Source organism: Lepisma saccharinum, chromosome 20, assembly GCF_977018435.1.
Source record: "Lepisma saccharinum chromosome 20, izLepSacc3.1, whole genome shotgun sequence".
Classification (NCBI taxonomy): domain Eukaryota; kingdom Metazoa; phylum Arthropoda; class Insecta; order Zygentoma; family Lepismatidae; genus Lepisma; species Lepisma saccharinum.
The window spans coordinates 4,983,169-5,055,257 of record NC_139248.1 but is presented as its reverse complement, the minus strand read 5'-3'; the positions used below and the strand labels follow the sequence as shown (position 1 = coordinate 5,055,257).

The 72,089-nt window shown below is 37.7% G+C and overlaps 1 protein-coding gene across 1 annotated transcript; it reads right to left on the bottom strand.

Annotated features, from left to right (window-relative positions):
* Positions 1–45,566: 45,566 nt before the first annotated feature.
* Positions 45,567–68,318, bottom strand: LOC146003672 (uncharacterized). Its single transcript, XM_083142034.1, has 5 exons — positions 67,897–68,318; positions 64,322–64,483; positions 53,763–54,022; positions 52,310–52,433; positions 45,567–47,106 (listed from the first exon to the last, which is right to left on the bottom strand). The coding sequence occupies exons 1-5, from the start codon at positions 68,035–68,037 to the stop codon at positions 45,688–45,690; spliced, it is 2,106 nt and encodes a 701-aa protein (XP_082998160.1). The 5' UTR covers positions 68,038–68,318; the 3' UTR covers positions 45,567–45,687.
* Between the last annotated feature and the right edge of the window lie 3,771 nt (positions 68,319–72,089).

Below are 72,089 nucleotides of genomic sequence, written 5' to 3'. Positions count from 1 at the left end.
TACAAATAAACACGAGACAGACATTTACAACTCTCAACGAGAATGAGACCAAGGCTGCCATGTCTCGTCTCGATAAGATCCTTAGTGGTGAAGTTGTGAACTAACCAATTAATGCGTTCGGGGTAACGAGATGAGGCGGCTTTTTTCGCAGTACAAAATTCAAAATAATTATATCGTACCATTTCAGTATGGGATATTGTTATACACATGGACGTATATATAGTTCACGGGGGGGGGGGATGGATCAACTTTTGGTATGATTAGGGTTGCTTTATTTCGTAAGTGAAAATCCAGGACACTGCTGGCCGGAAGCTTGTTGGGGAGCATGGGGGAGGGGATGTTGGACCCGACAAAGTTGTGTGTTTGTAGTCAGGAAGTCACGCCACTTAGTATTGATACTTTTCTGTTCATCTTGTGTCACTAAGTTTTTAAGAACCAAATTTCTTTAATATGATTCGAGGGGGGAAAAATAACTGATTTGACAGTCTCAATGCAGTTTCTTATCGCAGAAATTCCGAAACTATCAGGAAATTGCAGATATTGGTCTGCAGTCCCACCTGGTGTGTGGAATTACGAAATTTCCTTCCCATCCGTATCCCGTCCTATACGTCTCTAATTTAAGAGAATGAAATAAGTCCGAAGGAATTTTTTATGAACAAGCGTATAGAACAAGGAAACTGGTAATTTTAGTTAACCAAAAAAAGAAGGGGGTGGACCCGTTGAATCCCCCTTAAATACGCCCATGGTTATACACATTATTTCCTTGTAATGATTATATATAAACTAAGTATAGATATGTACTGTGCAACTAATGTAATCTTCTCAGTGTATTTTCTCTTATCTGCACAAAAATATTTGATCATAATTTGCGCAACAGAAATGGAACACAAACTGAAATTGCTTTATGGAAAAGAAAGTTAAATAGGCTTTATAAATAAAGTGAAGAATGTGAAAATTCCTATTTTGCACTACAAAGGTTACGGTAAATATCGATAAATATAAGTTTAGAAAATATTTTTGAGTGTCTGGTCAGCAACCAATTTTATAAGCAATATTTTTCGCATGGCCTGAGAACACAAACGCAGCTGAACCCTTTCATTTATCTTGCACGTGAGCAGCACGGATATTTCATAGAAGAATGATCATTACAAAGCATAGCTTTCCTTTCTCCTATCGCTCCTTCTTTCATTATTTAAATCGGTACAAATTTGTAAAACTTCTGCACGTGTTCGCTCACCGTGGGCTACCCATCCGGAACTGGACGCTCGAAGCAGACGACAAACGAGCTCTCCCTAAGGAGTGACGTAGTAACATGGCGGCGGCGTGTTTTCAGCGCAACGCTAGCCTAGCAACTTTGGAAGTCTCGTTTCTGCCTTAAACTGGACGCAGAGAAACGCGAGAACTTGCAGGGGTCATTTTTCCAAGGTGTAGTTTTTAAAATTGTTGTAAAAAAAATTGAGTGGAAATGTCCATTATTCTTCGTCGCGATCGACCTCTGAGAACAATTTCGCCACAAAGGAACCGTGTGCAAGTCCCGCGTCCAGGAGAGATGAATGACCACGCAATGTAGCAGAGTCCGGTATAGTATTCTTCAGAGTGTCTTATGTCCATGTAAACGTGCATTGTTAGTATCAACACCGTACTGCTGAAGTCTCACTTATTTGCAAAGTGACTCAGGAACCCCGAACCTAACTTCCGTGTCTGAATTTTTTTTGGTATTCTTGTAAAAAAGGGTTATTTCATGTTCAGATGTTCTAATTTAATTGCCTGCATTCAGGGTTAGAAGCTCCATTTCATTAATTTAATATTTAGTGTAAATTGTCAAAGTGTGCTCCATTTTTTGTAAAACCGACCGCCCCGTCGCGCCATTTAATTTGTCAATACTTGACTGATGAGTCCTTTTTAATTGTGGAAAGCGTAATTTTATATTAAGGTCGTGCGCGTGAAGTAGTATTATTTGTTGCATAGTGGTTTTTGATTAAATTTTTGCTCGCGCTGACGATTGATTTGTGTATTCCGGCAGCTGGAGCCGATTAAGTTTTTTGCACCACTATGTAATGGTGTAGTTGTTCTCATTGGACGAGAGAGGCTTATGTGTATTACCCCCGTCCGAGAAACTTGTTAAATGTCGTGCTTACGACTGGATGCATACGTTCATTCGAACGAAGGATTTAACCACGCCGACCCAATTGTCTTAGTTAACCGCTTTCCGAGGACTGGCACATAAATTAATTTAAAAAGAGCACAGGAGCTGGCAGACAAATACCTTAAATTCACATAAAGGTTTAAAACTAAAAACGAATGATATGTTAATGAGATCCATGATTTGTATCTATACTTTGCATGTAAAAATACCTCAGAGGTGTGAAAGAGAGAAAGAGTGAATGAGTGAGAGTTTGAGGAGGCTTTGTAAACAGTTGTTGATTGCAATATTTTTTGTTGTTACAATATATATTCACTTTTTACTGTCCGTCAGTGTTGTTATTTGACGTTTTTCAGGTACCAGATATTAGGTATGCTATTAGTGTGTTATGATTGTTCGAATCTACATATCCAAGGTAAACAAAACAGTGTAACATTTCAAGATATTTATCTCCGCCTCACATTAGTACGAGAATAAACGACCGTGTCAGTACCGAACTTGAAAACCTGGACCGTAAGAGTCACGACCGGTTTCCCGTACACATAACGACGTTTGGCCCCGTGCCGGGGTATGATTGACACGTCATTTCGGGGACCGTGAGTGCACTCGATACAATGGGTTCTGGTGAACAAGCGCGTTCAGTGGTCGAATCATGATTTTCACTGGGCACGTGCGAGTGCCGTCCTCAGGCCCGTAGCCAGAATTGATCTCCAGGGGGGGCTCACGGGTTATCAGGGGGGGCCTTGTAAATCAAGTCCATTTTTCAAAAGTTTTAGGGCGTCATTAAGTTACATAAAGTTTAGAAATGTCACACAAATACTACATTTTTCTGTATCTTATAAAATATCTCTGAAAGTGTTAATTGCAGGGAGTCGTAACGTACCCAATTTGCGTTACACGGTACGTTCCATTTTGTAGGAGGAAGAGTATGGTTCAACTGCTGGTACCCATGTAACGTAACGAAATGCAATATGTTATAGATTGACGTTACAGAGAACGTAACAAAATGTATTATGGTAGATATTAACGTTATAAAGGAACGGAACGAAATGAACACATTGGAACATAACGTAATATGCAATATGGTATATACTACCGTTACAAGGAACGTAGTAACGAAATGCAATATGGTATATACTAGCGTTACAAAAACGTAACGAAATGCAACATGGTAGTAAATAACGGTACATAGGAACGTAATGAATGCAATCCTCCGTAACGGAATGAAGTGAAAGGCAATATGGTTAACTAACGTTACATAGGAATGTAGCAAAATGTAAACCACTGTAGCGGAACGGAACAAAATGCAGTTGGGTACATACCATCTGCATAAAGAACGTAAATAAATTCAGTATGGTAGATGTTAACGTTACAAGGAAAGAACAATTCACAAATGTTAGCTAGTAACGTTATAGGCGCGTGACGAATATAATCTATTTAACATCAAGGAAGAAAAAGGAATAGCCAAAATCTCTTACCTTTCATTGGAACATTGCGAAAAATAACTCAGTATATCGTATGGGATTAGTGTGAAATAGCCGTGAAAAATATGGTTGTTTGTAAAAAAATGAATTTCAACCAGGGTTGTTAAAGGGTCAGGAATTTTAAATCAATTCAATTCCGGTTCAGCAGGGAATATTAGCAAGCATAAATGGATCTGGACTGTAAAAAGCCTCTTTATGTATTTCAATTCGTTCCAGGGACATTTTCTCCTGATCAATTGAAATACGGCACAGGGACCTTGTTTGCGGATCAATTTAAAGACGGTCTAAGTTCCATATTGAAATGAAAGAATACGCAACTTGAGACCGAATTTAAACTGTGCGATAAAAAAGGTTCCGGTCTTGTTGCGGAACCCAATAGAACCCATTAGAATTTATGGGTTCGTGGACGTTTAACAACCCTGATTTGATATTAAATTACATTTTTGGCTCGAAATTGAATAAAGCTTCCAACTAGTGTAGAAATGAGTAGCAATAGGCGTGCGCACGGGGTGCAAGGGGGGGACATCTTTCGATATTTTAGACGCAGGGAAATATGCCATATGCATATTAACCCGATAATAGTGTTGCCCCCTCAAGAACCACTTGAATTCGAAATTATCGCATTCCTGCATCCCCATTATAATAATTAATGTAAATTACTATGACAAATAAAATTATACGTGTGAAATATATACTTTTAGCTGACATTCGTTTTCTAAAGGCGAGAGGTGGCCATCCTCGCCCCCTTTCCAGATTTCCATGCCCCTATATTATTATACTTTATTCCAGAAATTTAGGGTACAGGAATCATATCGCCGGTTATTAAACGATATTATGCTCTTGAAGAAAATGAAGTATTTTGAAGCCGATGAAAGTTCACAAAGGAACAACGGCGGAAGAAGGTGCAGTGGCACAACCACAGGGGGCAGGGGAGATTAGCCCTCAAACTTGTACAGAAATCAATTCTAGGAGGCAAACATTGGACTATAGAAAGAAAGGTTGCAGAATCTAAGAGTAGCAAGACAAAAGGATACTCAAGATGGATTTAGTTTTCACGTCTTTCGTGCACTATTTCTTCCAGACGGCCAAGAGCACCTGGAAGGGGGCACAGAGGGGCAATTGCCCCCCTCTCGATTTCTATCTTTATACCAATTTTAAAAAAAGTTATATAAACTTGGACAGTTGCTGCTGATTACGGTGTAATTTTATAAGGCTAATCGGGACTGGACCTACAGTTTGAAGTGGAATCCGAACCACTTGTGCCTCCACCGGGTATCGAACCTTGGACCCCTTGATTACTAGGCAACTAGTATAGTCCATGATTGTATCTAGTATATGAACGAGATTTGTCCCTCCTCTCAAACAATTCGTGGCTTGTCCCCACCGAACGAAGTGTGTCATTTATAAATTAAGTTTCCGAAAGCAGGCATTATGCATGAACAGAACAAAAAATACTCCTGAGAAATTACAAAAATTATAAGCCAGTTCGTGATCGGGAGTTATTGGCGGTCTCCCCCCCCCCCCCCCACCTATCCGCTTTAGGTTCCGGGTTCGAGTCCTGGTCTGTAAATATCTTTTTTAGGTGTCTCTTCATCAATTTCATATATTTATCATCCATCTTCATAGTTTCGATTAATTATAAAAGTGACATAAAAGCAAAGCAAAATAAGAACAAATAAAAATTGCAAAATGACTACAATGTCAGAACTACATTTGAAAAATAAAATGCGAGCAGAAGATTCATTTTCAAACAGGTATTTGGGTAGAATTGTGTAGACAGACAGCATGCTCCCGAAACTTGCCAATCCACGTGTAGCATGACCTTCGATACTGGGGTTGCACTTTTTCAGCAAAGTTTTCTCGACCCTCCTCAGGCGTCTTATCAAGAATGCCTCGGTGTTCGCAGCATTGCCAACTTATTTTCCGTCGGAAAAAGTCTTTTTCCTCCTATTTAATCTGCGGTTGGCTCTACAATACATCATATTAAACAAGATACAACTGAATTACGGCGAAGTAGGTTAGAAACCCTGCGTGCTCAAGAACAGCTTCGATAAGGCACCTGAATTGTTTCGAGCTGAACCAGGAAATGGGCGATCTTTATTCCCCAAGGCCATTCCGTAAAACTAATACCACAAGAAGTTTTCTGTGTGGATTTGAGAGCATGAAATTGTAGGTTGATGATAGTACTACAAGATGTCAAGTGGATTTTTTTTTCTGTTTCGTTATTTTATATAGCTTTGCTACCTATATAGTTTGAATAACTAATCAATCATTTGATGAGCAGCCAAACACGAAGAAGCCGATCCCGTGGCAAATTGGTTAGCATAATACACTGCGAAGTCTAATGTCGGATTAGAAAATATGGATGGGTCATTTGTCTTTATACCACTGCCATCACCTATCACATCCTTTATCATCGCGATTAACCGAAAGTGGTAGACGCGAAATAAAAATAGAACCTTTGCATGAATGTCCGAAAAAGAGGCAAGGGCACGACCCACCTGGAAAGTCAACCAAAAATTGTATATATCGCGCAATTGCATTTTAGCTATAATAATATATGTTAATTATTGCATGAACATGATAACTTCAAATTAAAGCAATGGTTTTTGAGGAGACAACACTGTTATGGGGGAACATGCACCTTGTTTGCCCCCCCCCCTGGAAGAAAAACTACCTTGCTTGCCCCTCCCTGGAAAAAAATCCTGCAGACGTCCATGAACCTTTGGTATCGACTTCGGAGTATAAAGCTGCAACGTGCCACCACTCGTAACTCCAGGGTATGCCGAATTGGCAACACACCGCTCCTTGCTCCGGCTGGTCGGTTGGGAGCACCAGTTCTCACCCAGGGATCGGGATTAAGACGATCCACCCTTCCTCCAGAAAGGAAACCACCCAATTGCGACACGTGACAGTAAATAAAATTCCAAATACTTTATAATTAACATGTCCAAAATCTTTAATCACGAATCGCGCGCGTACATACTGTTTCGCACAAGTTAAAAGTTATAATTTATTGGGTCATGCACGCTCGCAGGCAGTCATAAGCAAATTTATTTAACACGAGTCCGCGCACCGCCTTCACAGTTAATAGCAAGACCTCAACTGCTACCTCAAGCGCGAGGTGCAGCATAACATATTGTTCTAACTTACAATACAAACTCATAACATAAAATAACACAAGAAAAACTGATAATTTATATAACACATCAATGTTAATTAGCGATAGTAAGCAAAAGTTCAGCTTGGCAACAATTAAAAATGCCAACGTGGAAGTTTTTACATCGCCAAGAACACGAAGCGTAGTTCCCCCACTCCTAACATAAACAGCCAATAGGAATACGATATTTTATTGAAAACGAGGGAGAAATACTTTGCTATAATATTACAATATTAAACTATATAGAAATAACTAAACTGATTTTATCAAATAAATCATATTTGCCCTTGTACATAAAAAAATGATTAAATAAAGATTTAGTTTATAAGGAAGACAAATTACTTCAATCTTGTACATTGTTGAACAAAAATCGATATTAAGAAGAAATGTATTTAACTTGTGCTTCAAAAACAATGAAAACGTTGCATATATTATTTGGGATCCTATAAATTCTGAATAAATGTTGCAAAAATACGCGAAAAAGAAAGTAAAAAAATACGTGAATAATATTATAAAATATAAAGAAACGTAATATATACATGAATTATAAAAACAATTAACTATAAATAATTTAATCCAAGTTCTTAACTTGAAAATATACGAATAAGATAAATGCCAATATACAACTGAAATCTGCCCAACATGGCGGTCGTTAGAAAGCATTGTTTCTTCAATGTATAGCGCGGCAATAGACCGCAACAGCCTCTTATTTGCCAGGAAATATCAACACGAGAACAGGGACAGGAATTCCTCTTATTTTAGATTTTTTCAAACTAATGGAGTGCATATATTGCTCTAAGCAGGATGCTCTCTACCTTATGATGGGAGCAATATATGCGCTATAAACATTGGACGCTAACGCCGATTTAAGCTGGCTCGCAAGCCGAGAACACTGTTCGAATCTCCACAGGATTGATTGATTGATTGATTGATTTTGTTTATTTTACTTCGCGTTTTGTGACTCTTGGCTAATTTGCGAAGATGGGGATGAGTGATGAAATGATGAAATTGATGAATGGACATTCACAAACAACCAAGCCCGACCGGGATTCGAACCCGGGGCCCTTGGCGTCGCAGCGCCACTCGGCCACAGGGTCGGGCGAATCTCCACAGGAATATAATAAAAATGTATCATACCCAAATGACACATCTGGTGTAATACCTAACGTGCCAAATTTTGGAAAATAGGAGCTGGTAGCGCCACTTCCCCAGGATTTTTATCCATGGCCTGCAATCAAGGTTCTTGTATGTGTGACTTTTCTGTTTCTCAGACTAAGTGTGACTACTACAAATTATGTGAAACAATAACAAACAACTTTCCGACCGATTTTCAAGGCTCGTTTCACCCTATCTACAAACTACCACTTCTATCACTGCATGCACGAGTGAGTAGTGGTATTCGTGTGTCTTTCCTTTAATGCAAAACCACAATTTGCTCCACAGCATGCTAAGATTTTCGAAAGCAATACTTGTGTGTTAATTTAAATTTTGCCCTGTTCATTCATCTATACAGTATTTACTACTTCCAAATTTGTGTGCCTGTCTTGAGTTTGCATTCTCGTGGCTGCTGCCATATTGCGTAGATGAACGAAAAACACACTCAATATACCAAATTGCTTGTATGTAGACATCAGACGATAAGAGATGAAACAATTGCAGCCTACAATTTCCCTCAATCAACTACAATTGCCATCTGAGTATGAGAAACCACTTGCATTCTAACCGGCTTCGATTCCTGGTGGAGGCACAGTGGTTCATTTCCCACTTTAAACTGTAGGTCCACTCCCAATTAGCCTATCTGTGCATACAAGTGAACTTAAAACAAGACAAACTTTCATTCTAACCTCAGTCAATTGTGGGAGCTGCTTAGAAGTAGTAGTGTTGCTGGCATGGTGGACTTCGGTTCTTTTGCTTTTAACAGATAGATACATTTTGAATAATAGTGAAATCAAAGTAATCGATTATTTTACCGAATGACAAAGTTATAATGGAATTGTGTTATCTCCATTACAGAACAACTACCTAATCTCATTCAATTCCAGTGTTCTATCTGGTAGATAGATATATCAACCTTTGCAATGATGTAAATTTTCAGTGCAATGGCGACAAAGGTCCAATAACTATAATGTCCAACTTTAAAGGTTTCCTGACAAAATAAAAAATGGACAGATCATTTACATTCTCAATGGACATGTTGAAAAAAAGACTAATATTCATTTTTTTTAATTTCTTTTTTTAGCGTAGGTAAAAGGAAGTCACTTGAATAAAGTGGGAATATAATCAAAATGTCCATCAGGTATTCATTGATTTCAAAAAAGCATATGATTCGGTCAAAAGAGATAAATTATATAATATATTAGTCGAATTTGGAATACCTAAGAAGCTTGTTAATATGATAAAAGTATGCACCAGTGAAACAGAAAGTAAAATTCGTGTGGGTATTTATGTGTCTGACAAATTACAATTCATGATGGGTTAAAACAAGGAGATGCATTATATCCATTGCTCTTTAATTTTGCCTTAGAATATGCTGTTAGGAAGGTAAGAGAAACTAACGAAGGACTAAAATTAAATGGTGTGACTCAGTTGTTAGCATATGCAGATGATGTAGACTTATTAGGGGATGATATAAATACAATTAAGAATAATGCTAAAATACTTTTCAAAACTACTAAAGACATAGGTTTGGAAGTTAACAAAGAGAAAACTAAGTATATGCTTACAGGCCGAAACCAAGGGTTAGGTAATAATCAAAATCTAATTATTGATAATTCGTTTGAACCAGTTTCCAAATTCAAATACTTAGGAGTAATATTAACCAATGAAAATTATATTAAAGAGGAAATAAAATGTAGGCTTAATTCAGGAAATGCATGTTACTTCTCTCTTCATAAACTTTTGTCTTCTAGTTTAATAACTAAGAAACTAAAAGTTAAAATATACAAAACAGTAATTTTGTATGTAGTGCTCGTATTATATGGGTGTGAAACTTGGTCCCTTACATTGAAAGAGGAACATAAATTGAGAGTATTTGAAAATTAGGTTCTTAGGAAAATATTTGGACCTAAAAGGGATGAGGAGACAGGTGAGTGGAGAAGGTTACATAATTTAGAACTACATAATTTGTATTCATGTCCAGATATTATTAGAATAATTAAATCAAGAAGACTTAGTTGGGCAGGCCATATGGCACGAATGGGAGAGGAAAGCGGAGTTTATAGAATTGTTGTTGGGAAACCTGATGGTAAGAGACCTATAGGAAGGCCAAGACCAAGATGGAGGGACAACGTTGAGATGGACCTAAAGGAAATCAGTAGGGATGGAAAAGAGTATATACGTGTAGATCTTGCTCAATATAGGGACAGATGGAAGGCCTGTGTTGCTGCAGCCATGAACCTTCGGATTTAAGAAAGCTAGAGAGTTAGTTAGTTTAAAAGGAAGTAGCTAAAAATGAGTAAATAAAAAATATTACGTGGGAGAGTGGTTAGCACAGCGCACTACGACGCCAGGGGTCCCGGTTTCGAATCCCGACCTGCACATGAGTGTTCTCTGTGAGTGTCTCTTCATCAGTTTCAGCATTCGTCGCTCATGCTCATCTTCGCTTTCTGAACCGCTAGGTGTACAGCACGTGGCGTAGCGTTTCGCGTCCGAATTCCAGGAACAGGCAACTTACGGTTACCTGACCAAGTAACGTTTCGTCCGAGGCCTACCATCCTAATAGTGTTTAATAAAGCAAACTCTTGCTAACACTCTTAAATGCTCCATCGAAGAATTTTTTTTGTTGTTTTGTTTTAATATTTCTTTCCCTCTGGAAATTGCAAATCTCACCTTCGTAGTTGTCAGATAGTAAGAAAGTGTTACCATCTGCCATGACTAAAATTTCTAGATCCAAGTTCACTTCCTCTCGACGATTTGTTTTGATTTGATTTGTTGTTTTAAGTCCACTTTATGCACATTAAGGCTAATAGGGATTGGACCTACAGTTTAAAGTGGGATCCGAACCACTTGTGCGTCCACCGGGTATCGAACCCGGGACCTCTCTCTCGACAATTTGCCTTGAGTCTGCACTCCGCTGTCTATGCAATGTAGTTTTAAAAGTTGTAAACCGAGGTATACTAGTCACCAATTCCATTGCTGCCAGTGGTTAGTCAAGGTGTGACTCATCATCAGCCAGGCTCGAACGAAACGCAACTCATTAAACCGTCGCAGACGAACTGTAGCATTTTTCTAGAAATTTCGCTTTCGGACGAAACGCTACTGAACCGTACAGCAGTCCCAATGCCTGCTCCAAGTTGCACAGCTGCTTTCGGAGCCCTTGGTTTGGAAAGGGGTGGGAATGAGGAAAGGGTCTTGATTTTTTATACTGAAGCTCGTTCATTTCGTTCTACTATTTCTCTTGGTTGAATTTTCTGAGATACGAATCTACCTCATTTTGCTTTTCATTACGTTTTATTGCGTCACCCACGGTACGCTTACATGTACTTAACATTTTCAATTTCCCTGTACCCTTTGGTTAGGTACGGTAAAAATAAATAGCTGCCGTTCGTCAAATGTTGTATTTTTGTTTTTGTTACCCATTTTTCTCGTACTTCAGTCAGGGAGCAATGCAGCTACTGGTAACAAATGTAGTCAGGAAGTAGCATCAATTGTTCCTTCCCCGCACTGTAGTTGACCAGTAAAAAAAACTATGTAAAGCCTCGTTTCTATTACCACAAATTTGCCGTGCAACATGACGCGCGGCATGCGACGCTGCATGTGCCAAGCATTTGTTGAAATGGAAACTGTCTGCAACATGCCGCGGCGCAAGTGCCGGGGACAAAATTGCCCCAACAATTAAGACGCACAACATGCGCCGCGGACAATGGAAACAGCCTGCAGCAAGTTCCTGGGGCATGCGCACTAGAGTAGCAACAGACGACGCGACTACAATCTGTGGTCCAACAAGATTTAATAACAATGCAAAATCACTTACAGTCATTCTTACAAAGTTTTCGTATCCACTTTGAAGACGTAAGTCTCTCATCAACGAGTTATATGCTCCTTCCGAATTTCTTTTCGCTAGAAAACTTCTAATCCACCATCTAGGTCGTTTTCGCTTCTTATTTTTACAAGTACGCGCCTGCCATAACCACAAAACCCGCCATAGTTGTATTGTTCATCTTTACACAAATTAAATCACTACCAAATTATTACAATACAAGAGAAGAAACACTGACTTCTCTAAAGCACAATGGAACAACGCTACACTCAAGTCCTGCACTCCGGTGCTGTTGCGGGCGTATTTTGCAGAAGTAGTTTTGAATTGGAAACAGTGCACTGAATGACGCGCAACATGCGCCGGCACATGTTGCGCGTCATGGGTCTGGAACTTGTCAGATGGAAACGTAGCTTAACAGAAACAGAATGCTTTCACGATTTGTCTGAATATTAAAGTGATCTCTTTTTTCACACCCAAACATAAATAACTATTTTCAGATTTGAAAACGTAACAGGGGTGTAAGGGGTGACCTTCCACGTATTACATCCAATCCTCAACTTCATTCCACGTAGTACACCCTGGACTGCTCTTTGCAGACTAACGAGACTCTGGCGACTGGCCCTATGGCCAGTATAATTCTGTGTGTTCTCCTGCTTTCTGTCATATGCGCTGAGTGCCTCTTTACAGCCTCAGCTTTTAACCTGTCAGAATATTTTAATATTTCAGTTATGCGACATTACAGTTATGTTATTTGTTATGGTAAGGGACTGCACCCCGTATAACGTGGCGGGTGCAAAATAGCCTAAGTGCTGACGCACCCAAAATTTATATAAAAAAAGTTACATATAGCTTTAAGAAATGCGTATAAATATTTCACCATCGTTTATATTTATGTACATGTTGTTAATTTTCAAATATTGTGAAGAAATGCAGCAAGATGCTACGTATTTGATTACTAATGTGAGCCACTGTATATGTTATTTCATGAACAATGTATGGTCAAACATTACTTTTCAGAGTTCCGTGGCGGAGTGGTTAGCACAGTGCAATACGCCGCCACAGGTTCCGAGTTCGGATCACAGCCTGTGCATTATTTTCTTTGTGATGTCCTTTCATCAATTTTGTCATTTCATCACCCATCCTCGTCTTCGCGATTAGCCGAGTGGCATAAAACCAAAGTTAAATATAACAAATCAAAATCAAACATTACTTGGCATGACAAGAATGGATAGGTTATTTTGAAGCTGTTGTTATTAAAAGCAAATTGTATGTAGCTTTCCTAGACAGAAGTTTCACACACAGAAACTGATTGATTGGATAACGGCTGCGGATTCCTACTCGAGCAGAAAATATATATATTTCCATTTATTACTTACAAGAATAGCAGACTGATTTCCTGCTAAATCAAAGAAAACTTGCATTCACAGTTACAAATTGACGTGTTGAATGAAGTTAACTACAGATTTCTCTCACTCCAATTCTGATTAATCGAACAGCACACCACAACGTGGGTCATTATATAATTCCAACTTACTCTCGAGTTCCTCAACTAAAAATAAATTGACTGCGAGACAAAAACTCCTCTCCGATAACACATTATATGCAGAGTGTACGTAAGTTGAAATTCCATCATAATAATAATTTGAATTCTTCAAGTAGTAGCTACAAATATAATTTTTCATACATATTTTCTTAGCAAAATATGAAGTTCCTCACTTCACAAGGATAACATATACACAGTATTTCACAAGAGTTTTTAGTTCGAGCTAGTCGTAGGCCTAATATGAATATAAACGTCACTTCATTACTTAGTTAAAAAAAAAAGTGCCAGGCAATCAGAATTCGAGGGTATGCCTGAAATTATTTGTAGTATCTCATGTATCAAGCGGGCTTTTTAAGTAAAATGAAGGATACATACCACATGCTTTGGTCAATTCAGAGTAGTAGAAACGTAATTATACTGCATGTTGCAACTGAAATCGTAGCCTCGAAGGCCGAAGTTGTTTAGTGATCCACTCATACACTCGGTACCAAACATTTCAAGTTCGAGTAGACATCTGGGCATGGCTGTTTTTTGTTTTTTTTGTAAGCATCCCTTCATAGATTTAATATGATCATCATTCATCTTCATCGTCGCGATTATCTACAAGTGGCAGAAAAGCGATATAAAACATGAATAATACAAAAGTATAACAAACAAAGAGAATAAAAGGATGAACTGAGTTTGAGTTAATGATAGGAATTTTATAAAATTACTGTTTCTTGAATATTCTTGTCCTTTGTTCCGATTGTATTTCTCAGTCACACGTTGCTCAATGTCCATGTCGACTGCCGTTCTTGCGTTCTTGAAAATTACTTTCTTGTCTGTCTATGCCCTTCTTTCAAACGTGGTAGGTAGGCGAGCGTTCTGTCTGTTTCTACACCAAAAGGTTTAATGCACCTCCTGTCCAAGAAGACAAGAATTACTGAAAGTAATTTTCAAAATTGTAAGCGGATGAACGTCGTTGTAAATGATAAAATATACTGTCCTTTTATTCGCTTAGTTTTGAGAATCACTTTCCATACAATTCTTGCCTTCTTGAGAGTCCAATGGCCCTGTCTAGCTACAGACCAGTTGCACAAACGCGGTTTCGTTTGTTTCGTAGAACAATTCCATCAAACATTTCGTTTCTACGCATTTTCTACTTGCCAAAAGTGCCTTTCATATAGCCCCAAGGCGTTGTCTACTCGGATGCTTCGTGATCGAAGGTCACGTGTACAAAGTTTCAGGATTCAGATTTTCCGATTTTGCATGGTGCTGCTGCTATCAGTTCGGTTCGCCTTCTCAAGGTCGCGCAACAAGCAATTATTTTTCGTCTTCCGATAGGAGAAAGCTTGCCTCTCGCTTAGGTGGACGAACGCGTGGCACGGATGATTTTTTGTCTCGACCATGGTTGGTCCTTTATGTTTCGTCCTTCAGCAACTTAATCTAAGCACGAATCATTCTCATCGCCAAACAACTGTATTTTTTTTTAAAAAAAATGATGTAATACATGTAAACAGAGAGAGAGGAGAGAGAGAGAGAGAGAGAGAGATAAACGTTTTCCCTCAACAAACGTTTGCTTTGCTATCGTATAAAGTGAACGTACATGTTAAAATTCATCTAGCATAAATAATCAAATTAGAACAAATTCACATAAAGCGATTAAGTATGCAGAAAAGAAATATATTTGTGATAAATACATAGTTAATAAGTAAATTCCAATAACCAGAACTTTTGTCACTCCGAATCTTGTTTACGGATGTTTTCAAACGTTTTGTTTTACAATTTAATTTTTTCACTGACATCCAAAACGAAAATACGTATTGTAACTTAGTGACTTTCAAGGGGTCAAAGTACTGTAATGTTTGTATGCTGCCGATCATAATTATGAGGCTTCTTCGAAAACGCCTTCGATAACGGTATTTGCTATTCGTAACGGATATGTGTATCACTTTTTCGAAACAGACTTTTGTGGAGGAAAAGAACTGTAACGTTACAAAAGTAACGAGCACAATTATACGAGAGACCTATGTTATTCTCTCCGGAACACGGCATCGGACACGGTATTGCACATCGGAACGTCTGTATCATACCAGCTATAAATAACGTTGTTGCTTTGAAAAAAGGAGTGTAACGTTTTTACAGCCGTGACCTCAATTAAGTTACTGGTTAATTGTAACGTTACTATCACTTTCCACACACACTAAAGTTACTAGTCAATACGTGACGAACCTCTTTCTTACCCTGTAACGTTACTGGTTGCCGGCAATGGATGTAACGTTAAAGTGTCACGTGAAGACCTACTCCTTTAGAGATCAGTTATGGTTCGGTACCGTTATGCACACCTGTAACGTAATGTTCATATACCTGAGGTAACGTTTCTGTTCACGAAAAAAGTTATTCTGTTTCTGGTTGTAACGTAACGGAAACCGTAATTGAAAATACCGTTCCATTTCGTTACGTTACGACTCCCTGGTTAATTGGCTGCTACTGAAATCATCCCTTACTACACATTCCATACTACGTTTGATGATACAGTTAATTATATTACACAAGAAAAGATGGACAATATTCAATCATAGGGCCTACCGCACATTCCACTCCGCGGCCGAAACAATAGAACTCCCCTTCGTTCCCAAAACTTGGGAGCTGTTAACCTTTGACGCAGATGCGGAGGGAATTTGCATAATGACATCAAAGTCACAGATTTCTGTATACATGAGAGGTTGCAACAGGGGCAACGAAGGTACAAATAAAGAAGCTCCCCTGTGAAGAAACTTTCTGAAGTCTAGAGAAGAGAAATCTCCTAAATACTTAAGACTTCTTCTTATAAATAAGATGAACGAATGTAATAGCTGCTGTTCATGCTCCCTGAATTTATCCTTCATCAAAGTTGTGATGAAAATAATATCTTCTGTCTACATTTTCACTTTTCACTGCAAACAAATTACACAAAATACTTTTACCTAATGTCAAGTGGATGTCCTCAGTGCCGGGGGGGGGGGGGGATGCTGACGGTAGTTCCAGAGGGGCTCAGTCCCCCCTGCCCCCTGCCTGGCTACAAGCCTGGCCGTCCTCCACCATATGTGCAACCCACCATCGTGAGGAAATTGGGGAGCTCCGAGTGAGTGAGCGTAATCCGGTCGCGACGTCCTAAAACGGCCGGGGGTTAGTAGGGCCGACCACCCGTCCCCCTAGTCTGGCTGCAGATCTCCACGCCTCCCTGGTGGCCCGCGTGAGAGGCAGGCCAGCAGTCGGTAGGTAAGCCTAAAGCCAGGGCCCAATATTGGGCTGTAGCGCTATAGGATTATTATTATTACGGGCGAGTGTCATTTCATGGATTGTATCTAATCATCATTCATCCTCAACGTCGCGATTAACCTAACTAGACAAAAGAGCAGCACAAAATCAGAAATATACAATTTTTAAAAAACGAAGCTGCTGCGGAAAGGTAGAAAATGTGGATGAGAAAGCAAGCGTCGCTTGGAAGCAAACCCTCAGTCACCAATGCAAGCTTTCGAACTGGAGAGAGACGTGTCGCTTCGGTTTGTTGTTCGCGCATGCGCGGTGAATGTTTTGCTTCAGACTGAAGAGGCTCATCTTCGCGATTAACAGAAAAGCAACGTCAAATAAACCAATGCAAACAATGTAGGGCACAGAAGAGACAAGTTCTGTTGAAAGTGTATAAGGGAACGTGATGAAGAAAAATATTGTTTCCGTTTTGGAGGAAAACCAGGGGAAGCACCCCTTAATTATCTTCCGCACTCCCTTCAGCACCCCTTTTTCAAAACAAATATTCAACCGAAAATACTGGTAACTATTCAAACTTTGGAATAACCAAAAATAGTTTTCTGACAACCAAACACTTGTTGAAACAAGCCTCAAACCAGTGCTAAATGCTCTTTGTCATTAGTAATCGAGTACATGTGCTTATAGTTACCAAAGAATTTGTTCAAAATTTCCAACTTTAGTAAATGGAAATAGCTTAACCAAACGTGTTTTGTTAATTCAAACAAACTACTTTTTACTGTGTTGCAGTGTCATTTACGTTATGACTTATTAAAACCACGTCGTCATGAGCGTATAATATCAAGTATTGAAGAGATACCATTGTTATTGTATACTACATGCAAGCTATTGAATGAAATTAATTTCAAAGGGAAGCCACATTTGCTTAGAACATTTTGTGGTAAAAGCAAGATTGCAAAAATGAATCAAGTCATTGGTATATTTTCATGGAAGCCCACTTAAATTGTTGATTGGTATTTGATGTAGTGGCTAAAGCATACATGTATGTCTCATTTTCCCATTATTTTCAACATCGCACTCCCTTAGCACCCCTAGACGGTTAATCCTGGCGCCGCCGCTGAGGAAAACGCAGGATACAATACAATTTTAGCTAGTAACAGTGTGCTAAGTTGAGACAACAGTTGCGACGCTTTGGAAACTGAGTACACACCAAAAGATATGTGCAAGTTTAAGTATGCTTACTTCGTGGGAAGCGTAGATGATAATTTAGTCAACACTTGCACGATAGTATAAAAAGTTTCATATTTGAAAATGTAAAGCACGTTTGTTGTTCCTTACTGTTACGGTGAAGAGCAGCGATGGTCTAGTCGGTAGGGTGACAGACTACCACGCGGAAGACACGAGTTCGATCCCCGGGTTGGGTGACCTAAAGTCGGAATTTTGTCCCCGCCTCAAATCAATGGGTACCTGGGGGGGGGGGGTAAAGGCGGCCGGAGCGCGGTGCTCATCACGTCACCTCCAAAATGACCTAGATCGAGAATATGTGGGGCCCTATCAATAAATCATTTGGAACACTTAGATTCTTGTTTAAATTTAACAAACTATTATCTTCAGAAATCAAGCAGCGATTAGTTGAAACACTTATATATCCATTTCTCGACTATTGTGACGTAGTGTACTCTGGTAGAATAAATAAAACTTTACAAGCAAAAATTCAAAAATGCCAAAATGCGTGCATGCGGTTCATATTTTGCATCCCGAGGCGTGAACATATTTTACCTTTCATAAATAATAAGAATATCCTCAATATGTACCGTAGGCGACTACTGCATACATATTGCCTTATACATAAAATTATTACATCTGGCAAGCCGTCGTATCTGGCAGACATGTTGATCCCTCGCACCAGTATTCACAGCCACCATACAAGAAATAATTTCAAATTTAACCTTCCACTCTGCAACACACAGGCATATCAGTCGTCGTTTTCATATTTTGCTGCAAAAATATGGAGTGCCCTACCTAAGACCATGTCGAGCATATCTAAAATAGAATCTTTCCGAAATGAAGTAAAGAATTTTCTTTTGGCAGAGCAGAGATTGTGTTCAAATACTATGATGTAACTTGTATGTTTATGTTATGTATTTTGTCTACATATTTTTATTTTTATTTATTTTTTATTCATTTTATTTTATTTTTATGTAGTTGTCTTTTCACAATTTTTGTATCATTTTATTCATACATTTATTACAATTACTTTATCAATAGATTTTGCAACTAAATCATACAGTTTATTGTACACTGTATTCATACTGTAATAACATAAGAAATGTAAATTTAAATGTAATCGATGACACGGGTTAGGTGGCAGAACAGCCTCAGGCTGAACCTCGCCCACGTAAATAAAGAATTTGAATAAAGAATTTGAATATCCCCCACATCCCCTAAAAATGTGCCTTCATGGCACGGTGCTATGCGCACGGGGAATTTTACGTTTACCTTACTGGGATCGTGTATTTGATAAGCAACAGGAATATATTAAATATTGCATTTCTTTTGGTTTGCCTGACTAGTTTGTAAGTATTTGTTTTTAAAAATAGAGCGAAAATGCTTCTATTTTTTAGGTTACATATTTATCACTTTTTTAATGGTTTCAGTACATATTTTTGGAATTTTACATGCATATGTACCGTGCGTCCATTTCGATCTGCAGCCGAGAGATCGGGAGAAGCGTGGCGGGCGGCACTGACGGAGATGCCGACATTTGCGGCCTGAAATGCCCGCTTATTTTTATGGACATATGCAGACATTTATATAAATATTGCAAAACGAGCACTAACCTGTGTTATAAGAGTATGGTTTTAATTTTAGTAGCTTAGTGACTGTATGTGCCGATGATTTTGACACGCCCACCTCTTGTGAAACACGGCGTAGAGGTTTGTTTGGAGAACGTTCTAACGCTGCACCAGTATCATCGAGTATTGCTTCGGTTAGAATCCATCGTTTTTGCTTAGGTGTTTTAAAATTTAACGATACAGTTTCTCGTAATTTAAGGACAAGATGTCTAACCGTATCTCTGTGTGGAGTTGAAACGCATGGGAATTTCTGTACAAATTACCTACACACGTCTCGACACGAGTTTGTTTTCACGTAGGTACGTGTCATACATAAAAAAATCTTTGTTCTAACGTGAATCTTGCGGCTGGCATTCCAATCGTCTCACTGACACGTCACACATACACACTACAATAACACAAACAAGTAACTGCAAGTAACCAAGAATAACACTCTTGCGCACAGTACGAAATTAACACGCTCTTGGTTTACATTGCTCGCCACTATATTTACAACTCTGTCTTCATCTAGTCGCGAAGGAACAAAAAACTCGAGCTCGGAGATTTCGGATTCCAAGGAAGCTCACGAACACTATTGACTTTTAACGGTTTCTTCTACAGCGTAATCTTGATACAGTGTTGCACATTCAAAACCTCCAAACGATCCCCATCGGCACAAAACTCTTTCAAGGATATAAACTTAAGCAGGACGTTACTGGTCAAAACTATGATTAAAATGTTTTATTATCTGTGGCTCTTAACATCGTTTCTAAAGCGTATTTTTTTGTGTATATAAGAGCAGAACTTGGATGAATTACAGAAGAACTTTTGCGTGTTATAACACAGGTTAGTGATCGTTTTGCAATATTTATATAAATGTCTGCATATGTCTATAAAAAATAAGCGGGCATTACAGGCCGCAAATGTCGGCATCTCCGTCAGCGCCGCCCGCCACGCTTCTCCCGATCTCTCGGCTGCAGATCGAAATGAACGCACTGTTTTTTAGTACGAAATTATCCGGCCTTGCTATGAACATCGGCGTATCTTTTTTGAGCACCATACTATAAATTTTATCCAAAAGCCTGATATATGCCCATAAAAATAAGATATTATACGAGATACAGAGGCGACAAAGTAATATCCTTCAATGTATTACCGTACAAGCAGGCGATTAAATACAAGAGTCATAAAACGTGTAGTGGTTAAACTTTTAACTTCGAAACTGTATAACTAACAGCGTCCGAAAAGAAAATAAAGTACATACTTTATGTGGACTTTTACTGTCAGACACCAATTCCAGACTACCGTTGATGTTGCAATAAAAGTTTCATTACTGTGCTTTCTAGCCTTGGATGGTGTTAGGAAGAATACCAGCGATACTCAAATAAAATGTTCTTTTAATTCGAACGCTTTCGTGTGCGAACTTCATGGGATTAAAGAGTGCCACAAAGAAGCTTAAAAATTAATTTGGACGCCGTGAAAAACTGCTCGGATTTCAATCTTATCGTGCTCGATCTTTATTGGCCGGTTTTACCCTTGAGTCAGCTGACCATAAAGCGTCCGAAGTGGTCAATGGGAAGGGCTGGAAATGGTCATAAACGAAACCACAAAGAGAACAGATGTTATCGAGGTTGCATTGCAGCAGTGAGATTTGCTCTTCGGGAAATCCCCTGGCACTTTTAGCTAATTTAGTTTTATTATTTTTAGCTTATTTAGTGAATGAACCTCGGTGGTCCAGTCGACGTCCGTGGTTTGGTGGTTAGCACGGCCAGTGGTGGATCCAGAAGTTACATTTGGGAGGGGGCGAATTTCAGTCGGGTATGTCACCTTACCGAAAATCAATTACAAACCTACACTTGCACTGTTTTTTTATTATTATTATTATTGATGAATAAACAGAAATCTCTACCCATAAATCATGAAATAATGTAAAAAGGCATTAAATCCCCATTAGCCCTTAACAGGGGCGCCGGCTTGTTAAAATTATTTTGGGAGGGGGAGCTCTGATCACTGAAATAAATTAATGAATGACTCATTCTCTTCCTTTTTTAAGTTTTGGCCTCAGTGTTCGGAATCTCATAAAAGCTAGGGGTGTGCGGGATCACGAAAAGTAGGGACTGGGATAGGGGGAAAAAAATTCCCGTCCCGATCCCGACTTCGGGAAATGATTTCCCGACCATTCGGGATCCTGAGCAGTCGGGAAATACCAAATGCTCATTTTAAAATGTCGTTATTTCTCGACGTTTTCTGCATTGTCAATTTCTGGAACTTATCGTAAATTTGTTAGTTTTTAATCCAGAAATCACTTAAAGTGAAAATGACGTGTAGAATTCGAGATTTTCAGAGCTTAGGGAAATTTCGAACAATTCCCGTCCCGAAAATTTCCCGACTTAGTCGGGAAATTGAAAATTTTTCCCGTCCCGCACACCCCTAATAAAAGCCCATGAATTCCTCATAAATATCAATTTTTTATTCACAGTTCGAATGCAGAATATTAATTGTCCACGGATGGATATGTCACAAGTTTCGTCAACCATAATAGCAAAATATTCCCGACTTTTTAATATCTGCTACCACGGAGCGCAAAACAGATCTCCCTAATATATCAATGATCTCGTTCTGAATGTCATACGAGAGCCATTTGTAGCCCGAACGTCCCATCCACTACCCTAGTTTATGCACATCATCTTTTGAAACTCTTTTTAGTAAATAATTTACCAATACTCATAATTACACACTTGTATATAGTAATAAGTCATGTGTTTTGCTGTCTCTGGTCATAGCCTCCCCAAAGTTGATGGTTTAGCGATCTCAGCCCCCCAAAGTTGATGGTCTAGAACATTTCAAATGTGTATTTAAAGTTAACTTCATGTTGCACAATTCAGAGTAAACTTTACAACAGAAGCAAAATAATACATTAGATCCTCTTAAGCAAAATTATTAGGGGGGGGCTCTGCCCCCACATCGTTAATATTGGGGGGCTAGAGTCCCCCCAAGCCCCATGGAGACACCGCCTATGGCCCTTAACTATAATAAACACAGAAATGCAGTGTGTAAAATAACGGGGAGGGAGGTACCGAGGATTTCCCTACCACAAAAATGACTGTTTTACGCTAGGCACTCGTAGCTCGCCAATTTCCTCACGATGATGGATGGCCACCGGTCCCATACACAGGCCGAAATCTCAGTAGAAAAGTTGTTATGCTTCCTGCCTAAAGCTTGGTCGTAGTGCCACCGTGCAGAATGGCACGTACAGTGCAGAATGGCACGTACAGATCGGTCTTTGTAATTGCTCTTATGAAATATGAAGAAAGTATCATGTCCGAATCCGATAAAATGTCAATTACACTAAACATAACTCTGAAACAATTGACATAATTATAGTATCACCAACATAAATAGTGAAACGTTTCTGTATCATGAAACAATTAACTAATGTTCCTAAGTAACCAAAAGGGTTTGTTGACTTCTTGTTGCAAAGAGGAAAATACAACAATGAAACCATTGTTAGCGCCAAACAGGAATCAGGTTTCCATGCAATGTGTTTGTTTACATAACATAAGGGCCAAATAGTCACCACTATTTATGGAACAGGAATTAACCCCAAGAACTCAGTTCCAAAGTGAAACTGCTGACCGGTCGGTAATAACATCAGGGAGGTTCATCCATTGCATACACTCTATAAATGAGGAATAGTTTGTCAATACATTAACTTGCTACATATTCTCCTCATGCATATGTCTTCATCGTGTGTTGATAACGGATAAAAGCATGATCAGGTATGTTTAACACTTACTAACTTAATATCAAAAGTAGGCTTGTTTCTTGTGCTTCTATTTGACACGAACACTGGACTGACATTTGAGCATAGTTTCATATTTCTTCATTGTCATTTGCCTACTAATTTATACAGAAAATCAATCGGTGATTTTAAGGTTCATGCAAAAATAATGGCCGTTGCAAATATTTTTTTTCTAACACATCTTATTGATGTTAGTGCTCGTTATATTGTATCATTTTAAAGCTTAGTTGTTACTTAATCTATGTGCTTTAATAATTCTTCTACTGCTTGATTTATGTCCATTCTAGGCTATTTACAATGGCACTGTCAAAGCAGGGAATGCGCATCATATTGATTCACGAGTTGGAATTTGGTTGTAGTGACGTGAAAACAACTCGAAATGTCATTAAAAGGTAAGGTGTGAGAAGCGTTTGAGCATACAGTGCGCAGGTGAAGCATGAGAAGGGTCGTGGTCATCACTCACACATCCAAGTTGATGACGACCACCTGAAGGTGATAATCGAAGCTGACAAAATCATGACAGCAGATAAGTATTGTCAAGAAGTCGATGAAATGCATGGAAACATCATCTGTATCCAGCATTAGTCAACAGAAAAGATCCAATCCTTCTGCATGACAACGCTCGACTGCACGTCGCACAACCAACTCGGCAGAATCTAAATTAATTGCATTCAAAATGGCAGTTTAAAATCAGCCATTGTTTTTCCATCAACTTGAAATGCAACTGGAGATGTGTAAGTATGGGATTTCTCCATTTGCAGATATGAATTAGTGTGTAAATTATGAACTTAGTTGAAATTGTTGGTGGGAAGTAGGAGGGTAACCTGACACATGTTTTCTCATTCCATCTCTTGGGATAGCTTACTGGAAGTGTGTAAGACTGCACAGAGTAACCTATTTTTCAATAGGTAACCTACGTTTCACCGGGACCTCGGTTGTCCTATATTCAATTTGCTTGTTCATGAGCATTAAAAAATTGAGTGGTAGGCACTAGGAAAATTCATCGGTACGAGACCACACTGGGCCTGTCGGTTAAAAGGTGGGATACAGTGGATTTCAGGCAACTGTTAACTAAACATTGACGTGAACCAATAAAATTCAATTTGTTTATGTAGAAGTAATTATTTACCTACTTTGTAATTTGGATACTTTTTGTTTAGCATATGGCACTGAAATCAAATGTATATGGAGGGCATACAGAAAGTAAGCTTCTCATTGGATGTATGTGCATGTGTTGGGACAGTTAATTCGAATGAAATTACACAAACAATCACATTTCATTAACATGTTTGTGCTTGTGCTGTTGGTGGGATGTAGGAGGGCTCCTTACTAGTATGTCTTCTCATGTACGTACATTTGTTGGGACAGTGTATTGGAAATGTGATCAACTGGAATTCCTTCAACAGTTTTGGGTTGTTTTGTGCTCCATTTCCTTGCTGTTGAACCTGTTACACTTTCTGCATAAATCACTGTTTGATTTTCAACACAAGCAAAGTTGCTAAGATTATGTCGATTAGGGCAATTAGAATTCATTACAGAAATGATGCCATTTCAAATATCCAGGCCAAGGCTTGAACCTGAAACCTAGAAGTAAATTAAAGTATTTAAAAGTTTAGCCAGTCTTATGCCTAATTGTTGCAGTAATGAGGAAACAACTATCATGAAACAATTATATGCTACTTTCTAGGTAGTCACATGGTTTCGTTGACATTGTTGTCGGATGAAGTCCACAGGGACAGATCTGGACTATAGGAGGGGTGCCTCAGGACTTCCCACTTGAATTTTTTCAGACATTCCTGTGTTGCGTTGGCTGTGTGGTTTAGCGTTGTTGTGCAATAGGATGACACCACGAGAAAGGTGACCAGGACGTTTCGATTTGATTGCCTTCCTGAGCTTTGTTAATGTTTCACAATACCGCTGGGCATTGACCATAGCTCCATGCTCCAGGAAGTCGATGAGGAGCGGTCCCTTGCAATCGAAGAACGAAAGCATGACCTTGCCAGCACTAGTGTGGAGGGTCTTGAACTTTTTTGGTGGAGGGAAATCTGCGTGCTTCCACTGACCAACCAAGGCTGCCCATCATCCAATATCAATGGCGTTTCTCCCTCTATAATAATACGATGATAGTTATCTTGTTTATTATTATTATTATTATTATTATTATTGTTCTGTTATTCTTCGAATCATAATTTCAGAATTGAATGCCTGTTGATGCTTTTCAGAAGCGGTACAAAAATATTTCATTGAACTCTTCATTTGAAATTTCACGAAGTCTCTAAAGCAGTTCTGTGACATCCTCTTGGGTAAGGAAGAGCAGAGGCTAAATTGTGATGAGGGCTCTAAATACTTTCATAACTGCTCAGTAAAACTGAAACACTTTTCTCAGATAAGGAGTACAATTAAGGAAGTCCTCTTTTCAACTGTGGATAGATCACTTGCTTGGGATGGTTCACTCAGACAGCTCTGCTTAACTGACAAGGTTGAAGAAATTTAACAAAAACATAAAGCGAATCATGTTTTTCTAGAAATTGAGTTTCACACATAGACAATAGTTTTTTGTTTCTTTTAATGTCTGGTAGCCTACATAATGCAATGTATTTGTTTATAGTATTTCACCTATGCATATATTATTTAAAAAACACAACACTTCACTTACTGTACCAAAACAGTTTCTAAAAAAAACCTTAGTGAATGTTGTTTTCTGAATCCACAAAAACATTAATGAATTTGGGGGGAGGGTCCGGACACCCTGGACCCAACCCCAGGATACGCCCTTGATTTCCTTGTCTGATTTTCAACATAAGCAAATTTGCTAAGGTTGTTAGGCCAATTATGGATTCATTACAGAAATGATGCCATGACAAACACAAGGAAATGTACATAGCCAGGCCAAGCCTTGAACGCAAAATCCAACAGTAAATGAATTATTTAAAAGTGTAGACAGCTGTTCACATTTGTGCATAATTGTTGCAGTAATGAGGAAACAACATAATGAAGCAATACCTGCTCCTTCTAAGTAGCCACATGGTTTTGTTGACATTGTTACAATGTAAACAAGAATGAAAAATGTTACTACCAAACAAGAATGGAGGTTTCCATGTAGATGGTTTGTTTACCTAAGTTAAAGGTCAGTGTAAATAAAAACATGGGCTGAAAAACGCACCAATATAACAGTGGGGCTGAAAAGTTCGTAGGCGAACATAGTAAAAAATATTTTTTTGACAAAATTCGATTTTATTATTCAATATAGTTGCCTTTGAGGGCGATACAACGATTATAGCGGTCATACAATTTTTCGATGCCATTTTTATAGTACGATTTCTCTTTAGCCTCAAAATAGGCCTCAGTTTCGGCGATTACCTCTTCATCAGTGCTAAATTTCTTTCCAGCGAGCATTCTTTTAAGGTCTGCAAACAGGAAAAAGTCACTGGGGGCCAGATCTGGAGAATATGGTGGATGGGGATGCAATTCGTAGTCTAATTCATATAATTTTGCCATCGTTTTCATTGATTTGTGACACGGTGCATTGTCTTGATGAAACAGCACTTTTTTCTTCTTCAAATGGGGCCGTTTTTTCGTGATTTCATCCTTTAAACGCTCCAACAACGCTATGTAATAATCGCTGTTGATGGTCTGGCCCTTTTTGAGGTAATCGATGAATATAATACCATGCGTATCCCAGAATACTGATGCCATAACCTTGCCAGCCGACTGTTGCGTCTTTCCACGCTTTGGATTCGGTTCATCACGTGCAGTCCACTCGGCTGACTGTCGATTGGACTCTGGAGTGTAGTTATGGAGCCATGTTTCATCCATTGTAATATATCGACGGAAAAATTCGTGTTTATTACGGTTGAATATCGCTAAACATTGCTCCGAATCATCAAAACGTTGTTGCTTTTGATCGATTGTGAGCACGTGCGGCACCCATTTTGCACACAGCTTTCGCATGTTCAAATATTCATGCACAATATGTCCAACACGTTCCTTTGATATTTTTAAAGTCTCAGCTATCTCGATCAACTTCACTTTACGATCATTTAAAATTATTTTGTGGACTTTTTTGATGTTTTCGTCGGTAACAGCCTCTTTGGGGCATCCACTGCGTGCATCGTCTTCGATGCTCATTTAAATTTAGCAAACCACTTCTCAACGGTTGATTTTCCTGGTGCAGAGTCCGAATAATGTTTATCAAGCCAAGCCTTGGCTTCAACAGTATTTTTTTTCGCCAAAAAGCAATGTTTTATTAACACACGAAATTCTTTTTTATCCATTTTTTCACAATAACAAAAGCTGCTTCACTCACAATGCTATATCTCACGAACTTATTATCCGGCAGCTGTGAAATTTATACACGTATCTTTTGAAGGTTAGTACTAAGTAAAAATCACATGGATTTAATTCTAGTAACGCCATCTATGAGTCAGCCTATGAACTTTTCAGCCCAACTGTTATATTGATATCACTAAACATTTAATTCAAAGGTAAAATTACTAATCAGTATACTGTAAGGAACACCAATCCAATGCAAAAACTATGCATGAAGAATAGTGGAAATTACATGAAATGTTGCATATTAACAATATATTTCGAAAATAGGTTTATATTTCTTCCATCATTATCACGTGATTGAAATTCATGTAGAAAATCAGTCTTTGCAGTTGCTTTCAACGTTTTTCAATCCATAAAATTTAGCTCTTTTGTTAATTTTGTACTTACTCTGATTGTGATAGATATTTTGAATTGTGGTATATTCAGTTTTCAGATATGATTTGGTGTATAAAGCATAAACCTATTGGTTGAAATTATTGGTGGGAAGTAGGAGGAAAAACACACACGTGCATCTCTCAGGATAGCTTGCTGGATGAGTGAAAGACTGCACTGGGTAACCTACGTTTCACCGGCTCCAGGGTTGTCAAATATTCAATTTGCTTGTTCATGAGTGGTAGGCACCAAGGTAGGTAAGCCTACACTAGGCCCATCAGTTAAAAGGTGGGATGTACTGCATTTCAGGCAACTGTTAACTAAACATTGACGTGAATCCATAAAATTCATTTTTGTTAACAAATGGCCTTGAAATGAAATATATAGGAGGGAGTGCAGACAGTCAGTTTCCTATAGGATGTATGTGCATATGTGGTGACAGTTAACTTGAATTGAGTTATACATTTCATTTACAAGGTGGGATGTAGGAGGGATTCTTACTAGTATATTTCTTCACCTGTACACATGTCTGTTGGTGTACTGTATTGTAAATGCAACCAACTGCGCTATCTCCAAATATATATATATATATATATATATATATATATATATATATATATATATATATATATATATATATATATAATCATTTCATGTCAAATCAGGCATGAGTTGACCCTCATAGTCACTATTTTGATGATATTAGGTACACAGCTTTGCTTTAATCCAAAATCAAAACCTGTGAAATGATCTTCCTGAAATATGATTATTACGTAATATATGAGGGTTGATCAAAAAGTAATTTTTCACAAACATGCTATTTTCAATTGCGTATATCTCGGGAACTAATGCATGTACAGAAGCGTTCTTGAGCTCGTAAAGAGAAAGGACAGTAGATATTACGAGATGCATGACAATTGGTACAATTTGAACACTCCGTTCGTATTTTCAAATTTGAAGTTTGAACAACTGAAAACATCCCCCAATAGATTTTTTTCATTTTTTGTTATTTGTACCTACCATCATTCCTCATTCGACTGAGAAAGTCTTATCGTGACGTTTTTCTATATAAGAAAGAAAAATTTAGTGTTTTGACATGTTCAATCTTGAACCTACAGTTTAAAGTGGGATTGAATCATTGTGACTCCACCGGGTATTGAACCCAGGACCCCTTCATTACAAAGTAACGATGCTACCTATCACTGTACCATCAGGGAGGCCAAGAACTTTCGAATTGTGGTATATTCAATTTTCAGATTTGGTGTATGGTGTAAAAACCTATTTGGTTGAAATTCTTGGTGGGAAGTAGGAGGGAAACCACAACTAGATTTATCATTGCACACATATGCATCCCTTGGGAAAGCTTGCTGGAAGTGCGTAAGACTGCACTGGGTAACCTACGTTTCGCCGGCACCTCGGTTGTTCTATATTCGATTTGCTTGTTCATGAGCTTAAAAAAAAGTTGAGTTGTAGGTACCAGGAAGGTGAGCCGGTCCGATCCTACACTGGGCCCGTTGGTTAAAAGGTGGGATGTACTGCATTTCAGGCAACTGTTAACTAAGCATTGACACGAACACATAAAATTCAATTTGTTTATGTAGAAAGTAACTCTTTACTACTTTGTTATTTTGTTACGTTTTGCTTTAACAGATGGCCCTGAAATGAAATGTATAGGAAGGGCGTACAGACAGTCAGCTTAGCTTCTCATAAGATGTATGTGCATATGTGGTGACAGTTAACTCGAATTAAGTTACACATACAATCACATTTCATTTACATGTTTGTGCTTGTGTTGTTGTGGGATGTAGGAATTTGAATTTGAATTTTATTCTTCTTCCGTTGACCCTTGTTTAAAAGGGCATGGAAAACGTCAAAATACATAATGAAATAATAATTAGTTAAGTACATCATAAGAAGAAACATTGTGTAGTACATTACATCACTACACCAAAGTAAAAATGAAAAAATACACTTCATTACACTACAATAAAAATAAAAAACACATTATCATTGTTGCATGATTGAAATAAGAATACAATTAAAATACATATTTTTTAGTACATTGGCCTTGTATTGTCTTGTTCCATGAATTCTCCGATACTGTAGAGAGCTCTATCTGTCAAATATTTTTTTATTGTTTGTATTTGTTTATCTTTTGGAGATATCAGTTTTATGTCATGAGGCAGCTGGTTGTAGAATATTTTTCCGGCATTCATTGGTGATTGTTTTGAGATATTGAGTCTGTGTTGGTTCTGGTAATAATTATCTTTCCCCTTGTATTGTGGTTGTGTAATTGGTTATTTTTAGTCATGCTTCCAGTATTTAGAACAAACGTTATAGCCTTATAGATGTATAGGGAGTATATTGTCATTATTTGTTTCTCCCTGAATAACTCTTTACAAGGTTCCCTACATCCTAGTTAGTACATTATTCTAAGTGCTCTCTTTTGAAGTCTCAGTATTCTGACAGTATTATTATAAAATGATCCACCCCAAGCTATTATGCCATATTCAACATAGGGGTAAATTAGTCCATAATATATGCATTTGTTAATTTCTGTTAAATTATATTCAGCCATTTGTTTTAGCAGGTATAGATTAGATGATAATTTACTGCAGATGTTGTTCATTTGTTCTTCCCACGTTAATTTTTGATCTAGTGTTATTCCCAAAAACTTTACTGAAGATACAGTTTCTATGAGCACATTGTCTATGCATAGTGTTTGTGACTCAAAATCCATGTTTCGGATTGTATTGAATATCATAAATTTTGTTTTATTGTTGTTTATTATTAATCCATGTGAAGTTAAGTATTGTGCCAGTTGGTTTATGGTGATAAAAGTGTTTATTTCAAGCTTCAGGGTCGATACCTCTAGCAAGAACAGTTGTGTCATCTGCATAGGTGATAATTTTTGTGTTTGGGTATTCTGGTACATTGGTTATGTACAAAATAAAGAGCAGGGGACCCAGGTTTGATCCTTGGGGTACCCCCATTAACACTTTCCTACTTTGTGATTTAAAGTTAGTGACTATACCATGCATGTTGTAGCTTATTTGAGTAATTTGCATTCTGTCCTGTAGTAAGATTGTATAAGTTCATAAGCTATCCCTCTTATTCCTATGTTGCTTAGTTTGACCATAAGCAGGTCATGTCTTACCCTATCAAATGCCTTGGAAAGATCTAGATATATAGTGTTTGCAGCTTCGTGTTTCTCTGTTTCGGTTACATAATCGATTAACTGTGCTAGAGCTGTGTTTATTGATTTCCCTTTCTGGAATCCATGCTGGTTTCTGTTTATTATGTTATATTTGTTACAAAACTTTAGAATATAATTTGATAAAAAAAATTCCAATATCTTTGAAAAAGCAGATGTTAGGGAGATAGGTCTGTAGTTCTCAATGTCTGTTGCAGCTCCTTTTTTGAATATGGGTATCACTGTGCTGTTTTTTAGAACTTTGGGGAATGTACCAACTTTTATTGAATTGTTGACTGCATACAGCAGGGATTCTAAAATAGATTCTGAGCAGGATTTAATAAGTTCAGCTGACCATTCATCAGGTCCGTGTGATTTTTTGTTTTTTAAACCTTGTATAACTTTTTTTAACTCATTAGCACTTACTTCTGCGATATATATATACTGTTTGGCCAATATTTCTCAATTGGGATCTCTAGTGTTTTGTCATTATTTTCATTCTCTCTGTTTGTGTTGGTTAAGTTTATAAAATATTCGTTGAATAAGTTACATATGATATTCGGGTCAATTACTTCAGTGTCATCCTTGACTTAATATGTTTGCTTTATCATTATTTGTGTTTGATACACGGTGATTGTTTACTATTTTCCAAATGGCTTTTTGTTTATTAACAGACTTTTTTATTTGTTTACTGAAAATATTTGATTTTTGATTCTTTATGACTTTCTTGAATAGTTTTTTTATATTTTTGTACTTTTTCTGGCGCTTAGTGTCTTTTGTAATTCTAAATTTTTCATATTCTATTTTCATATTACTTTTCAAAAGTATAATTTCTTCTGTTAGTGGCACTTTCTTCTTATTAGGGTATATTCTTTTTGTTGTTTTGGGACAAGCTACATTTAAATAATATGTTAAGTGGCTTATTAGCAATTCCCAGATATCATTCATGTCAGTTAGTTGGTAAAGGTCTATCCAATTTTCCTGATGTAAGAGGTATTTAAGATAATCTATATTTTGCTCACATGTGTAACTTTTTGAGTATTCTAACCTTTTCCCTTGTATTGTAATTTTTTGAGACGTGTGGTCAGAGATAAGCGTATGTAGGACTTCAGCTTTAATGTCATTTGATTGTATGTTTGTTATTACATGGTCAATCAGGGTTTCTGTACTTTCTGTTATTCGAATTGGTTCTTGAATTATTTGAGTTAGGTTGTTTGACTTCAAGGTATCCAAGTATTGAGCACAGTTTGTGTCTTGTTTTACAAGATCTATGTTTATATCTCCAACTATTAATAGTTTGTTATGTTTTTTTGTCAAATGGTTTAGCATGTTGTCCAAAGCATTTACAAAGAGATTCATGTCTCTGTTTGGTGATCTGTACACTACTATAATCTTAAATGTATCTAATCCTATATTAAGCTCTACACCACTAACTTCTAGTATATTTTCCATACAGTATTTGTCAAGGTTTAACACTTTTTTGATATTTTGTACACTATTTTTTATGAAGATCTCAGTGCCACCACTTTTTTGAATTGACCTGTGGTAGACTGCATGTAGATTGTAACCTGTAATTGTGCATAATTTATAATTTTCAGACCTGAGACCATGTTCAGTAACTACAAATATATCTGGTGTGCACTCACTTAGCATTATTTCCAGTTGGTCAATTTTGTTGGAAATGCTCTGTACATTGTTATGGAGAACTGTAATCGTTCCTTCTTGGTTTCGCAGGCTGTTTTTATTGGGGATTTGGTTATCATAAGGGATTCCTACTGGTATGTTTCTTCTCGTGTACACATGTCTGTTGGTGTATTGTACTGGAAATGTAACCAAAGTGTGTGTGTGTGGGTGTGTGTGTACAGGAATAGGATGAGAAAAAGTGCTGGAAGGGCGGATAAACACTAATGATGGAGACAGTAAACATTTACCACACGAAAAGAAATACATTGTTATTTTGAAGGATTACCGCATTGTTAGAGGCATGCATATTTCGTTTCTGATGAAAACACGAAATGTGAAATAACACATTGTGATGTTAATTTTTCATGTTTCTGAAAGTTGTGAGGTGCATTTTCCTACCCTGTTTTGTCACAAAATGATGCGAAATGAACTGTAAAATGCGAAATAGACTCTTGAACATGAAATTTACAATTTATATACAGACGCGACACTTTTTGAAGTCTGAAGTATCCTGTGAGTTATGCAATTCATCGAAAATTGATTAATTCCTCTGTAAATATTTGAGAAGCAAAAATGGACCCCTTTATACAGGAATATACTTAATATTCTGATAATGATTTAATGTGCTATTAGAGAATTTTGGAGGGGGCCAGTGCTTCCCTTTGCCCCCGCCAGGTTACGCCTATGCTTAGTGAACATAAATTTTGAATATTGTAACTTGAAACATATTGTACTTCAGGCTTTGTGCTAAATACATAAGCATTTTTAATAAGATTTACTTTTAATGTCATTTTATGCAAATGATTTTTTTATCACCCTGTCTCTGAACCGCCCATCCCAATTTTTCCATCAGGCATTAGTACACACTCTGAGCTACCTACATATAAAATTGGGGGGAGATTGAAGGGGGGGCATTGCATGAAATTCGCTCTTGAAGTTAGTCATTTATTTTTATAAAAAAATACATAAAACTATATATAAAAATACATGTTTATTGATGCATTAATCTGAAACGTTATTTAAATGAAAGCTTATACTATTCTGAAGAAAATAAAACAAACTTGAAGTTTCTACGGCAAACCCGAGGGAAGATACGATCGTTTATAACCTAATGCGTGTCATTCAAAGTGGAGCCGCATGTGGCGTACACGGAGATTTTAAAAAGCACGTAACTTCTGACCCACTTGACCAATTTAAAAAAAGTTGTCATTTTTGTAATCAGCATCAAAAGTTCTATAAGCATACCAAATTTCATCAAAATCGGGGATGGTGGGTGACATTTTTACAAAATTCTGGATGATTTGACATGGAATGACCCCATGATAATCAGTATACTACGAGATACATCAATGAATAGCAAAAAATAAGCATGAAGAATAGTTGAAATTATAAAGAAAATTGTACATTATCAACATGCATATATTTTCATGGTGCATTGAAAGAACAAAACTGTGTGATCAGGTAATATATTTCATAGTAATAACATTTTGTAATACTTGATACTTGTGCTTCACGATCATTCTGAATTTATATTTCAACATTAGCTTCTTCTTTCTTCCTTCACTGTCATGTGACTGAAATTTATGTAGAAAATCATTTACAGTTGCTCTCAACTTTTTCCAATTTAAAAAACTTAGCTCTTTTGTGAATTTAGTATTTACTGTGATAGTGATTGAAATTTGGAGTTGTGGCATATTTAATTTTCAGATATGAATTTGTTTGAAATTGTTGGTGGGAAGTAGGAGGGTAACCAACCACACACAAGATTTATCATTACACTCACATCTATCTCTAGGGATAGATTATTGGAAGTCCGTAAGACTGCATAGGATGGCACCTATGCCTGGGCATGGACATCATTTTGGTATTGATTATATTATATCATATCACTCATCCTCATACTCTTGATTAGCCAAAAGTGGTAGAAATGCAAAGTAAAATAAACCAAATCAAATCAAATCAAAATATTTATGGTAGTAGTAGTAAGATAGTAGTAGTCGTGGGAATAGTATGATAGTAGGAATAGTAGAATAGTAGTAGAGTAGTATATTGAAAGTGTGATCGATGGCATGGTGCTCCCAAGAATTCTCCAGTTTCCTCGATTGTTGTCTCTGCTCAATTTACTTGTTTCCGATTGTTAAGAGTTGAGTGTTCAACTTTCAGGCTGCTATACTTGGTGGGGATTGTGGTTAGTGAACGGTTTTCAGAATCACAAATCAACAATATGAACTCTCACTGGGTTGCTCTGAGGGGCATTTGGTTGATCAGATAGGAATGCTACAGCATGCCTATTAGTTTCATGTTTGTATGTTGAGATGAGGTTGTGTTTTTGATTTGATTCCTACTTGGAGAATATCCCATGAATGAAGTGTGATGCTGTGAAGTTGCATCCCATTATTGCTTTTTAATTGTTGCTGGGACATGAAAGGTGCCCTGTTGGAAGTTTTATTACATAATTATATACAAGCTTCAGCTTCTTTATCATTATTATTAAAAGTAATATTGGTGTGTTGGGGGAATTTTCCTTTGTAAATTTCAGAAAGTGTGCATAAATCATATTTTTCTTTTCTGATTTTCAATGCAATGAAAGTTGCTAACATAATAAGGTCATTTCTTCCCATTATAATTCATTACACAAACAATGTCATGACAAATACCCACGCCAACGGCTCAATACGAAACCTAGAAGTAAATTAAATTATTGGAAATGTGTTTCCCGTTAATATTTTTAAAACCCTTCTCTTTTTAATCAAATGCTTCTCTTCGATGATATGACTTGACAAACCTGTTCTTGGGTTTAGATTTATAATGTCCAAATCGTGTTCGTGCCATCTTATTGCCATTTTCCTTGCTGTTTGTCCCACATAATCTTTTGAAGAGAAGGGTTTTAAAAATATTAACGGGAAACACAGAGTTGAATGTCTGGGAAGCTTCGTTCATTGCAGAAGAACACTGGAATAAATTAAATAATGAAAATGGTAACATAGATCCAGTATGGAGTTTTCTTTTTCACAAATGGAGTAAGCCACCATCTTTAAAATTTAATGTAACAGAAAACATCAAGAGACTTTGTGAAAACAATGATGAATTTGAATTACCTGATGATATTTTGGATTCATAATTTTTTTAAAAATCTGAAATAAAAATAAAACAGACTGTTTTTTCACAGTTAAGTTGCTATATTACAACAATGTAACATTGACAACATCCATTATATAACAGATTCTTTTTGTTTAAAAAATTACTAACCATTGTTATAACTGTATTTTTAGTCAAAATGAAAATAAATGTCTGATGAAAGGAGCGTGTGTTCTCCTGAAACGTCACAAAGAAAAACTGTTTTGTTTTCTTATGCTTGTAATAACCGTAAACTACAGGAAAATAAATCTTGTTCATATACTTCCAAATTTCATTCCCTATTCTAAGGATTTTCAAAACTTTTAATTATTGGTGGGATGCAGGAGGGAAGAAGCTTTCTCTACATACACACATCTCTGTGTTGGTCTCCAAGGCAGAGATGTTACCACAACAAGCTATGACACTAGAGGCCCCTGGTCCAAATCCCAGTCTAGGTATGGGCATTCATTGTGACTGTCCCTTCATCGATTTCATCATATCACTCATCCTCTTCTTCAAAATTAGTCAAAAGTGACAGAAATAAGAAGTAAAACAAACCAAATGAAATCAAACACATCTCTGTTAGGATAGTAGTAGTAGGAGGAGGAGTTGTAGGGAAGTAGGAGTAGTATTGTAGGATAGTAAAAGTAGTAGGATAATAGTATTAGTACAGTAGTATATCAAAAGTGTGATTGACTGCATGGTGCTCCCAAGGTTTCTCCAGTTTCCTCGATTGTTGTCTCTGCTCAATTTACTTGTTTCCGAGTGTTAAGAGTTGAGCATTCAACTTTCAGGCTGCTATAGCTGGTGGGGATTATGTGGTTCATGAAGAGTCTTCTGAACCACAAATGAACAATACCAACTCTCACTGGATTGCTTTGAGGGGCAGTTGGTTGATTGATATTAGGGTAGGAATAGAAGGATAGTAGGAGTAATAGGATAGTAGTAGTTGTAGGATAGTATGACCAGTAGGATAGTAGAAGTAGTGCGAGTAGTAGGAATAGTAGAATAGTAGGAGTAGTAGAATAGTAGAAGTAGTAGGATAGTAGAACTAAAATGATAGTAATATTAGTAGAGTAGTATATGGAAAGTGTGATCGACTGTATGGTGCTCCCAAGGTTTCTCCAGTTTCCTCGATTGTTGTCTCTGCTCAATTTACTTGTTTCCGAGTGTTAAGAGTTGAGCATTCAACTTTCAGGATGCTATAGTTGGTGGAGATTATGTGGTTCGTGAAGTCTTCAGAACCACCAATCAACAATACCAACTCTCACTGGGTTACTTTGAGGTGCAGTTTGTTGATTGATGTTAGGGTAGTAGTAGTAGGATGGTAGAAGTAGTAGGATAGTAGGATTAATAGAATAGTAGTATTAGTCGGGCAGTATGGGGAAAATGTGATCGACTGCATGGTGCTCTCAAGGTTTCTCCAGTTTCCTCGATTGTATTATCCCCTAAATTTATTTGTTTCTCAGTGTTAGGGTTGAGCATTCAACTTTCAGGCTGCTATAGTTGGTGGGGATTATGTGGTTCGTGAAGAATACCAACTATCACTGGGTTGCTTTGATGTGCAGTTGGTTGATTGATGTTAGGGTAGTGGTAGAAGGATAGTTGGAGTAATAGGAAAGTAGGAGTAGTAGGATAGTAGAAGTGGTAGGATAGTAGAAGTACTAGGATATTAGGAGTAGTAGGATAGTAGAAGTACTAGGATAGTAGTAGTTGTAACATAGTAGAAGTAGTAGAATAGTAGTATTAGTATAGTAGTATATGGAAATGTTAAAAAGTTCAAAAAGCTCCCCTGTGCTTAGCACCATGCCATGAAGGCTTATAGGGGGTGTGGGTGTAACGCCCAACACTTTCTTGATCCGGTCGTGAGTGGGAGTGATGTGATCAGGATCACGCCCCTGACCGCCTTTACCCCCCAGTGTTTCCCCCAGGTACCCATGTTATTCGATGCTGGGTGGGCGCCTGGGCCATATAAAAATCTGGGGTAAAGAACATTGTTTTCAGTACATTATATGGAAATGTAGTGAAAACAATGTTCTTTACCCCAGATTTCTATAATTTTTCTTAACTGAGTTATCATAATTATCGCAACTGTCTGCATAGGCCAAAAATGTTGCAAGTCATGAAACAAAAATGGTCGCCATTTTCAAACAAAGTCTAGTTTGAGAAAATTAATGCGTTTTGAACTACCCTTGTACAACGGTTACAATGACAAACAAATTAAAAATTTTAAAAATGGTCGAGCGACCAGTGCTGGACCATTTGGTACGGATTGACCCTGAAATTTTAGGCAATTTCCAAAAATCGTAAAATTTTCGTTAGAAGGAATAAAAAAAACAAATAAATTATTTTTTGTAGAGAAAGATCATGTCTTTGCTATGATTTTCAACATCAAAAGTTTTTGGTTCCATCATACCCACATGATGAAAATTCAGATTTTTTTTAACCTAGTTTTCCCACCATTAAAATTAGGCTACAATTCCATTATTAGTCTATTAATAGGCATTTTTAAAATTTTTTGAGTGCTGATGTATTTTTTTCTGAAATACTCGTTGTTTCATTGATCTTTGTGTAAAATTTCAGAGAGATCTGATGATTGTTTAAGGAGAAAATAAATAAAATGTAAGCAAGTGTATCTTGTGTCGAGGGTCCAAGAGTGACAGACAACACTGATTTGATGACATTTCAAAGTGCTGTAAAATGAAAACAGTTTGCGATAGAGTGAAAAAAATTTAGGGGGTTTCTTTCAACCATAAAGGAAAGGTGTATACCAAATTTCATCAAAATCGGAGTTGGTGGGTGTCAAAATCTTAGTTCTTTGCGTTGATATGATGTGGAATAACCCAGTAGGAGTAGTAGGATAGTAGTATATGGAAAGTGTCATCGACTGCATGATGCTCCCAAAATTTCTCCAGTTTCCTCAATTGCTGTCTCCGTTTAAGTGTTAAGAGTTGAGTGTTCAACTTTCAGGCCGCTATATTTGGTGGGGATTATGTGGTTCGTGAAGAGTCTTCAGAACCACAAATCATGAATACCAACTCTCACTGGGTTGTCTTAAGGGGCAGTTAGTTGGTTGTTCAGATAGGAATGTTACAGTAAACCTATTGATTGCATGTTTGTGTTGAGATGACATTTTGATTTGTTTCCCACTTGGAGGATATCCCGTGAACAAAGTATCATGGTGTGAACTTGCATCCCATTATTGTTTTTTACTTGTTGGGGGCACATGAAGTGTGATCTGTTGGAAGGCTTATTACATAATTATGCACAAGCTTCAGCTTTTTTATTATTATTATTAAAAGTAATATTGGTGTGATGGTGAATTTCCCTTCGAAATAAAACTGCTCCGAGATATTAGAAATTACACTGGTCTACAAAAAAAATATTTGTAAATGTTACAAGAACAAATCAAGCTGTTTCTAGAAATTGCTGAGCCCCTGAATGCAGATGTAATTTCAGAATTTCTCCATTGGGCTCAGATTTCCTGTAAAAATGTTTGTTGTATTTTCCTACCTCAGCCTATGTTCTATATGTATTGGTCGAAAGGACTCGCTTTCACAAAAGTGCTACAAAACATAAAAGGTAATAAATCTGTGTCAGTATACGAAGAAATGAAGTAAATGAGTAACATGAAAGTGTATAAACATACCTAAAAATGTTTCCGTCCCGATTTCCTACGAAACTTTGCCTCAGGAACATCTCTTTGTAAGGTTCAGCAGTAGTCGGACAGCATTGCGGCACTCCATTTGCCTTGATACCACTTTTCCATTAGAGCAATGTCTTGGTGAAACCGTTCACCGTGTTAGTCACTAATGGCACCAAGGTTAGTTGGGAAGAAGTCCAGGTGATCATTCAAGAAATGTAATTTTAGACATGTTGCATCCCATACGTTGGTATGATCTAATTAGTCCATGTACAATATCGCGATACTTCTCTGCTTTATGGTTGCCTAAAAAGTTTTTACATACACTTGTAAAAGACAACCATGCCATTTTTTCAACATCTGTTAATTGTTGAATGAAATTCTCGTCATTCATCAATTCCCTTATTTGAGGCCCTACAAATATTCCTTCTTTAATTTTGGCATCGTTGATTGTTGGGAATTTCTGTTGCAAGTACATGAATCCACGTGAAGTTCTGTCCATGGCTTTCACAAAATTTTTAATTAGTCCCAATTTTATGTGCAGAGGAGGGAGATACACATTTTTGGGGTCAACAAGAGGAGTGTTCGCCACATTCTTCTGTCCAGGCACTAATTCACTGCAAAGAGGCCATTTTTTCCCAGAATAGTGATTTTTTTCTGTCTCTGCTGTCCCACTCACATAAGAAGCAGCAATGCTTTGTGTACCCAAGCTGCATGCCAAGCAGAATTGCAATTACCTTCAGATTTCCGCATATATTCCATTTGTATTTCTCATATTGGATATGTCAGAAGCTGTTTCAAGTTCTCATACGTCTCCTTCATGTTAACAGTATGAGCAATTGGTACTGATGGGAATTTGTTTCCATTATGGAGAAGTACAGGTTTCATACTAACTTTGCTGGAATCGATGAAGAGACGCCAATCGTGCGAACTGTATTCATGGCCAAGACAATCCATAACGGATGAGATGTCATTACAAAAAACCATGTCTCCTTCGTGGGAGAAATATTCTGAGAAAATAGTATGGTGGTCACGAAAAAAAAAACACTTTCGTATCGCAAGCGAGGAGATTCCAACCTTTCAGTCGCGAAGCTAAAAGTTCAGACTGTTGCTTAGACAAATTTAAATCCTGCGTAAGATCGTTCAGATCCCCTTGTGACAATAAGTGTGGCTTCATTGATGAACCGGACACTTTAAATGTTGGGTCAGCAGTTTCTTCACCTCTTGCACTTTCTTCCCCGTGTTGGTCACAACAATCATCTTCACTCAGTCACATTCTCAGGAGGCTTTGGTACCGGCAATTCTTCATTGTGACATACAGGTCTCATGGCTGATAGTAAATTTGTGTACTGCACAGTGTTCCTTGTTTTCGACGTGATTTTAGCTATTTTGGTGTTGTGTGATCTGATGGTTCCCTCCAAACCATGGGAACAGCAAACGACATGTGACGTGATCCTTTTAACCAGCTAGTCAAAAGTGTAACACAGGTCAAACAGCATATGTGGGGGCCCATGTTTTGTCTTGGTCCCCAACTTTACACCCAAAATAAAGTTCGTAGCACTTCTTTATAAGAGGGTTAATTCGTCACTTTTGTGACTTAAATGCCAACTCTCCACATATACAACAAAACGAATTGGGGCTATTTACGCAGGTAAGAGGCATTTTCTTAAGTACTAACACTACACACGACTTCTGAAACTTCGAATCACAACCTAGTCAAAGGCAGTCACTTCGCACTCTGTCAGAACTCACAATGCTGAGACACACATGACAACAAGCAACACTACAATTCTACGTGTTCGGACATGACTCATCGACAGTGTTGTCATGCCTCTCTCTTATTCACGATTTGGTTTGTTGCAATTGGAGGAAAGTCCCTGGCCTTAGGAATGTGCTGGTCATTCTATGGTCATATAATGACTGTTATTCAACAATATCTGTAGAGTAAATATAGGTTAAACCACAGCCCAATAGGCAGAATTTTCATGAATTGCATTAGGTACAGGTTAGTGTGTAACAAGAAAACTGAGCCCGATAGGAAAAAAACTAATTTCATTTTCGAATTCAGCACCATCGACTTACCTTAGAATACCATTCACATTCCTTGTAACAAATTTCATGTTGACCAGTGTTATTTTTCTTCTCGGTGTTGCCTACAATAAAGCCCGACAAACTACCAATTTTGTTAAAAATATTTATTTTTCATTTATTTATTCTATTTGATATTTTCTTTTACCACTGTACCGAAGAAAGCTAGTTAAAATTTGTCACTCTAGCATTTGTAGTTACCGATATATATATATATATTTTATGCTCAAGGAATCATAAAACCTCAATTATTTTCAAACTAAAAAAATCATAATAGTTGTAACATTTCCTAAATGAACAGTCATGAAAATAGGCACCTGGGCAGAATTGCACTGGTGCTATATATGGGAAACCAAAGCGAGAGCGGGACAAAGGTCTGTGTGGCAACATCAACTGGGCTGCATTGTCTAGTTCGAGCATCAGACCGACCTTTCTCCAGGGCACTTTTGTGTCATCCCTGACCTTTCGAACAAATACTGTAAGTTTGAATCACATGGGTTACAAACGCCATCTCTACGAGATATTTCATTATCTTAAACCTCCAAACACACGGGGTTGTGCTCAGACGTGGTAACAGCATAAACATATGCCACCCACCTAATTTCATGACACTGCGTTTAGTAATATATTGTCACACCAATCCCATAACCTTGAATGTGTTAAATCTTACTTTGAGATAAAAGCATTTTAAGATTTAATCTTCTGGGAAAAAAACTTTTTTACATTTGAATAAATGTTGTCATCAGTAAAATGTGTGTAGCCTTATGACTTTCTGTTAGGTTATACAACTTACCATAGAAATCTATCAACAAAAAATAGTCAGAAATGCACAATTGTTACTTTTGGCATTGGATTGACAATATACTATTTATTATGAAATATTTGTCCAGTTTTTTGCCTACAAATACACTCACCTTAGGCCATGCCAGTTGGGGTAGGATTTTGAACATTTTGCAAATATCAACTGTCCATCAGAATTGAAAAATTTGAGAATGTTGTTTTCATTGGTTGAATGTTGAATAAAACTTCAATTTGTGAATCTGTAATGTGTATCATGGAAAAAGGAGCTGTTAAGTGTTTCTGGAACATTGGAAGGGAACTGCAAGGAAAAATAAACTTTGTTATAAACAGTAATAAATCTAATGAAAGATACACTGAAAAATTGTATATTTTGACTGTTTATTTAAAATATTTATAGCATATATAATTACTTTATAAAATAAAAATTAACCTTTACAGTCATATGTACAGTACCATGTATTTTCTTTTTACAAAATACAGTTCTTTTTACAAAATAAACATTCCACGTATTTACCTAAGGATAAGCCATCAATTCAGTGATGCAACCACATTGCTGAAAATTCACTGTACATTACTCCACTGTGCATTCAAATGTAATTCCATCAGTTATGACCTGCAGTATTTTATAGCACATTATAAAATGGAAGAAAAATTCGTGTTACAAGGGTGTATCAAAAATACTATTATGTTACAACTATTGGATCTCTACTGAATTTCAGAAGTGGTTTTCTGAAGTGTGGTGTCTTCTAACAAATTAAAAACAAATGACGCTGTGGCATCATACTGAATGCATTAACGAAAATGTGTTGTGTGCGCGACATGAAAATGTAGCAAAGTTCGACTTTATTTGTCACTGAAGCATGCAGGCTATAGATGTTAATAATTTTTGTTGCTGAAATAAGCAAATTATATGCAATCACAAATATTTAAACGTTAATGCTATTAAAAAACACACAAGAAAATAAATCTGAAAAATATTCAGATAAATTAATCTTGTTATTTACAGAGTAAAACCAATTTTTGTGGAATGGCAGTGAGGTGATCTTTTCGCATAAGTGCATCAACAGTGTTCATGTTCAGTTCAGTTTTTGGTGTGTATAATCAACAAGATTTCTGCACCTTCCTTGAAACTTTTGTGCCTCTCAAGAACACACGTTCTTGATCAAGTTTCCTATATGGTTTTCAGGGTTTCAGTTACAGAGAAAACACCTGATTGCCATGAGCTGCTGTGCTGGAAACACCACATAAACCAATGGCCGATTATGCCAACTGATTAGTTCCACAACAGTGATGACTCTCCGTGGCAACTGATGGGCATTAAAATATGTCCATACAAACAGAATAAAAGCAGCCCTATATATTTCTTGGATACAACCTCATCAGAGAAGAAAGAATGCCAGCCACACCACCTCAACTTACCATCTACAAAAAGTATTGGTATAAACAATAAAATTTGGGTCATGTCGTCAACAAATGAAAATGTTCCACTTTCCCCAACATCTCATTACTCTATTTTCTAGGTGGTACCAATTGAATACCCATGTACACAAGCAAAACTAGATATGAGGATATTTGTGGAGAAATTCAGATATAGTTGAGATTTTTCGTGACAGTATTGGTAGTTGGGATACCTCACCAGTGGCGTAACGTTTCAATAAATCCTCTTTAAGACAAGCATACATTACAGTATGTTTACCTTAAATTATTGAATTGTAAGTTTCATATGACTATTTTTCATAGGTAACTCTTCATTCTCCTCCAGTTCATATTAGAAAATTATGATCACGTAATTAGTGTGTGTGTGTCCTCCTCCATTTACTTACAACACACGGGTTCTCTGTGTGCAGAGGATACTTGTAGGTATTTCACCACATAATTTTCAGACTTATGCCAAATTATTTTGCAAAAAAAATGAGGTGCACCAATTTTGTGCAGTTTTCTCCTCTTTAAAATTGTTATTATTTACTATAAAATAAGGTTAAATTTGCAGCAACTTTTCGCACATATGGATCTAAACGTGCATGCAGAATATAGTTCCACTGCAATACTACTGATTTTCTCACTGTCTGTGATATGAACAGCTCAACGGTTGAGGCAAAACTGGCACAGAAGATTCTGAGAAAGGTTTTCGCGTGGATTAATACATAAAACCTGCTGCAAACTTAACCTGTCCCGATGCTTAGGTAAGATTGTTTTTGCAGCAAGAAAATGGATGCACAGAATACTCACGAATATACATTAAAACTGAATAGTCCAAATAAGCGAAAATGTATTCTCGTCCTAAAAAAAGTTAACATATTAGTTGTTATTGATTTGTGCATTATAGTCGACAGGGTTGAGAAATACACTTGCAAAATTTAATTTTCTGTGTCCAAAGATTCTGTGCTGCAATGATTGGTTTCGTTATGTGACTGGATAGAATAAGGAACGAGGAGATCTGGCAGACAGTGGGGGTGGTAAAGCTTCAGGACAGGATAGATCAGACATAGATGAGATTGTTCAGACACGTGAAGAGGATGGATGCAGAAAGACTACCAGTAAGAGCTTACAATGCACAAGGAGTGGGAATAAGGTCAAGGGGGAGACAAAGATGTTGATGGAAAGTGCAGATAGCGGAGAGTGTTAGGAGAAGAGGACAAGATTGGAACACCGTGGAAAGAAAGGAGTGGTGGAAGCAAAGAATTGACTGACTTTTCTGCCACTTTTGGCTAATTGCAAAGATGAGGAAGAGTGATGATATAATATGAAATTGATGAAGAAAGATTCTCAAAGAACATCCAAGCCAGGGTAGGATATGAACCCAGGACCCTTGGCATTGTAGAATGCTCTACTAATCACTCTGCCACAGAGGTCAGTCCAATCAAAGAAGGTGTACAAATTCACCATCATTTGAATAACATTATCATGGTTGTGATTTTGTGCCTTTTACAATCAATGCAGTTCATTACATTAAAACTATACTTCAAAACATGTTTCCCAATACATACTTGCTTGACAATATTTGGACAACAATGATTAGAAAAGGAAATGATGAATTCTACAACTCAATAGTAAAAATACACACAATGAAGGACTGTTAAAATATACTAATCAAATAAAAATAACACCAATTGGAAGCAATAAAAAGGTTTACAAGAACATGTATGTGGAAACGAAAAAAATATGATTAATCAAAAAACCCTAAATGAAGATGCTTAATTTGCTGATCACATGAATAGGTGGCCATTTTTCACATTATTTCAATCTTGGTTCAAATCACTCATACTCTGAAAGCAAACGTGTTGCTTTAGCAGCACAGCAACTTTTTGCACAATAGCCGATTCGACCTGCGTTCTTGCAGCCTTGGACTCCGCTTCACACAGTTCGTTGCAGATTGTAGTGCAACGTTTTGAGAAACATAGTCACCGCAATCAGACTCGTTCTCTGAAGATTCTGTTGTACAGCTATCTTCTGCGTTATCACACTTCCTCTTCCCACGTTGCAACTTAATGTCTTCCTCCTTAGTGTTGGAAGAATCTCGGTCCTTATTGGAATTAAAATTGCTGCACCTGTTTAACACTATACTCGGATTGTACGGATAAATGCCACTCCTGCTGAACCCGATGTATGCATTCTTTAGAGTTGCACATTTCTTGAATGACTTCTGGAACAGCTGGGCGACCACTGAAATGCTAGCAGACTCCTCGGAGTTTTCCTTCAACCAAATCTCTAACAGATTACTGTTGCAGTTTCTAAACTTGGGGAAAAACCCTATTTTCAATGGCTGAAGGAAGTTTGACAAATATGGAGGGAATGAGCACAGGATAATGTTATTATTTTTGCAAAAGTTCCATGACTTGAACGAAACGTGTATCTTTTGGCTATCTAGCAAGATTAATACTTTATTTTCACTCAGCTTCACAAACTTGGAGAAGTGTTCCAACCAAACAGACAATGTGTCGGAGCAGCTTAGTTTCTGGGAACTACTGTATCCGGCATAATCTTCCGAGCAGTTGTTCAAAAATTCGCTCTGAACTGCATCGCTAGGGAATATGAACATCGGAGGCAAGTACACACCATCAGCACTTACGCACGTCATGAAAGGCACATACTGTTCTCGTTTAGAATCTGTCTCGTTGATGTTCTGAACAATGCTCACGTTGCTGTCTTCAATAATATCCAAGTAGGACATGTAAACGTTAAATATTTGGCCAGGTTGGAACTTGTGTTTGTCCATGAGCTGTTTCAGTTTCTTAAAGAACACTTGCACAGGGGAGATTTCGCCAGACTTTCTTTTTGGTCCCAGCATCCTGTGCGGATCCTCCTGGAATTCTGGATGTCTCGAAGTGAAGAGACAGTACCAGTCTTTCCCGGCCGTCTTCGTAGATTTCGGAAAAGGGTGTTTCAGTTCGTTGATTTCCGCAAACTCATATGCAAGTCTTCTGAAGCTGCCCGAAGTTATATACAACATGTGGTTCTGCATGTCCGTGATGGCGGTACACAAATCTTGCTCTAGTTCGTCGCTGAACACAGTGCCCCTCCCGAGCCTCATGGAATATGGACTCTCCCTCTGGAGTCTTCCCGCAAGGGTACTCGGTGGTACGTTGTACAACAGAGCAGCTCTCCTGGATGATATGTGATTGTACCTGACGGCGTTAATTGCACTGATCATTTGTTCGGGTTTCCACAGTCTTCTTTTGACTCTTGGTTGGCATGTTGATAGAACCTAAAAGTAAATACAGAGTAAGTCAAAATGATGTTCTCGATTGAAAATCTATATTACTATTGTTTAATGGACTCCAAATCTCCCAAATTGGTACACATCGAAAAAGAAACTCAAAAAGTTTTATGTTTGTCTACCTCTTAGTCCAGGGGCATATGTCAATATTTCTATAGTCCGTGCAATATTTCTATAGTCCGTGGGTTTTTGAATGAAGGGGATATATGACTACCAGTAATACGTTGCTGGTGTGCTACACAATCATTCCTACTAGGTGTTTTACCCGCAATTGTGGCAGAAGGCCTCTGTGATGTCATAAATCCAAGATGGCTACCGCTTCATGCACTAAGAAAATCCATCATAACTCCTTTAATAGTGGTTTTGGAAAAGAAATTATACATACATGTTTTGTTCAGAATTAGAAAAGGAACAAAATTGATTCTTACAGTTTATTTCATATCTTGCACTGTTATAAAGATATATGCAGTGAAACTATTTCGAGCCCCTTTCTATGCATCTTTTACACTTTACTTGACACTCTGGCATATAAAGGGGAAATATTACTGCCTGTGATATTTTGTTGATGCCTACTATTGTGGCGTATTGCCTGTCTGACATAATATATCCAAAATGCCGGCCTCTGCAGACATCAACAAAGAAAAAAGATCATGTCTCTTTAACTCCTTTAGGAGTAATTTTGACCATTTGTAAGTGTGTTGGGTTATTACACAAAGGGAAAACATGTGTATGGAGAATGCTTTCATTAGAAGCCATGCTTGCAGATGGGTTGATTGTGGTTGGTTAATTTCCGCTTTACTGCACCATTTGGAAAGTTGTGCTTCAGTGTAGCCATGTTTCAGGGCAAGCAACCCAGCCACAATCAACCTCCAGCGGCCAATATAAATGGATTGCCTTCCCCTACCATCCCACCACTTCCAACCACATATCCAAAACCCTTCTCCCATATGGCATCAAAGTAGTACACAAACCCAATTCCAAAATAGCTGATAAACTGAACAAACACAAAAAGGTACTTCCTCTCCCCCATTGATAACCCAGGTGTATACGATGCAGAGTGTGAATGCAAGGCACATTACATTGGCAGGTCCATCTGATCTGTCAATGAAAGAATCCAACAGCAACTAGCAGATGCGAAAAAAGCCCAACCCACTACTGGTCTTGCTAAACATATCAAATACAATAGCCATAACATTCAAAAGGTTCAAGTCAAACTCACTGCCCACACACTCGTAGACACCAAAATCAAGGAAACGCACGCCATAATGCACTTCCCACACGAGTTAAACATCGATAGCAGGCAAGCGCACCACACTTGAATTCCCCTACTACAACAGTTATCGCCCGGAAATAGCAGACGACACAAACCCAGATGCACAGTTAACAACAGCTCACCTAGCAGCAGCCAGAGAACTACAAACAAAAGACGCACACCAAGGAACAGTACAGCAAGTTCCAACGAGGATGGTGGCAGTGGCCACTGAAATTAATAGATAAAGAAAAAACAGCTTCGCAGATAAAAGTGAGTACTAGTTTCTCCATATTTATTAGGTGACCTCAGCTTATTCTTAGTATCTAAATATCGAAATTATTGTTTTCTTTTGAACTGCTCATGAATGTTGTTATAATATAAGTAATCACAATGTCCAAATGAGGCAATAAAGGTTTTAGATATGAACTTAACTGGGATTTGTGAATGCATCTTTGCACAAGTGAGTGAGCATAATAACTCAGGATCAGTGAGCGGAAGAACGGAATCATTTCCAGGAACCGGCGGAAAATAACGGATAACGTGACACGTTGGACAAGATGAAAAAAACAATGGACGTTCGAATTTCATAAGCCGAAAGGTATCGGTGGAAATAGTAGTCATCAAAGGATTACAAGTTAATCGGAATAGCACAAAATGTTTACGAAAGTCGGTGAATTGTGATACGATTCGAACATTGGGATGAAAAACAATGTGATGCCAGATATTTGAAATTTTTTCGCCCGTTGTGAACTGTTGGTTGGTATATGCACCAAATATGTAAGTACCAAAATCATCTTCTAATCAAGTGGCAACCAGTGCAATGCAAGAGGACTTCGTCTATACAAAGTATCATTGCATTCCACGACATGCTAGCATGCGAGTGTTACCGATTATGGCCATAATTTGCGGATACGTGTTTTCGTAAAACGTGGGCAGAAACAAAGTGCATCAGGTAGCCACCTTGGAAAAACACAACTGACTAGTCATAAATGAACATATAATCGACAGTTATCGTAATTAACCTCGAATATCAACACAAGGGGTATAAAATTTCATTTGTATAATTTGTAAAGGATGTAATAGTATAATTTAGGTCAAGGTCAGATGATATATTATGACATGTAACTGTTCACTTATGGAAGAGGTGGCTAATATCTCCTTGGCAGAGATCATATTCTGTGAATGTAATAGTTAGTTTGACGGTAAAGTTATTTCAATTTAATCAATTTGAAATCCGTCCAATTTTTTTTCCATTTTCAAAATAGCTTCACCTTTATCGAGGGAAGCATTCTGTCCAGGGTCATTGTAGGTAAAGACACTGCATGATGTGACAACAGCTTTACAGCCTTGTCTGCTTTGAACTGAAAGTATCGATAGTGTTTGCTTTCATACAGACTGATATGAAAATTGCTGGCTGATAATGATTGTATAGGGATTTATAAGAAATATAGAGTGTCGGTTGTAAACCTGAAAAGAGTTAACTTTTATCCTACCTGTTGTCTAATAAAGAACACATGTTGTTAATCATTGGTGTTACAATTTAACCTTAAAGGGTTCCTCAGAGTGCATAAACTTAGATATATATATGTGCTAATGTCAGTATTCTCTTTCAGAAGGGGGAGAAGTGCATCTCGCATTGGTCACTCTGGGTAATGCTCATGTTAATGAGTCTTGGAAGCATTGTGGGTTTACTATAGTACTAAGGGATTGGTGAATGACTGTTTTGCAGTAGGATACTCAGTGTCTTAATTCCCCAATCTATAGATATTCACAGGCATTATTGTTAATATACCTATGTATATGTCACCAATGTAATTTATGGTACTGCATAAGGGATGCAGTAGGGTCCTGGGTGAGTTAAACATTGCAGCATAAATTGTCATCTTGTAGGAGAATCTAGGATTTTAAGGGGTCTGCTTACTTTGATTCAATTATAGTATGGGGTGTACCGAAAGAAGGGGTTTATTTCTTGTGAATTTGGAATGCATCATGAGTGAATATTAATTCATTTGGCTTGGGCACATATGAATGTATTAAACAATCAAGGTGGAAATTTGAATTTCTTTGCAAAGTTTGCCTAATTTCATTTGGTCATCGTGGTCCTCCTGTCATCGCAACCAGCGCTACTGGTGAGATGGGTGATTCTGAAACTCAGTGTTTGAGATAATGTGGTTTCGGGGTTTGAATAAATTGAAAATGTTTGTGTATTTGATTGTTTCAATTTAGCATATCCATTATGATTTGATTTATTGTATTTTACTTCACGTTTTGCACCTCTTGCTAATTGGCGAAGATGGGAATGAGTGATTAAATGATGAAATTGATGAATGGACATTCACAAACAACCATGCCCGAGCGGGATTTGAATCCGGGACCCTTGGCGTCGCAGCATGATGTACTAACCACTCAGCCACACGGTCCGGCCCATTACGAGGTATCGAAACTCAGTTGTTGGGGTTTCCTAGCAGATGTGCTTATAGTAGATTTCTACTCATTCTTGAGTTTCATAGCACATTATACCACTAACTAGAGAGCCCTTCCATTACCCACCAACTTATGCCTATGTGTTTATGTCTTGCTGCCACTAACATGCACCCAGCTAGAGGGGTTAAGGAGGTGATTTTTATATTCATGTGGACACAATATATTTACGATTAGATTACAGAAGTAAATAACTCTACTGTGGACACAATATTTTCTAGTTTAGATTATACCGTGCATCCATTTCGATCTTCAGCCGAGAGATCGGGAGAAGCGTGGCGGGCGGCGCTGACGGAGATGCCGACATTTGCAGCCTGTAATGCTTGCTTATTTTTATGGACATATGCAGACATTTATATAAATATTGCAAACGAGAACTAACCTGTGTTATAAGAGTACGGTTTTAATTTTAGTAGCTTAGTGGCTATATGTGCCGATGATTTTGACACGCCCACTTCTTGTGAAACACGGTGTAGAGGTTTGTTTGGAGAATGTTCTAACGCTGCACCAATATCATCGAGTTTTGCTTCAGTTAGAATCCGTCGTTTTTCCTTAGGTGTTTTAAAATTTAACGATCCAGTTTCTCGTAATTTAAGGACAAGATGTCTAACCGTATCTCTGTGTGGAGTTGAAATGCCTCGGAATTTCTGTACAAATTGCATACACACGTCTCGACACAATTCTGTTTTCACGTACGTGTCATACATAAAAAATCTTTGTTCTAACGTGAACCTTGCGGCTGGCATTCCAATCGTCTCACTGACACAACACACATACACACTGCAATAACACAAACAAGTAACTGCAAGTAACCAAGAATAACACTCTTGCGCACAGTATGAAATTAACACGCTCTTGGTTTACATTGCTCGCCACTATATTCACAACTCTGTCTTCATCTAGTCGCGAAGGAACAAAAAAACTCGAGCTCGGATATTTCGGATTGCAAGGAAGCTCACGAAAACCATTCACTTCTAACGGTTTCATCTGCAGCGTAATCTTGATACAGTGTTGCACATTCGAAACCTCCAAACGATTCCCATGGCCACAAAACTCTTTCAAGGATATAAACTTAAGCAGGACGTTACTGGTCAAAACTATGATTAAAATGCTTTATTATCTGTGGCTCTTAACATCGTTTCTATAGCGTATTTATTTGTGTATATAAAAGCAGAACTTGGATGAATTACAGAACTTTTGCATCTTATAACACAGGTTAGTGCTCGTTTTACAATATTTATATAAATGTCTGCATATGTCTATAAAAATAAGCGGGTATTACAGGCCCCAAATGTCGGCATCTCCGTCAGCGCCGCCCGCCACGCTTCTCCTGATCTCTCGGCTGAAGATCAAAATGGACGCATGGTAGAAGTAAATAACTCTACTGAATATTTCTTTCTCCAAAATTCTTGATGAAAAACTTGACTATCTAAACTTATTAGAATTACTTTTACATGCCTTGAAAACAACAGGTCTTTCCAGTGTCCGTGAGTTACTGTCCGATGTAACTTCTTGTGAAGCATCATTCAAGGTGTATTCATCTAACTCAGTTCCATCCTCTGGTTGGTCTTCTGAATAATCCCTAAGGAAAAAAATGCAAAATGATTTTGTACACAATATTTGTATCAGTTGCAAGATGGATTGGTTTTAATCAGGTTGATTTAAATCACTCTAAATAAATAATTCATAGAATAATGTACATAACAATTTTGCCGATATCAGAATCACTTTTAGTGAAAGTACATTGATCTCGAAATCATTTAATGGTGTTTATTAGGCTCTAAGAAAGGAAAATAAAGGAAATAAAATATATGTACTGATGGCCTGAAGATCATACGAAAGGAAATGTAAACACAGGATTTCTCTTGATTTAAAATTCAATAATTTCCATAGGCAAAAGTAGCAAACATTTTGTGTAGAAAAATATACAAAATACTAATCATATTAAACCATAAATAGTGTCATTATCATTAAACTATAAATTAAACATGGTACGGTAGCTCATATTTTTCAAACTTTCACCAAAAAAAATTCCAAAATTCGGCTACCAAGACTATAAAAATATTTAAGTTAGTATTTTAAGTTACAATTAAAAGTTACTAAAACTATTATTAGTTTCATTAACACCTTCATAATAGGTACAGTATCAGAAACAGAAAAATGTATACTAGGTATATTTTTTATTTGCATTAATCAAACTGTTCAAATATTTTACAGGGCCGTTTACTAGAAAAAGGCCTTTCTATTAAAAACATATATCTATGTGCATGGTGCCAAAAAACATACAAGCAATTTTAAGCATGTTTTCTTAAAAAGATAAAAAAATCTATTTCAATCAAAAAAATCAGATTTAAATTTAAAAAATGACAAAAACGATTTTTTAATAAAAATCATGATTTCCACCCTGATCAGTCATCTTTAGAACAAATTCATTATAAAAATTTAACCCCCCCTTCCCCTTAATCCCAATTCTTTCCCTTACCATTCAATGTTAATTGAACCTTTCCATTGCCTAGTGCTTTTGATTGATTGATTTAGTTTACTTTACTTCGCGTTTTGTGCCTCTTGGCTAATTTGCAAAGATGGGGATGAGTGATGAAATGATGAAATTGATGAATGGACATTCGCAAACAACCAAGCCCGACCGGGATTCGAACCCGGGACCCTTGGCGTCGCAGCGCGATGTGCTAACCACTCGGCCACAGCCTAGTGCTTTTAACTACACTTATCCCAACATTACGTTTCAAGAGAGAACCTCTTCTCTCGTGAGGTGAACAAATTTCATTTTGCCGGTGGTGGGTCAAACATACGAGGCGCTTGTAATTTTTCTGCAAACCTCAAGTTCTAACCAACTTAATCATGCAATCAGTCAAAACCTAATTTACTTTTATATTAAGAAATTCAAAATTACCTTTCTTCGCAGGTTTCAATTTTATCCTCCACCTCTTCACTATCCGTCGGGTTTTCTGGTGCAATGCTGGTTGTATTGCAATCTGCACTGGACGCTTCTACGTGACCATTATTTCTTTCATGTGGAATCGGTTCTTGGTGAGATTCGGTGCCTTGTGCAGGAGATTTGTCCGAATTTGATTCTGTGATCCACACTGTATTCACCTCCACGCATTGATAGTCAGAATCACTAAGCTCAGGCTCCTCAACCTTGATTTCAGTCTGCAAGCATGGAATCAATACACCATCAAATGCACGTTCACACAGAATAAACAAGGTATTTTTCAAAATTCCTTTTTCATTTCTCATTTTGATACCTATCCCTGTATTATCATTATGAGACTTATGGTAAAAAATGTAAAATACTGGACTCTTCGCACCTGCACATGTCATGACGAATAAAACAGGATAAGGGCAACTGAGGAAAAAAAAAAGAGTCATGATTTGACTCTTCTTAACTCAGGAGTGGTAACGTAGTGGTCTTTTAGACCAGGATTCTATTATTTAATCACCAATTTCATTTTACGCGTCCTTCCCCATGCATGCTCTTCTCATCCTTGTTATTAGCACATCCCACTCTCTCATCATTTGTTAGTTTGGCTCCAGACTGTGGTGACCGGAATAAAACATTAATTTTTTATCCGTCCACCACAGCCTCACTCGCTAGTAAAGTGCGGGAGTGAGTGAGAATTGCGTCACCAGCGCATCTTTCAGAAATTGCTGCAGCTTTATGTTTACGTGTGCAAACTGGCTTACCACCAGATGGCCATCAAATCGAGAACCAGCTTGTGCACGTGGCTTTTCATTCACCAAAGTACGTGGCCTCCTCGATGGCGCAGTGGTAGTGCCGTCGCCTTGTAATCAAGGGGTCCCAGGTTCGATACCTGGTGGAGGCACGGTGGTTCGGATCCCACTTTAAACTGTAGGTCCAGTCCCAATTAGCCTTTCTGTGCATAAAGTGGACTTAAAACACCAATTCAATCAACCGAAGTACGTGAAGTTCCTTCAAGGGAAATCGTGAATCAGTCTCTGTCTCGCTCTTGTCCTGGATTATTGTGTGTGCGTATACACCAGTGTTAATTCCCCTCCAATACTTACTATCGCCTGCACGAATCCACCTTACAGCTATGCATGCAATAAATGGAAGGAAGTTGCCACTCGAACTGACAGATACCGTGCTCTTAAGTAGTTTTTCCGACGTGGCATTAAATGGGAACAGTCAACATTTTTTTCTGTTGCACAGTTTAGTATTTTAATCAGATTCTTCCATTATTTAAATACTTCAGTTTGAAATACTATGGGAAATAAACAGGTTAATTGTAGCTTCATAATAGGATAGTTTAATTTATTACCTGGGTTAATCATGACAGCTTGCTAGAGGATGATGAAACACACTGGTGATTCAATTGAAGAATGTGAGTATAGTGAAGTGTTGAATTGTTATGTGTATTTCACATCTATAATTGTGTGTGGAGAGAGAGTGTGTGTGTGAATGCCTGTCTTATTTTTGGCGATAGACCAAGTCTGCTTTTTACATATACTACATATTTAACATCAGGCAAAAAATTAAAATTAAATTAGGAATTTATGGGCAGCATAATTTTTAAGAGACAGTTGTTTATTAATGAAATAGAATCACAAAATGTACCTCTTATAATGTACGCCATATAGTCTATTATGCGTTAAATCAGACTGAGAGAATAATAAATATAAAGAGTATATTTATTGAAGTGAATCATAGTTTATCTGCATTATATATATATATGACTTTTTATGCTGAGGGTCTCCTTGTTTAGTAATTACATGGATCTACATGGATGTTTGTTAAGATTTACGTGCCAAATATTATTACAATAAAAAGGCAAGTTTTTGTTTGATTTTGATTGATTTGGTGTTTGAAGTCCACTTTATGCACAGTAAGGATAATCGGCACTGGACCTACAGTTTAACCTTTAGGAGCCTGATCGTCTCGATCGAGACGCTCTGTCAAGATTGTAGTTTTTACGTTATAATTTCGCTATTTTTGGCTAGAATTTCGATTTTCTTTTTCATATTGTTGATAACACATGTATTTAACAGAAATGATTTTTGCACGTTTTTCTTTTCATGAAAATGGCGGGAAAAAGGTGACTTCTTTTTTGCATCTTTTTTCAAGGGATAAAATTTAACCGACAAAGGAAGGCTGGCTTTGTTGTTCCAAAGCAATATGTTTCCCTCACCCCTGGAAACTGCATTGGAAGGAAGTTTGTATATCGGTACCCGAGGTCAAAAGGAATGTTTTCCGTGTGGGAGCAAGAGGGGGTTGGGAGTTGGAGGAGGGGGAAGAGGGGTTGTTGAAACTGCATCGTAATAATGGAAGTTCAAGGCATGCTGAAGAAAAGCCTAAATATACGGCTTTTTAACGTTTTGTGTCAAGAAATGGGATCAGAGCACACTACACTTCTGCTACATACAGAAGTACGATGGTTATCTCGAGGTAAAGTGTTAATGCGAATGTTTGAACTTAAAGAGGTGGTACTTTAATTTTTGACTCTTGAGGGGCATGAGTATGCAGATTTATTTGCAGATGATGAATGGGTATCTAACTTGGCATATCTTTCCGATATTTTCGTACACTTGAATGAACTAAACAGAAAAATGCAAGGTAGAAATGAAAATCTTCTGACTAGTAGGATAAGATTCAAGGATTTATTAATAAGTTGAACTTGTGGATACAGACAATTGAAAATGGATCATGTGAGATGTTCCAAACTGTATGGTCCCTTGCTGACGATAACAAGGTGTTGATGGACTTAATTAAAGAACATTTAGTACTCTTGCAGCAGACTTTCAAATAATATTTTGGAGAGAGCGTTGAAAATTTTGACTGGGTTCGTGATCCATTCAGTATGGATTCGAAATATCTCTTACAAGAGGAACTGGCAGATTTGAAAGCAGACAGAACATTGAAATTAAATTTTTTCGAAGTGCCTTTGGATACATTTTGGTTGTCAATAAGCAGTGAATACCCGGCTATCTCCGAGATGGCAGTTAATATGTTATTACCATCTTCAACTACTTATTTGTGAGAACTGGGCTTCTCGACATTGTCTGAAATTAAAACATCAAAGAGAGAGAGACTCAAATCCATTGATGAAGAAATGAGGCTTGCTTTGTCAACGATTCCGCCACGAATCAGCCGTCTGTATGCAGCTAAGGAGTATCACATTGAAGGTATGAGTAGAGTTATTTACTTGAAAATTCGTATTAGAAATGTGTATTTTCTACAGTGAATTAAAGTTAATACATTTTTAATAAATGCATAAGTCTATTCATGTTTTATAATAATAATAACAACAACAATGATAATAATAATAATTGATTATATAACGACGTAACATTTTGCAATTATATTAAGATTCATATGATTTTGAGGGGACAGACATTTTGGTGTGCCGTATTGAGTCTAGGCCCGTCTGGGGTGTGCCGTGAGTAAAAAAAGGTTGCGGAACACTGTGCTAGTGTAGAGTACTTGGCCAATATTTTACCAGAGATATGTGTTATTATTTAATTTTTGATCATTCTGTTGTGTAACGTTACAATGCACTCAAAGCAAGTTGCCAAATCTACATAATATAATGAAAATGAAACATAACAATGATTCTTAGTGCTGTGTGCGGTTGCCAAATGTGTTATCAAAGATTTAGGGAAGTAATATTTTCTACTTGTGGCTAGTAATTTTGGAGTGAAACACACACTTATGTCTGGCACTGTGATGGATAAAACAGAAGATAAAATGTAGCAGTAAAAAATTACAGCCCATCTTCTTTATTGTCCTCAGTTATTCTCTTTCCCCTATCATTTCATGAAGTACTTCTGTCATATATTGATTTGGTTTCTTGTTTTATTATTTTGCGTTTATTTTACTTATTTTTATATTTTTGATTACATAATTTTAAACTTTATTTTCAATATTTTATACAGTATAGTAAAACAAATAATATTTGCATTTAACTTTGTAAATATTACTAATACTGTTACATAATCTGTTACAGAATCTAATGACTGCTCAAGTAAAAAATGTATCTTGTTTGGCTTGTCTACGTTGTTCACCCTCTGCCCCCTCCCCCTTGTTCCCCTACACTGCATTGTTTTAGGATGCTACATGTACTCATCTTCATTTTCTTGGATAAGTGGGCCTCCCCGATGGTGCAGTGGTAACGTCGTTGCCTTGTAATCAAGGGGTCCCAGGTTCGATACCTGGTTTAATTACCTAGTGTGGTTATAAAGACTTAGAAATATATGACACGATAGGTTGCAGTGTGCGAATAAGACCAGGCCCAAAAAGAAAACTAGTTCTCACTAGGTCTTTTAACAGTAGCACGATCTCTATTGTCTGCTGCTGTCTTTTTGTAACGAGTGGTGTTACGGTCTCTATGCTGCACTAGCATGTTTTGTAACATGAATGGTAGTTTCTCCTTGTAACAGCTCAGTGAATGGTCCGGTCTTCAAAAATGGAAATGGCAACCAAAACCAGTCACTACTATAAATTTTTACAGAGCTGGGAAAACTAGGTCTGTTGAAAAAAAAAGTTCAGGTTCATAAACACGTACATATCCTAACTGCACAGGTGTGCATAACGGAACGTTGGACATCGTCTAGTGTCCTGCTTTAGCGACTTCCGTAAGATGTAAGAAACACACACACAATTTCCATCATTCACACAGACCTGCCACACATACGCTACGAGGGTCACTATTTATATTTTGAGCCTAACAATGAAAAACAGGAATTTGGCATTGAAAACTGCTTTATTGTTTTTCGAAGTATTCTCCTTTATGGTCAATACACTTTTGCATTCGTTCGAACCATTTGTCAAAGCAGTTTTTCCAATCTTCTTGAGACACCTCCATAATATGGTTTTTGAACGCATCAAAGGCATCTTCCGCCGACGAAAATCGTTGTCCACGCAATTTATTCTTGACATTCGGGAACAAGAAGAAGTCATTGGGTGCCAAATCAGGACTGGACGGCGGATGACCCATCAATTCGAGTTTTTGACTGTTCATAAAGTCGGTTGTTAGACGAGATGTGCGACAGCTGGCATTGTCTTGATGAAGAATGATCCGACGGCGTTTGTTTGTTTTCCGTATTTGATCGAAGACCTCTGGCAAACAAATTGTTGTGTACCATTCAGAGTTGACCGTTCTACGTTCCTCTAAAGGCACAGTTGCCACATGACCAGTTTTCCCGAAAAAACAGGCGACCATTTGTTTCGATGTGCTTCGAGGGCGAACAACTTTTGTTGGATTGGGTTCATCTTGAAACACCCATACAGTCGACTGCTGTTTACTTTCCGGCTCATATGCATATATCCATGATTCGTCACCTGTTACAATCTTATATACGTCTTTTGAAGCACCACGATTGTATTTATTGAGCATTTGTTTGCACCAATTGACGCGAGCGTCTTTTTGAGTTTTTGTCAAATTGTGTGGGATCCAACGAGAACATACCTTTCTCACAGCTAAATGATCATGTAATATTTTATATATGCTGGTGGAACTAATGCCTATGGTTGCCTCAGTCTCACAGTATGTCACATGACGATCTTGCAGTATTAGGTTTTGTACAGCATCAATGTTTTCTTGAACAACAACTGATTTTGGACCTTCGCGAATCTCGTCGGTGAGCGAATGGCGGCCACGATTAAATTCATTATACCAGCGTTTCACAGTGGCAAAGGATGGGGCTTCATCGCCAAATGTGGAAGTAAGTTGATCGATGCACTCTTGTCTTGATAATCCACGTCGAAAATCGTAAAAAATCATCGCACGAAAATGTTCACCAGTTAATTCCATTTTATTGTTGTCGCGCAATCTCCAAGGCAACATAAACAACACAAATCAAGCTATTGACAAAACATTTGAAGTACGTTATGGTCAATAATGCCAGATGATTCCGTGCAAACGTCAAATCGTGCCTAACTTCAATCAGTGTTGCCAAGGTTCAAAATATAAATAGTGACCCTCGTACTTTGTATTGGAATGTAAATGTGGTCTGAAATAATTGTATGAAAAGTCGATGGAATCTCTTTTCAAAACTTGCCTGCAAGGGCCTCCCCGATGGCACAGTGGTAGCGTCATTGCCTTGTAATCAAGGGGTCTCGGGTTTGATACCTGGTGGAAGCACATAGTGGTTTGGATCCAACTTTAACATTTTGGAGCCCAAGGCCATTTTCACATGTAACCCCCTTGATGCCCGAGCCGATTTTGAGCAAAATGCAGAGTTTCAATTAAATGAGTGTATATCGAAGGCTAATTGCCCTAGAGAAATGAGTGATATACCGTTGCACGCGGAATGAACCAGAGATTCAGACTATATAAAATTTATGCAAATTCGGCATATATGTGGCAGGGGGAGGGGGAGAACACTCAAAATTCCTAAATTTCGGGATAAATGGGGATTTCCCCCTCCTCCCCCCAAGAAAAAGTACATGACAGTGTCGACATGCACATGGAAATTAATCGCTGACATGTAAGGAACACAAAAATATTTGCATTATTATCGTATGACCAATGTAATGCTAGTTGTACCCCGAAAAGGAATGGTCAGCACACCACTGATTCAAGCTTCAAAATGCAGCGGTACCTTGAAATGACTGTAGCTCAGAGGCTAATTGCCCTAAAGAGATGAATGATATACCGTTGTACGCGGAATGAATCACAGATTCAGATGATATAAAATTTATGCACATTTGGCGTATATATGGAGGGGGGAAGGGGGAATCCCCCAAAATATTTTTTTAAAAAAATGGGGTCCCCCCCCTTGTCAACGTAACACACGTGGCTATTGTATTCGCATACAATATCTAACTTGAGTACGTTGCCATGGTCATCGCAGAAATTTCTCTCAGCTGGGGACTGATGTATGTTCGTCAACACGTATACCTCTCTCTTGTCAGTCATCACAGTCAAGTCATTTTTCACCCGAACACGTAGGTCACCTCTCTTCAGCTTCAAGTCAGTCTTTGAAAAGTGGGATGGGAGGCCTTTTCGTCGGATTGACGGTCCCGCAGCAATATATACTTCTTGTTGCAAGTTCATCAAATAGCTCTGGAGAAGAGAAGTAGTTGTAAATAATTTATGACCAACTCCCTTCACCTTCTCCGTCAACGCTACAACTAAACCGTGCGTCGCAGATGTCGTAGCAGTCGCCTGTTCTTTTCCTTGCCCAGATATATAGTCATGTCATATGTGTATCCCAAAGAATCACAGAGTTTATAGATCTTGATCCCAAACCTCTTGTGTTTCTTTGGAATATACTGTTTGAAGATGACTTTCCCTTTGTACAAGACCAAAGCTTCATCAACTGCTAAATGCTCTGTAGGATAGTATCATTTAGAGCTAAGCTCATTGATCTTGACAAAGACAAACCTCATCTTCCACAGCCTATCATAATCGGGATCTTGGGGGAGGGGTTCTTCGTATTGTCCTCAAAGTGTAGGAATCTGAGCAAGCGGATGAAGCGGTTACGTGACATCTGTTGTCCGTAAAACTGTGTGTAAAGGTGGGGTTTTGTGGACCAGTAGTCTCGCCAACGTGTTCTGCAGTCATGTCCCATCAGTATTGTCAAACCAATGAAAGTCTTCATTTCATCAAAGGTCACGTCACGTTCGGGCTTTGTCGTTGGGTGGTTTGTGAAATGTTGGTGGTAGTACCTGTTGGTCTCAGTCACCAGATACTGGAAGATTTCTTCGGAGAAAGTCAATGAAAAAAAGTCCACGGGAGAGGATGCATTGTCAATGTGTCGAGCCTTCAGTCCAGTCTGTCCTAGGAAAGGTTGGGGGTTGGAGCAGTTCTACCAGTTCAGGAAGGAGGTTGCCAGTCGGATGGAGCAGGAGGAGGGGAAGGTCTTTGTGACATATCATCATGAATCAGATTCTGATGATATATCAGAGGGAATGTCAAGCTCTTCTTCATCCAATTCCTAGTCTGTATCCATATCCTCCAGTTCATCTCGGATTTCATCAGAACGAAGATCACTCGGGGCAGCCATGGTCGACTATAAGCCTTTTGGGGACACAGCAGGCACAGACGACACTATCACACTTCACACGTCACGCGATTTGATGAAGTTCACGACTTTTACTACTTCGTCCATCACAATTTTCAGAGGAGATGGCAAAGACTTAGCAACAATGGCTTCGTGGTGAATGAGACAATGGTCGGTTCGTAAGTTAGGATTTACTTCGCGTACTTTACCCACGAATCCTTTTACTCGGCCTGTACAAACACTAACGCAGTCCTCCCATGTTAATTCATTACGGACCACATATTCATTAGTCGTACGAAATATTTCTTCACCGGTTGCTCGCTCGGGTAGTTCTTTGGAAAAAAAGAAATTACTTGCAATTACATCCCCATCAACATACCTTATGTAGGAAAGAAGTTGTGCGTGACTGCCAATATCGGTGGACTCGTCGATCTGAAGTGAGAACTTTCGACTGCTCTTTATTTTCTCCTTCATAATGTCTTTGATGTCACTGGAAATTTCAGTAGCAGCTACTGAACCCAGGACTATTTTTACCATTTCTTTACATGCGGGCATTAACAACGTTTCTGCTATTGTGTGTGGTTTTTTGGCCTTTACGATAAGTTCGGCTACCTTATAGCTAGCTTCCAGTACTTTTTGCAAAACACGTATCGACGTAGTCATGAGCGTCACTGTTTTTTATTTTGTTCCAACAACCGACGAAAATAATTCACATCTTTACTTAACAGAGGAATGTTGTTGACAAATGTCGTTTTAATTTACTGGGAACCATAGCAGCATTACTGAGTTTTTCACCACAGACAACACACGCAGGGATTGGGCATGTTTTGTCACCACACCAAAAAAAAAATGCAAGTTATCACTATATTGCTGGTGAACTACTTTCTGTTTCTTTTTTTCGGGCTCGATGGTTTCACTACTTGCACTCGAGGACGGACCACTCCGTACAAGGAACTTATCCATATCGAAGAAAGAAAATAGTAAGACTGGTGTAGCAATCCAATATTCGCACTACTGCAGAGCACAGCTGTGATAGAACTGAACTGAAATACTGTAATCGTTGTCTGACAATGTGTGGGTCCTTCGGCGAAGGAAAATAGCAATAAAGTTTAAGAAGTGCCGACAAACAGGCACAAAACAACCAGCCGTACACAAAAGATGCAGTGTTACAAACAAAGAACTCGCTTGAAAAGCTCTATTGTATGATTGGTGCGGGCCGCTAAAAGTCTTACGTGGCTTTCTTTGCAATAAACACAAAGCTTTCCGCCTGTAACCCATCAAACCGGCTCAATATTACAGGCAAGAATACATATAAGATGAGCAAACTATAACAATATTTAGTAAACAAATTACATTTAATTTCTATGAAAATATAACAGTTATCAGCAAGAATAAACAAGCACCTTCTTACTTAAAACCGACAATTAATTTCTTACAATATTACAATAGTAGATAAAAGTTCACGTCGCACCTTTCACCTTGTGACGGTACACTAGTGTGCCGCGGCACACCGGTTGCGGAACACTGCACTAGCATGCACAAGTATTGCTCTGCAAATTGTCCATGGTGCTCCTTTCATTAATTTCCTCTTGCTTCCTATGTGTTTTTAAGGAATGAATTTTTATGTATGCTGATGCAGGGTTTGTCAGCAGCTTGTTTGATATTTTGTTTCAATTCTTGTACCTCTCAATGTGAAAACAAACAAAAACAACTTGGTGATGGACATATTGCTTGGTAATAGTTGTGCATCCTACTCTACAAACTAATGGAAGTTGAATCATTACAACAAAGAGTACACAAGTAACCTGGAAGAGATAGTAACTTTTGTTACATCTGTCATTATAGTGGAAATAAATCATTACCATGCAAAACTACAAAAGTAAACGGGGCCGTTTACCTACTGTACCCCCTCGAGATTTACGTCGAATTTTCTTTTAATCGACTGATTTCAATGTTTAAAGTAATGTAAAAGTAGTTTCAGCTTTAGGAAACCACAAATAACGGAGATATTTTATGGCAAAGAATGGCCCACGTAAGTTAAAACCTGCAATTTCAGAGTATTTTCGCAGCTTTTTGTTAGTAAAACTGTTTGTATGCACACTAAAATAGCGAAAGAATACGTCAAAAATAACTACCAGTACCAAACCTAACTACGTAAAATTACAGCTGCTGTTGTGGAATGTCGCTTTGGGTGCTATATTCACTTGGGCAAAGCCATCGGGCTGTTCTGCTACATGGTAAAGTAGCGCGTTAAGGTAACAGACGTACTTTACTCAACAAGAACACATTTCCAAGAGCTAAAATCAACTGAAAATGTTCATAACAACAAAATCTTCATAAATTATGCAAAATATTTCACATTCTCCAGTGGGTACAGAGGGTCAAGAGTACCCAGTAAACAACAACAACAATAAAATTGTTTCAGGTACAACTAAATTTACATTAACTTTCTACCAAACAATCTTAACAATATTTAACTGAACTTACCTTTATATCAACCGTAAGTAACGTGTCTGGATTTGGTGTCTTAACAAGTCTCATCAACTTAGTTTCTGCTTTCAGAGTGTAGGATCGAAAACGATGAAGTAGTTCTACTTTGGCCTGGCACACTTCACAAATGGACTTCGGAAGATCATCTTCCTCACAGACCTTAAAAACGCAGTAATAAAATGGAATTACAATTTTACTTTCAATGTAGTCATAAATTGTATTTTAAAAATTCCAATTTCCGGGAAATATCTGAAATTTGTTTATATTGTTATTTTTCACATTTGTACTTACGTATTCTGCATTGCTAAGGATTCTTTAAGGTGGGATTTAGCTTTTTTCGAATCTCGACTAGCATTGTCTATCATCAGTGGGTATGCAGTGTTTCCAACTTCTTCACCGAAAAATACCTACTTTTGTGTTACTGATTTCGTATTTTTTTCCAGGTTCGAAAACCCCATGAACCATGCTTGGGTATCCCCATGAACCATGCATGTAGCCCCACAAACCATTCATAAATAGCCCCACGAACCATGCATGGTGAGTTTAGGTTAGGTTAGGCAAACATAAATTGGCATGTTCTTGCAAAAGAACGGCATGGTTGGAAACACTGACCGGGGGTTACATCATCATATGCACGCAACATTTTGTTCACGTAGTGGAAGGACATAAAGGCAACAGCTTTTGTGCATCGGAGAAACATTAATCTTGCAAAATACCTGATTTACCGGCCAAATAAATTAAACAATGGGAAAAAACACTTCCACAACCTTTCAAAAGTCTACAGAAAGTCAGTTCGGTAACAGTAGTATAAGCCGTAGACACATTAAACTAGTTTGTTTTCAAATAAAAATCATTGCTACTTACCTCATATGCATAGCGGAAGATTTTTCAAGCTGGGTATCACTTTTTTTTCCATGAAAAAAGCGTTATTTTTAACATTATAATCATTTATTGGTCGTTGCTAATTCGGCGCGCAAATTTTGACTCACGTTGTCTATCGTCAGCTGATATGCAGTATCGTCAGCTGATGTGCAGTGTTTCCAAACTTATGAACCGATAAATGCCGCACAAACTATTCACGAAAAGTTTTAAAGCGAAAATTTAGGCTAGACTCTATTTTACGTCCTTATCTGCATGGTGATTGCTTCTTTGCTTTCACGGTGCGCGATCGTGGTGCGGCACCCGGCATCTCTTCGGGTAAGTACCTTTTTCTTTTTACACTTTCTGTTCACGATAGTCCCACTATCCATTCACGGGGTCGAGGTATGCCTACGAGGTTAGGTTAGGCCTGTTAGGTTAGGTTCCATTAGCACTCATTTCACCCCTAAATATGTGCTTCATCATCTAAAAAATTCCTGAGTACGTTCAATTGCGCATATCCGGACAACATCGGTTTTTCTCGATTTACTCCTTCAGGAAATTTTTGCTCGCTTTGGGATTTACGTTGTTGAATTCCTTACAAAATAAGCTTTCCAACAATATATGACACGTATTCCTTAGGAAAAGGACGTAAATTAGAGTCTTACCTTACATTGGCAAAAAAAAAAAACCCGCTCACACGTCTTGTCAAACTTCCGCGTGTTTGCTACACTGTGAGGGGGTTACATAACCGAACACATGAAACATTTGATTCACGTAGTCGACGGTAATGGCGGCACGAGCTATCGTACAACGGAGATGCATGATTGACGAAAAATACCTTATTTACAGGCAAAATACGTTACACGATTCTAAAAAACAATTTGGCCGGCTTCAGAAAGTCCCCAAGAACGCAATTCCGTAAGTACTTTCTCGTCTTTTCTCCTGTAAATTTTAAGAAATCCGTCTCCGTCTTATACTACTGTTACCGTCAGTTCGGTAAGTACTTTCTCCTGTAAAATTGAAGAAATACGTTTCCCGGAGATCAAAATTTTACACATCTAATTAACATAAAATACATATATATTTACGTTATGTTATATATATTGTACAGAGAATAAATAAGAATAGTTACAGTAAGCCAGGTCAAATTTTAAAAATACACCACTTGTGAAAAAGTCTAAATGCAAAATGGTTTGATCTGTTATGTAGTGTTGCTTACCTACCACAACTCTTCATAATTTGTTAATGCATATCAATGTGGTTCAACCTTTTCTCTAAATTGATTGATTGATTTGGTGTTTTAATCGAGACTGGACCTACAGTTTAAAGTGGGATCCGAGCCACTATGTGCCTCCATCGGGTATCAAACCTGGGACCCCTTGATTACAAAACTTTTCTCTGAACCATTTTCGTAAACACCAGTTTCTGAAAGTAAATAAAAGGCATGACTACTGTCACTAGAACAAGCCATTTTCACACCTTTTCTCATTAAGTACTTCTGCTGTTATATTTTACACATTGTCAATGTTTTGTAAGTTAAATCACTTGCACTAACCAGAATAGATAACATGAAAAAAAATTATTATTATTATTATTATTATAGAGATCAGTTAACATGTTTCAGCTACACATTCTACATAATTTTTTTGGCCATGGCTACCTTCACCAGGTGGTGAAAATAGCATGTGGGGCTATTTTTACCAGGTGCTGAAAACAGCGTATGTGGCTATTTTAACCAGTCTTTTATTTTATTATATTCATTGGCAGTGCTAACTTACAGCTAAAAAGTTATTTTAAATTAAAAATGGGTGCGACTACTACTGCTACCAGGTACTGAGAATAGCAGAAAGTGTTAAGACCAGAAATTACATGATCAGGCGTTTAGAAGTATTTACCGAAGTAATTTGAATGATAACGGCACTAGACCTGACCTGCCTAACCTAACAAGGAAAGCACCATGTGGTATTTCCTCAACTCCATGGCATACAGGAAAAAAGTACTTGCCTCCTGCACGAATATAATTGCAAACCGATGTAAGCTTCGTACACATCCACAACTAAAGAATACACACATCCATGTAGCAGGCCACGGCAGGTTGTAGATCATGTACATGCAGTTTAGAATCTGGTGAAAATAACTCAAATGCTAGCTTCGCCACCTGGTGAAAATAGTCACTCCGATTTTTTTTAATTAGACACAGACTTCTAGCCTAACTGCCTAACCTAACAAGCAGCACCACTTCTTACAACAGAACATGTATATTTTATGAAAGAAATCTCCACACAGTGATGAATTATGAGACCTGGTGAAAAGCTAGGTTCATGTTTAAAAAAAAGCTTATAATCACAATTGAACTAATGTATCACAGACCCCTTTCTAACATGTTAAATCTTATGAAATAATAAATGTAACATTTTCTGCATACATTATTCTACATGAATTCAATATGTGCAATACAACACGCCACCTTGCAATTACTAAATACTACATTCCTTGACAGTGGCATGCCCGCGGGGGGGGGGGGGGGAGGGTTGCTGCTTAGCATTACACGCCCAAATACACATAAATTAAGACACACCCAATCTCCCTTTCGAAAATCCTGAGCACGCCACTGTCCCTTGAGAACTTAGCATAAATTACCTAAAAAGAACGTAAAGCAACGTTAAATAGCCACATCATAAATAGTGTAGGAATAACCGTAATTCACTTACATTTACTGGTAAACATTCATTAATTTTTGTTACTAAATCACAGTTATTCTCTGACGTGTCAAATAGGCAGATTTTCGCTTCGCCTGGACGAGCACAAAGGCGACAGTATTTATCGAAGAGAAATGATATAGATGAAGTCATTGTAGCGATATAATTGATAAGATCTTATTGTAAATAATTTGTAATGTAGTTTAAATTACACCATCCTCTTTTGGAGGAGTGACGATGCTTCAAACATCATTTACGCATTATGTCTGTGGTTTATGAACGAAATTGTTATAAATATAGACCCAGTCCTTAAATAAATATTTATCTTCTCGCATTTTCCAATCATTCAATAATCCAAGCAAGAATAAAATCCATAATATTCCCAATTTCATCACACACAACACACATCATCCACGGCAAATCCACGGTGTACAAAGCCCGGATCTTACGATTAATCCCTTGTCTCACAGAAGAACAAACAAATGACAGAAAACATAATTCTTGCATATATATGTGATTTTAACACATTAAAATATATATGATAATGTTCAAGTTGGATAGTTTAGAATTTTTTTAGATTCCCCAGAAACGAATGCTTTCATATTTCTAGCAACTTCATTTCTGTATGGAGCTGGACAATTCATGGGTTTGTGATATTGGTCCAAAGACCTTTCCGTTTCCGCAGGACGATGCTTCCAATCTTCCAATAATAATAATAATAAATTTTCTTTATAGTGGGCGAGGTTCAGCCAAGGGCTGCTCTGCCACCTAAGCAATCTGCGGCATCTTCCAAAAGTTTTTTTTCTTTTTGCCCGGGACGGGAAATTTTGAAAATCCCTACATTTGAGACTAAAAATATTAGGAATTTCCAGACACAAAAATACTTTTTCCAATAATATTCCAACATCGATAATTTTGGGGGGATACTGAATGAATGATTGGGGGGGAGTATCCAACTCTAGGTCTTTGATTATGGGGTGTATTTTAGTTAGAGGGGGATTGAGCATTAAATTGAGGGGGTATCAAAATCTTGTGTATTATTATTGTCTTAGACTGTTGCAGAAATTCTGGTGTGGGGACTTGAGAATTAACTTTTTGGAGGAGGCAATATCCACTCTTCAATATCAACAATAAGTCTAAAATTGGCATGGAATGGTAAAATTGAGTATTAAATTTAAAGTGTGATATTTGAATCTCTTGATTGAATGTTAAACCTTAGATTGTCAAGGGATTTCTGTAGTGGAGAGAGAGTTATAACATTAAATTTTGGAGATTATATTTAGTAGGGGTGTGCGGGATCCAGAAAAGTCTGGACCGGGATCGGGGAAAAAAAATTCCCATCCCGATCCCGACCTCGGGAAATGACTTCCCGACTTTTCGGGATCCCGAGCAGTCGGGAAATACCGAGCGGTCATTTTAAAAAGTTCCTAATTTTCGACGTTTTCTGCATTGCAAGTGTCTGGAACTTATCGCAAATTGTTTGTTTTTATTCCAGAAATGCAAAAACAATCACTTAAGTTGAAAATTACGTTTAGTTTTCTTTCACTGTTGTCTAGATATTATCAATAGTTTAATAGACTTACGTATCGCGAAACTATTGATAATATCTAGACAACAGTGAAAGAAAACTACACGAAAATTCACGTCAATGCTCTAGAAGGAATTCTAAGCGTATGTAATTTTTCATATTTTGAAATATCCAAGAGGTGGAGAGGAAAATTTGAAAAAACTTCGCCCATTCGCATTCCAAAGGTCCAGCCAAGCCTTAAAGAGTTCAGTATGGGGCTTATGGTGACAGTGTTGCCGCATGATGCGCAGTAGAAGGCTCCGGCGCGCATCCAATGTCTACGGTAGTACACACCGAAAAAAAAGTTAGTGACCAACGGAACGGGTACTGTTCAATACAAGAATGGAAGTCCTTCCTCCATGATTTGATGGGAAGCTGTTCTTTCATGCGGCTGTGGTACAGAGTAATGACGGTCCATGGAGGGAGATTTGCAAATAACTGTTCCCGAATATACTTGTCATACGTCTTGCTGTCCATTTTATCGGACCTACAGTATAAACTGGGATTCGAACAACTATATGCCTCCACCGGGTATGAAACCCGGGACCCCTTGATTACGAGGCCAGGACGTTACCACTCTGCCATCGAGGAGCCTGTTTCACATTTCTCGGCACAGTTTCTCGTTTGAGACAAAACCGTGTTCATTACCGGCATGCACCAAAGCAAATCTCTCCCCCCGACCTGTAGGTGCTCGCAAACCACTTGAAAGTCTTGTTGTGTCTTTATTGTTTTTTTCCTCCATTCTTTTTGCACAGCAGCAGCTCCACGACTCGACAGTCATAGGTGGGTCTAGATTTTTTTCTGGGACGTGCACAGAATATGCTGTAATCATTACGTAATATTGGAAATATAATGTGCAGATTTGCAACTTATTCGACACATCAAAAAGTGCCCTTATATCCAGGCGTCCTCGTTCGGCGGCGCAGATCGTATGCGCAGTTGTCCGTGGATGCATGACGTCATCGTCGAAACTCTCGGCACGGAAAAGGCTGGTTCCTTATGCAAATATTGAGATATTTGACAACGAATATCTTCTAAAATATAGTAGCAGGGGAAAAGTTACAACTTTTACTGTTAAGATTCATCCTTTCTAATCAATTTATCACAAAGTTGATTCAAATGTGTAAAATGGTTTTCAAGAAATCGTGGTACGAAGGAACCCCTGTTTTGTTCTCTCCAGGCTTCCAATGTAAGAGAGTTTTAACTTAAACGCGTTGGATTTCTTTTTGCTCTATGTTTTGAAATAAGATTATTTTGTTCTTGTCAACTGAAATCATGCCTAAATGCTATGGAAAGCTGTGAAAACTATTATCAGAAAACTAACGGAAGAAATCTAAAATATCACAGCTTGATTGATATAAAAAATGCGGGATTGCTCATTTTTGTGCGAGATCTAAAAGCAGAACTTTTTAATATTGTATGTAAATGTAAGGGTCGTAATAAACGTGACTGCTTCCCGTAAAATATCACTGCACTCTCCACGTTTCTCTTCTGTCTTTCTTTGGCGCCGTCAATAGCTTGAACACGTTGTTTCTTTTATATATATATATTTCTCACATATTTGTTTTAATTAGTATTCTGCTCGTTCCGCCACCTGAACGCAGCAGCTAGGGCTGAAAGGGCAGTGCAGTTACACCGGAAGAAGGCTCGGAAATGGCAGGATTCAGAAGTTAACTCATCCAAAATAAATTAAACAGGTATGTGCTCTCTCTAAATTTAAATCATAGTTCACAAATAATTTGATTAAAAGTTTTAAAAGCATATGTTTTATTTAATAGCGTATTAATTGGTGCATTCTTCTCCAGCATAGCTATAGGCAGTGACTACACTACAGGGGGGGGGGGCAGGAACGCACCCCTATTCTCGTTCGACAATTTCTCTCTCTCTTATCTGCCCCCAGTAAAACGACAAAAATAAATAAACGAATGAATGAATGCTCTTTTTAGCCAAAATATGCATTTTTGTGTCGTATGTAACGGAATAATAAACATGATTGCCCCGGGAAAATATGATTTACCCCTCCATCTTTACTATTGCGCCGTCACTAGCTACAACATATTTTGATTTCTATTGTTCCCACGTATTTATTTTAATTTTAGTATTGTGAATCATATCCCCCCCCCCCCCAACACACACACGTACGATTTCAGTTGTAAGTTTTAGACTAAGCTTGTCAAATGTCCACTTATATCTTTGTATTCTTGGCCATTTAAAAAAATCATTTCGCCCCTTCTTCTGGATTATTTCATAGCAATGTTTTCCCACTGGAAGCCCCTTTGCAGATCGAGATCCGGGCCAAGCCACCGTCCCCTCCAAATACTCTCTTGGCCTCATGAAAGAAAAATATATATGTATTTCTACGAAATATAAATTTGACTTGGCAGTTTCTTTTTTCGCACAGGAATAAGTTTTAAGTTTTAATAGCTTATAAATTTACACTAGCAATTTTGAGTAAAGGTTTTTCGTAACCCTAAAAGTACATTTAGAGACTGCAAGGTCAACTCTCGATATTTCAGATATATTAATAAATTTCATTACAACGTCTTGTAATAATAATTTGTTACTTCAATAACCTCCTCGGAAATGTTTCTCGCATATTAAAACATAGATGCCATTTTCTGATTATTTCCTTGTAATG

Excerpts from the sequence above, each read along its gene's own strand:
- LOC146003672 (XM_083142034.1), bottom strand. The coding sequence starts at position 68,037 with ATGACTTCATCTATATCATTTCTCTTCGATAAATACTGTCGCCTTTGT. Across the intron at positions 64,484-67,896 it reads ATGAATGTTTACCAGTAAAT|GTCTGTGAGGAAGATGATCT; the intron begins GTAAGTGAATTA and ends TGCGTTTTTAAG. Across the intron at positions 47,107-52,309 it reads AAAGACCTGTTGTTTTCAAG|GTTCTATCAACATGCCAACC; the intron begins GCATGTAAAAGT and ends ATTTACTTTTAG.